This window comes from Neofelis nebulosa, chromosome 7, assembly GCF_028018385.1.
Source record: "Neofelis nebulosa isolate mNeoNeb1 chromosome 7, mNeoNeb1.pri, whole genome shotgun sequence".
NCBI classification, from domain to species: Eukaryota; Metazoa; Chordata; class Mammalia; order Carnivora; family Felidae; genus Neofelis; species Neofelis nebulosa.
The window spans coordinates 146,059,304-146,128,866 of NC_080788.1; the positions used below are offsets into that span (position 1 = coordinate 146,059,304).

A 69,563-nucleotide genomic window follows, 5' to 3' on the forward strand; every position below is an offset into this window, starting at 1 on the left:
AGTTTATCAAAGGACAAAGGGAGTGATATGTCATGATTCCCAGGTGGAAACCTCCCAAGAGGAAAGGGGTCTGGAGGGGCTCGGAGCAGAGGCAGGGGTGCAGGGGTCCCAGGCACAGGAGGGGACACGAGAGACATGGGACGCAGTCTGAGGCTCCCTGGCAGGCTCCCCGCTTCATCTGCCCTTGAATTTTGGGTCTCCACCCCCCCCACCCCCCCGCCCCGTCCCCAGGAGGCTGGTGGGGGCGGGCTCCAAGTGCACTGCCCAGGCAGCCCTGACCCTGAGCAAGGCCGGCCCGGTTCCAGCACCAGAGTGGATCGGGAATGGCCAAGGAATCCCTGCATTTCCTGGGACATTTCTTGAAGAGCCCCCCTCACTTGTGTGCCACAGACAGAAGGGCCTCCCTTGGAAGGTGGGGGAAGCCGGGGACTGCCAGAGGGGCCCTGGGTGGGGGTGGGGTGGGGTTTGGGCAGAGGCCAGTGAGGGAGGCTCTCCCCAGCACCAGCCAGCTCTGCCTGGTCTGTGCTCACCTGGGGACAAAGAGCTGGCTCACAGGAGACTTGCCCCAAGATCTCCAGGCTGACGGGGAGGCAAGGCAGAGGCAGTATCAGCCCAGCAGGTGGAGACAGAGAGACCTGGTCCTGTGTCCAGGGCCCCAGCCCCATGGCTGCAGAGAAGGACAGAGGACCCTGCAGGGCCTCTGTCCCTAGGCCTGAGCCATTCTGGACCGGGACCTGGTGGTCAAGGCTGGGGGGGGGTGCCTGGGCAGGGACCCTTTCTGACCGTGGTCCCAGGACCGCAGACTCCCCAGTACCCGTGCTCTGGCCCCACATCCTGCAGGCAGGGAGGGACCCATGTTTTACCTGCCCAACGGCACACTGGGGCATGGAGGGGTGCTGCCTGAGGCCCCCCATGCGGCTCAGAGTCCAGCTGTGTCCTCGGCCGAGGCCCGGGCATGGATGGGGCCAGGACTGTTTGTCGTCTGTGCCTGGGGACCTAGCCCTGTGCTGTGCCCTGCCCACCGCAGACACAGGCTGGGCTCTGCTGTCGGGGCGGACCGAGGCTTCCAGAAGGAGATCCCCCACCGAGGCCCCACTGCCCACCAGGAGAACTGTGGTCAGCTCAGCCTGTGCCCCTACAGGTGATTAAGACTTTCTCTCCAGTAAGGGGGATGGGATCTGCCTCAGGGTGGCGGTGACACTGTCCAGGGAGGTCCCTGAAGATGGGAGGTTCGGGGCTCATCGGGGGGGTGGGGAGGGACTCTTGGTCCCCTGTCCTGTGAAGAGAGAGGGAAGGGCCTGACGGCCAGGGCCACAGCCCCTGCCTGCCCTGGGAACTGAGGTCTCGCAGGGCGTCAGTAACAAGGTTCCTGATGTGCTTACCTGTGGGGATTGTGTTTGTTTCCACGTTAGGAGGGGGGCGACCGTCCTATGAGGACAGAACCGGCCACACGTTGACAACCGTGACTCGCATGCGCCTTTAACAAAGTGACGTAGCGATGAACGTTCAACTCTCCCCTGTTGAGTTGTTTCGGTTATGCACTGGAAGCGTTTTCCAACGACCGCCCTTGAGCGACAGCCACCCGAGTCGCTGTAAGTAGTGACCTGCGGGGAAGGGCTTTCTGCGGGTAAAACGGACACGAGAAAACCCCAACCCAAAGTCAGCAAGACTTCCAGTGCATTAGAAGTTTTCCCCAGAAATTCTCTCCCGCCACCAGACAGTAGGCCGATCTGCTCTATATGGTTTCATTTGGTTTCCACGCCTGGGCGGCATCACAGCGGCCAAGGGTTTCCTTCCAGAGAAATGCTCCCCTGGGGAAGACAAAGCCAACCCTCGTCAAAGGGCGTGTTGCAGAAACTGCCCCCACCTGACTCTGTGTCCCCTGGGAATGTGCTTCCCGGGAGAGAGCCAGGAGGCAAGGGCAGCGTCGCGAGGAAACGGGGAGATGCGCTGGAATAATTCCCACAAGGACAAATATTCAGAACAGAAAAAAAGAAAACCATTTGCCCTCAATTTTCCTGTGCGGAAATACCATGCAACCCCCTCGCCACCCGGGCTGGGCTCAGGTCAAACGTCTGGGTACAAACGCGGAAAGTCAAGTCTCCGGGTCGGAATTTACGCTGTAAAGGAGGTTGAGCTCCAGGCACAAATCAAGGGGTTGGCGGCCCAACTGTTGGGTCCAAGTGCCTACAATCTGAGATTCCCAAACCTCCAGACCAAGCCCATGGCACCGCGCATGTGAGGGAACAGTGGTGTCCCCTTCTGGGGGAACGTGGGGACACGTGATCGCGGTCCTTCAGCCCCGCCCTCCCGTAACAAGTCAGGTTGGGGGCCCCAGGGACCCCCTCCATAGGCTTCACAGGCACCGTCCTTTCAGATCCCCACGTGTTCTGCGTGAAATCTTTCCGCGAAGGCCTTGGGAGCAGTGGGGACGCTGAGCGTGCGTGACCGACACAAGCCAGGACACAGGTAAGGAGCCGGTTCTGGAGAAGGTCCTGCGCGCAGCCGTCCTGGCGAGCTTGGGCAGCTGCGACAGCGCAGGGGGGACCTGGGCCGGCGCCCTGCTCGCGGTCCCGGATCAGGAAGCCTCTGGGCTGGCGGTGCTCTGCCCCGAGGCCATCGAGGCCGGTCTCGGGACGCCCCAGAGGGGATGCGGGGACGCGGGGACGCGGGAACACGGGGGACCCGGGACATGGGGACCCGGGGCCTCGGGGGCGCAGGGGCGCGCTCAGCGACCCGCCGGCCGCGCCACCTCCGGCCGCCACGCCGGGACGGGGGCGGGACCCGCGGGGGACGTGGCGGCGCCACCCTTCCGGGGCCGGGCGGGGACACGCGCCACCGGGCCGGACGACGGGGGCGCTGATCCGGAGACCCGGGGCCGCCTCCGCCCCGGCTGCGCCCCGCCCTGGGTCCCCGGGCCTGGCGAGGCCCATCCGTCCCGGGGTCCTCAGCCCTGCGCGGCTGGGGCGCGGGAAGCGTGGCGGCGCAGGAGGAGCCGGGAGGCGCAGGGTCGGCCTGGGGAGCACGGTGTCCGGGGGCGGGGAGGGGGCCGCGACTCTGGTCCCCTCCCCACTCCAGCCTGCACGTCCGGGAGCGACCGGAGGGCCGAGTGCCCCGTGGGCGGCCTGGCCCCGAGGGGGCGCTCCTCGCAGGCTCCCCCCCTTTTGAAGCAGGGCCCACGGGCTCCACGGCGAAGGCCCCCTGCCCCTCGGTGAGCAGCTGGCGGAGGGGTCACCGCGACCACGAACCGAACGAGATGTTTCGCACAGCGGGTTATGGGAGAGGAGCCCTGGGGCCGATCCGGCCGCCTCTTTGCTTCTCCCCCACTCGTCCTTCCGGAAGCGCACACGTGGTCAGACACAGGGTGTTTGACCCCTTGAGATGCTCCCAGTAGGAAGCAAGGGTGACCGCTTCTCCACCTGACCTTGTCACCAATGCCCGGCTCCCAGGCAGTGACCCTGGACGGAGAGCCCAGCGTCAGGAAGAAATGCCACAGGAAACACCCCTGGTGCCAGGGGGCTCCCTGGATGGACAGCCCTTCTCTGGGCCTCTTGTCATAGAGGCAGAAGTCAGGGAGATGGCCATGGGGGACACGTGTGGGGAGTGTCCAGGTGTGGTCCTGTGCCTGATGTCCGTGGGGCAGCTTGTCATGGGGGGGGACCTTCTCCAGCGGCCTCACCCCCTGCGTGGCCAGCAGCTGTGGGCCAGCAGGACAGACCGAAATCCAGGTCAGTTCTAGGTGTCCCTGACCTTGGTGATGAGTGGATCCTGCCCAAGCAGGGCTCGTTGTGGCAGAGCCAAACAGGCTCCCCTGGCCCCCGGGTCGGTCGGAGGAGCAGAGAAGGATCTAGGGACCCCTGAGCAGCGCAGGCCCAGTGGGAGTCTGTCTGTCTGTCTGCAGGTCGGTGTGTCAGCTGCCTCTCTCAGCCTTCCACATCGGTGTCCTAGTGACCTTGTCCGACATGGATAAGGGCAGTTACTATTTTCATTGCGAATGAATTGCCGTTGTTTGCTTCAACCCATATGCATCCATTTTAATTTTATTTTATTGAGGTTATTTATTTATTTTGAGAGGGTGGGGGGAGGAAGCAGTTGAGGAGCAGAGAGAGAGAATTTCAACCAGCTCCACGCTGTCCGTGCAGAGCCCAATGCAGGACTCAAACCCACAAACTGTGAGATCATGACCTGAGCTCAAATCAAGAGTCAGACACTTGGGCTGCCTGACTCGCTCAGTCAGTTAAGCGTCTGACTTCGACTCAGGTCATGATCTCACGGTTTGTGAGTTTGAGCCCCCCATCAGGCTCTGTGCTGACGGCTCAGGGCCGGAAGCCTGCTTCAGATTCTGTGTCTCCTTCTCTCTCTGCCCCTCCCTGGCTCATGCTCTGTCTCTCTCTGTCTCAAAAATAAAATAAACGTAAAAAAAAATAATAATAATAAATAAAAAGTTTTGGTTTGTGTTGATTTGTCCTTCCTGCACCAGCTGTAGAAAGTGTGAGCTTCCAAATAAAACAAACGCCACACCAGTGTTTTGGTCTGTAACAGCTAAACAAGTTTGTCAAGGAAACTCTGTTAATATTTTATATCGCATTTAAATAAGTTGATGGTGTCACCCTCCCACTTCCTAAAACAGAAAAACAAAACCAAAAACCTCAGCTCCCAGCTGAAAGCGGGGAGCCACTGTCCCATCCCTCCCAGGGGTTGGAAGCCTTGGAAACCAGAAGACTCACCTCCCTCCTCCCATGCTGTGTGCGCCACCCCCCCCCCAAGCTTCCTCCCCTCCACCAGTGGTGTCACCTTACACCCTGATGGGGACCTCCCCTGTCAGAAGGGGGTGGGGAGACAACCCTCCCTCCGAATCACCCTGGAGGCAGCGAAATTCACTGTCTTTAGGTGTAGCGTAGAGGAGACTCCTTCCCTGCCTTCCTGCTTCCCTGGTGAGTCTGTCCCAGAGCTGTCCCCACCCCTGCCAAAGCACAGACACCAGGAGGGGACCTGTGTCCTGGGCTCCTCCTGGCTCTGGCCCCGCCCTGCGTGGGGGTCTGTGACTGCCTTGTGTTCCAGATCCAGGCCTCTCTAAGCAGCAACCGACATCCAGGAAAATGCATCCCATTTCCAAAGAAGCCATTTCTCCCGGCCTGGCCTGCGGGCTGCACCTCCCCACCCCCTCCTCCCCGGATGGGACTAGGCCTAACTCCATGGCAGACACGAACTTCACAAGGGGCTAGTGTGACAGGCTCAGGGGTCTCCTTCCAGAAGCCCTTGACATCCTGGGTTGAGGTTCTGAGAAGGCATCAGAGCCCATCTGGGAGGCCCAGGTCAGGGGCCCAGGGGCTCACACCTTACAGGATAGATATTGGAAGGAGGACACCATGAGGGCTTCCTCAGCACCCAATACCTTCCCTCCTTAAGACACCCTCACACAGCTCAGGGGCCTTCGTTCCCTGCAGACTGACTATCTGGCCCCATTTCCCCTGAAGCCACCCCTGACTAGTGGCCCCCACAGTGCTCACCCCAGCCCCACCCCGGGCCCCGGACTCCCACAGGTTGGCTCCAGTAGCCCCAGGAGCCAATGTCTGTCACACTGATGGCTGGTCTCGGGCCTTAGGACCCCGGTGGGAGTCCTAGACTTGGGCCCCACAGGGGCTGCTGGACCCTACGGGGGAGGACAGAGGACAGACTTATTCAGTGGGCCCCCAGGGAGGACAAGAGGGGCCTGCACCCCACTGGGCTCGCTCAAGACAGCCACCTCCTGGTGGGCCCTGGCTGGGGAGGCTCCCCAGGGCTGGAAAGAGTCAGAGTTAGAGAGGAACCCGAAAGGAAAGGAAGCAGCCAGGGTTTCACCCCTCTCAAGGTCAAGGGGAGGAGCAAGCTAGAGCATGTCACAAGTTCAGACCCAGTGGAGTCAGATTAAAAAATGTGTTTTGTTAGAAGAAGAAGAAGAAGAAGAAGAAGAAGAAGGAAAGAGAAAGTTCCAGAAGTGGGCAGGCAGCCACTCAGGGCCACCTTCAGGGAGCTGCTAACAACTGCCTGTGCCCTGCCCCCTGCATCTCAGACCTGGGTGGGAGTGTGGTTCTGCCCACCGTGCGCCCCCTCCCTGCGGATTGGAAGGGGGAAAGGGGTGGCGGCCGTGTCCCCACTGCTCACTCTTTGCTACAGACAAGGTCACGAAGGGAAGGCCACGAAGAGGTGGAGACTTTCCAAGCAGGTTCCATCCAGTGTCTCCTCCCAGCTACCTAGATGCTGGGGCGGCAGCAGCAGCCGCTCTGTTTGGGGGCCAGAGCCCAGGATGGTCACTCGGGCTGTTCTGTAAACTCCTGACTCCAGGGCCAGGTTCAGGGGTCCAACACTTCCCCGCCCCCAAGCCGCTCAGAGCCCGTCCCTCCAACTCTTGCAGAAGTTTTGTAAGCAGCTGATTACGTCTGCTAAATCAACCCCTGCTTAGATTACCCAGAACCCGTACCCTGCCTGTCACAAGATTTGGGGCCTTAATGCCACGTACGAGGCAAGGGTGGTATCAGGGTCCACTAGCTCAAGACCACAGGAATGCATCTGTTGTTGGGCAAGTGAGGGGAGCACATACCATGGGCACCCATGGGGTGTCTCAGTGGGAAGGTGCTAGAAAGCACTTGGATTCGGGCTTGGAGGAGGTAATTTTAGTAAAGTTCAAGAAAGCAGACTTTGCTTTAGAATGGACACTGTCAGGAAGTGGGGGACATTGCATGACTGAATATCATAATAAATCTTATCTAGAAGGAAGGAAGGCTGAAAAAGATAGGTTTGAACTCTAAGGGTCCGCTTATACGTGGATATTTTCCTTTTTTTAATGCTTGTGTATTTTTGAAAGAGAGACAAAGTGTGAGCAGGGGAGGGGCAGAGAGAGAGAGAGAGAGAGAGAGAGCGAGACAGAATCCGAAGCAGGTTCCAGGCTCTGAGCTGTCAGCACAGAGCCCGTTTCGGGGCCCAAATCGTCAACTGCGAGATCATGACCTTGAGCTGAAGTCTGATGCTTAACCCACCGAGCCACCCAGGCGCCCCTATGTGGATATTTGTAGCAACTGCAGCCCATCGCTACCAATGTATTTTCTCTTCCTTATGATTTTCTTAATAACATTTTCTTTTCTCTGCCTTCCATTATTGTAAGAATACAATACTGCATACAACATACCAAATGTGCCTTGTTTACGTCATCAGTAAGGCTTCCAGTAAACAGCAGGCTAACAGCAGCTGAGTTGCTGGGTTTGGGGGAGTCAGAAGTTATGTACAGATTTTCAACTGCACCGTGGGGTGTCAGTGCCCCAAAGCATCACACTGCTGAAGGGTCAGCTGTAACAGGTGAAAAAGCAGCCATCACTCACAGTAACCACGAGAGGGAGAGGGTTTGGCCACTTTGTGGTTTCGAAATCGTTCATATTTCCGCCTGGATTCAGCCGTGATCGCAGATTGTTCTTGTTGGTTTTGATCCATCACGGTCACAGAATGGTCTTGTCTGGCTGACGTCAGTTCCTCTGAGACCATTTATGTTCAGCAGGAGAACGCCATGGTCTCGCCACCAGGGTCAGGCCGGCACCCCCACCCCCACCCCTCACCCCCCCCTGCCCCGGGTCAGGAGCTGCTTTTCTCTCTCGAAACAAGAAAATAGGCATATATGCAGGCTGGGAGGCTGGGGAGCCCTGAGCTCTTACAGCAAGACATTTGGTAAAACTGCTTTCAGTGCACCGTGTATCTAAGAGTCTGGGAGCGTCTGGGTGGCTCAGTCGGTTGAGTGTCCGACTCTTGGTTTCCGCTCCGGTCACGACCTCATGGTTTGTGGGATGGAGTCCTGCACAGGGTTGGTTCTGCAGTGACAGTGCAGAGCCTGCTTGGAGTCTCTCTCTCCCTCTCTCTCTGCCCCTCCCACACTCTCACATGCATGCTCTCTCTCAAAATAAATAAATATAAATAAACATTAAAAAAGAACAAAACACTAAAACTGAAAAGTCTGTCAAATGTGCTGATGGGCTGCGTCTCCCACCTACTCCCGCTACGTTGTCTCCTCACCCACAGTCCAAACCTATGACCTCACAGGGAGGTCTCTATGACTAATTGACTTAGAAGGAAAAACCTCAATCCTGGTTTACAAATGGCGCGGAAGGGACGGCTCAAGCCCTACAGTCCCACTTAGGGGTGGCCCGAAAGGACAGAGAGGAAGGAGAAGCCCCCATTACTTCAAGCACGGTGCCTGTTCTGAAAGCCAGAAATAGTATGGCTCTATATTGACTCATGGGCAGTTATTAATGGCTTGGCTTGATCACCAGAACCTTGAGAAAACCACACTGCAAGACCGGAAATGAGGTGGTCTGGGAAAGGCATAAGAGGATGGACCGCTCTGGGGAGGCATGAGCTGTGCAGATACTTTGCCACGCTGTGAGTACCCGTCAAAAGGCATCTACCGCAGACGAGGCTCTCAGGAATCGGTTGGACTGGACAGTCCATTCCGTACCCAGCAGCCAGTCTCCTTAGCCAGCCAGCCACGTGCTTGTTCAGTGAGCCCACGTACAGAGTGGCCAAGGAGGCAGGGATGGGGGCCAGGCGTGGGCTCAACATCAAAGTCCAACCCATGGACTTCGCCTCACCGAGTCTGACATGGACACCATCCCAGTTGAGAATTTAACCCCCAAGAGCAGAGACTAATGGTAAGCCCCTGATATTTCCTGGGGGGATGGCCAGTCACTTGGGTGGAGGATCGATTACATTAGATCTCTTCCATCATGGAAGGAGCAGCAGTTTGCACGGGAACAGACATTTCTTCTGGATGTGGATCTGCTTTCACTGCCTGTAACGCCCTGGAAGCACTGCCCCCCACAGACTTACAGTATGCCTTGTGGACCTTTATTGTAGCCCACGGATCGTTTCTTTGATGTAGAGAGTAATTTTACAGCAAAAAAAAAATGTGAAGCATTGGGCTAGGCACATGAAACCCACTGGTCTTTGATGCACTCATCTGGAAGCAGTGACCTGGTAGGTTGAATGACCTCCTGAAAACTCCTTTTAGCACAGTCCAAAAAGATGGGACTCCATCTCACAGGTTGTGACGTTATCTCAATTATAGTCATAGTACAGTTACTTATATGGAGTGCTGTTTTTCCCAAAGCCAGAATACGGGAGTTTGCGAGTCAAAGGGTGGTCAAGGAACTGGCTCCTCTAGCTATTATTCCCAGGAACTAAGTGGTTTCTTGGGGGCACCTCTTGGTACTTCCATTCCAGTTGTGAAAGGTTATCAGAAAACAATGTCAACCCAAAACTGGCAGGAAACTGCTGAGAATTCAGATCCTTTGGGTATGTTTGGATCCTACTACTAGATGAAAACCTCCAACCAGCCAAGGTCCCAGCTAAGGGGAAATAAAACAGGGAATAGGTAGTGGAAGAAAAAAATTAGAAAAATCATGCCTGAAAGTCGCTAAGAGAGTAGGTCTTAAATGCTCCCATCACAACAACAGCAAAAATGGTAATTAGGTGAGGTGAAGGATATGTTAACTAACCTGATCATTTTGTAGTATACACATGTGTCAAGCCATCACATTGTACAATTTACACTTATACCAGGTTCCATGTCAGTTATATCCCAATAAAACTGGGGGGAAATATCGATTATGCCCTCAACAAAATACCAGCAAACAGAATTCAACAACACTTTAAAGGGTTTGTAAACTGTGACCAAGTGGGATTTATTCCTGGATGCAAGAGAAGTTCCTCATAAAAAAGCCATCAGTGTAATTCATCATGTTACCAGAATGAAGGAGAAAAAACCTTGCATGATCATCTCACTTGATGCAAAAAGAATTACTGGACAAAATTCAATGTCCACCCATGATAAAAACACTCAACCAACCAGAAATACAGGAAGCTAAATACAATAGAAGTGATATGGGAACAGCCCACAGGGAACATCGTACTCAGTGATGAGAGACTGAAAGCTTTTCCTCTAAGATCAGGAAGAAGGCAACGATGCATGCTTTCGCCACTTCTATTCATAACTGGAAGTTCTTACCAGAGCAATTGGGCAAGAAAAAAAAAGGCATACTAATTGGAAAGGAAGAAATAAAATTATCTTTGTTCTCAGATGACAGACATATACATGGATATATTAAGTGCAGAAAACCTTAAAGATTTCATTAAAAAAAAAACTGTTAGAGATAATATGTTCAGAAAGCTACAGGATACAAAAATCAACACACAAAAATTGACTGCATTTCTATACACTAACAATGGCCAACTATCCAAAAGGAAACTAAGAACACAATTTGCAATAGCTTCAGAAAGAATAAAATACTAGGAATAAACCTAGCAAGGAGGTGGATGACTTGTACAATGAAGACTACAAAACATTGCTGAAAGAAGACACAGAGATAATGGAAGAAGGTCCCATGGTCACGAACTGGAAGATTGAAGGCTATAAAGGTGTCTGCACCACCCAAAGCAATCTACAAAGTCAAGGCAATTTCTATCAAAATCTCAATGGCATTTTCTGCGGAAAGAGAAAAACCCATCCTAAAATATGTATGGAATCTCAAGGGATCCCAAATAGACAAACCAATGTTGAAAAAGGACAACAGATCTGGAAGACACACTTCCTGATTTGAAAACCATTACAAGGCTTTGGTAGCCAAAATAGATAGTGTGGTAGTGGCATAAAGACAAACATAGACCATGGAATAGAATGGACCCAAACCTGTTTTCATAGGTCAAAACCTTTACAACTTTGGATTTGGCAATGATTTGGATGCGATGCCAAAGGCAAGGGCAACGAAAGAAAAACTGGACAACTGGACTTCATGAGAGTGTTAATATTTTATATGCATATGAAAAGACATTATCAAAAAATGTTTTGTATAGCATTATTTGTATATCGAATGTATATATATATATATATATATATATATATATATATATCAGGGCCCCTGGGAGGCTCGGTTGGTTGAACATCTGACTCTTGATTTCGGCTTGGGTGGTGATCTCCATGGAATCATGGAATCGAGCCCCATGTTGGGTTTTACACTGGGTGTAGAGCCTGCTTGGGATTCTCTCTCTCTTCCTCTACCGCTCTCACTCTTTCTTTAAAAAAAAAAAAAAAAGTATAAATATCAAAAGACAACCTACAGAATGGAAAATAATATTTGCAAATCATATAAGACATTAATGATTAGACATTAATATCCAGAATATATAGAGAGCTCCTAAAACTTAACAACAAAATAACCCTCCTGATTTCAAAATGGGCAAAGAGTTTGAGTAGACATTTCTCCAAAGAAGAGATACAAATAGCCAATGAGCACGTGAAAAGATGCTCAACATCACTCATCATTAGGGAAATACAAGTCAAAACCACAATGAGATATGATCCTACTAGAATGGTTATTATGAAAAAAGAGACAGAAAATCACAAGTGGTGTGAGGATGTGGAAAATTGGAACACTTGTGCACTGTTGGTGTTGGTGGAAATGTGCCACTGTGGAAAACTGTATGGTAATTCTCAAAAAATTAAAGCTAGAATTAGCATATGATCCAGCAACTCCACTTCTGGGTGTATATCCAAAGAGTCTCAAAGAGATATTTGCACACCCATGTCCAGAACAGTATTATTCATGGTAGCCAGAAGGTCAAAGCAGTCCAGGTGTCCATTGAGAGGTGAATAAATAAGCTCACAGTGGTATATACACACAGGAGAATACATTCAGCCTTGAAAAGAAGGAAAATTCTGTCACGTGCCACAACATGGATGAACCTTGAGGACATTATGCTGAGTAAAATAAGCCAGTCACAAAAAAGATGAACATCGTCTGATTCCACTTCTGTGAGGTCCCTAGAGGAGTCAGATTCAGAGCACCAGAAAGCAGAATGGTAGGTGCCAGGCTGGGGGAGGTGATTGTTTAATGCATATAGAGTATCAGTTTTACAAATGAAAAACTTCCAGGGGTGGGTTGTACAATAATGTAAATATACCTAACACTGCCGAACTATACACTTAAAAATGGCTAAGATGGTAAATTTTGTGTTATGTATATTTTATCACAATTCAAAACTCAACTATGGCCTCAGGACCAGTTACAATGACCGTAACAGCCGTGGATATTTTCTTCCTTGCCAGTTATGTGGCATGAGTTAGCTAGACTGAAAGCAGACCAAGGAAAATAAAGATGTGACTCACCCACTCTGCCGCTGCCATGATGGACTGTGGATGTACTGCCCAGATTCCCCTCCAACAGGGTTGTTGCCTCAGTTGCCAGGAGGGCTGTTAGTTGACAAGACTTCAGCTGTGGGCCCCTTTAGGGACCGTCTCAGCTATAGAGAGCAGTCCCTTTCTTGGGGACTTCCCATGGACAATGACTGATCTGAGGGGAGGGTGTAAAGACTTGGCTGTCTTTACTCAACTCAGAGCAGGTGAAGGGCAGGTCTAGGCCCAGAGATCCCCCTGGAGGCTGGCTAAGGCCCTCGCCAGGGCTGCGCTGATGCTCAACCTCTCCTGCCTTCCTGCCGTGTTCCCTGCCTTCCATAGGTCTTGTTCCCAAAGACATGTCTTAGTGAGCATCTTGCACACTAAACTCCTCAAGTCTGCTTCTGAGACTCCATCAAGCTCTTCCTCCATGACTGGTGGAGTGAGCCAGAGGTAGAGGTAGAGAAAGGGCAGAAGAAACCAATATTACGAAAAAGCAGAGAAGGTAATCTGAGATGCTACAGTTATTAACAATCCTGTCTAAGAGGTCGTTATGAACGATTTTTTAAAGTGTTTTTTAAAGTTCATTTCTTTCTAGAGAGAATGTGTGCGAGCAGGGGAAGGGCAGAGAGGGAGGGAGGGAGAGAGAGAATCCCAAGCAGACTCCATGCTGTCAGCACAGAGCCTGATGCGGGGCTCCATCCCACGAACAGTGAGATCATGACCTGAGCTGAAATCAAGAGTCAGATGCTCAACTGACTGAGCCACCCAGGCATCTTTGTTATTAATATTTTCTGTAGATTCATTTGAAAAGACAGGATATAGGTCCCTAAAGAAATACAAACTGGGAAACTAAATTAAGAAGAAAGTTTAAAACCTATAACCATTAAAGACACTGTATATTTTTTTCAAAATAATGCATTTTCAAGCAATATCTACCAAATGTCAAAAGAACAGATAATTCCAATCTTACACAGAACCTCCCAGAGAATATAAAAAGAAGGACTACTCCCCAACTAGATGTGTGTGTGTGTGTGTGTGTGTGCGTGCGTGTGTGTGTGTATGTATGTGTTAGCCTATTGCTACCAAAGCAAACAAGGGCAGTATAAAAAAAAATGTATAGGCAAGTCTCATTCATGAACAAAGATGCAAAAATACGGAATAAAATCTTAGCAAAGTCAATTCATCAAATGTATAAATATTTATATCAAATAACAGCCAATTGGAGTTTATCTCAGGAATGCAAGGTTGGTTTAATATTATAAAATGGAGTAATATAATCTTCTATGTTTGATCATTTTAAATTTCACAGTCATGCCATCGAAATCAAGTCTAGGTGAGGACGAGGCTCCTCTAGGGCCATTCCTCAAACACAGTTTCTCTTGGTCTGTAGATCCAGGTTGGCTAGCTCACCCCTGCCACACACACCACAGCATACAGTGGTAGACTTGACGTGGGGTAACTTCTCCCGACCCTCCTGCTCAGACAGGGACCAGTGAGGAACACGAAGGAGTCACTGGTCATAGCAACTGTGAAACCCAGCCAAGAAATTCTTTGATTAGGTCTTTTTTTTTTTTTTTAAGTTTATTCATTTATCTTGAAAAAGAGAGCATACCGAGTGTGGGAGGGGCAGAGAAAGAGAATCCCAAGAAGTCTCCATGCCGTCGGCGCAGAGCCCGATGCAGGGCTCGATCCCGAGAACCACAGGATCATGACCTGAGCTGAAAACCAAGAGTCCAATGCTTAACCTACTGCCCCCCCCCCAGGTGCCCCAGATTAGGTCTTACGTCCTAGAAATAATCCTCCACTGCTTTGAGCTCTGTCCTCTGACCTCTTTATTCTGCCCTCTGAACATCCACCCCCCGCCCCCACCGCTTTTTTAAAGAAAGCACATGTTTGCAACCAGTTTTCTCAGCCTGCTTCCTTCCAGTAAAATTGTGCGGCCTGGGGGTGTGGGTGTCCAAAGTCTCTTTTCATTTTGAATGGCTCTGTCCTTTTTTAGTCCAAACAGATCGTGTTTGGACTGATAAACTTTTTCTCAAAAAACTTTGTAGGTCTCCTGTGATTTGGGGTTAACTCTGTAATAGAAAAGATCCGCGCACAAATCTGTTTGGGGACTGGGCTCGCTCCGTTAGCGAGAAGACGCACCCACAAAGCTCTTTGAGATGAACCTGCTCTACGCTGGGCTCCTCCTGAGATGGCTGAGGGGCACCGCTGAGGTTTCCCAGAGGCCCTGTCTTTGGGAGAGAGGATTTGTGGGTACAGCTTCATCTTTCTAACAGGCCCGTCATGTGACTGAACAGTACTCTGAGTTGTCACCTTTGATCTTTCTGAGGTCTTGACAAAGGGCTTCACGTACTCACACCCTTGGCTTCATTTTTATTTAAAATATTTTTTTAGGGGCGCCTGGGTGGCGCAGTCAGTTAAGTGTCCGACTTCAGCTCAGGTCACGATCTCGCGGTCCGTGAGTTCGAGCCCCGCGTCAGGCTCTGGGCTGATGGCTCGGAGCCTGGAGCCTGTTTCCGACTCTGTGTCTCCCTCTCTCTCTGCCCCTCCCCCGTTCATGCTCTGTCTCTCTCTGTCCCAAAAATAAATAAAAAACGTTGAAAAAAAAAAATTTTTTTTAAAAAAATAAAATAAATAAAATAAAATAAAATATTTTTTTAATGTTTATTTTTGAGAGACAGAGACAGAGCGTGAGTGGGGGAGGGGCAGAGAGAGAGGGAGACACAGAATCTGAAGCGGCCTCCGGGCTCCGAGCTGTCGGCACAGAGCCCGACGTGGGGCTCGAACCCACGAACCGTGAGATCGTGACCTGAACCGAAGTTGGACGCCTAACCGACTGAGCCACCCAGGCGCCCCTGGCTTCATTTGAGACCAGTTCTCCTGGATTTGATGTTCCCCGGGAAGTCATTTCTTAATTTTAGCATCTTTTGTCCTTTGGAGAAACTGCGAATTTTGACAACTATCAGGTACTGGTTCCTTTTAGTTTCCCAAGTGCCTTCAGCCTGTCTCTCTGCTCAAATGAAACCATAAGGCACAGGAAGAGGCCAGGCGGCTTCTTCTGCACTCGGCCCGGAAATCTACCCATCGGCTCCTGGATTGCAGCAGGTACACTGCTCCCCACACAACTGCAGATGACAAGGTGGCCACGCTCCTGCCGTTATGTCACAAGACCCCTGTTCCTCACTCCCTGTGCGCCCTCACTGGCAGCGTCCTCAAAGCGCAGCTTTCCACTAAAGGCCTGTCCAGGATGCCTCAGTGCTTACCTAACACTCCTCAGAATCCCACCTGGCTCTGCCCACGGCCTGGTTCAGATATTTGTACATCGGCACCCTAGTCCAGGCACCAAACGGCTGTAGTAGTTGTCTGTAGCTAAATGACAAATTACCTTAAAACTTACTGGCATAAAACAATACACACTCACCATCTCACAGTGTCTGTGGGTCAGGAGCCTCTGCGGCTCAGCTGGGGCTCCGCTCAGACTCCCTCACGGGCTGTGGGGAGGGCTTGGCGGGGGCTGCTCTCATCTCAGGGCTCATCTGGGAAAGGGTCCCCCCTCCCAAGCTCACTTAGGAGCTGTGGGCAGGTCTCAGGTCCTCAATAGCTGCCGGTTGGGACAGTAGTTCCTTGCCACATGGCTGTCTCCACCAGGCTAGTCCCAACACGGCAGCTTGCCTTTCCAGAACAAGGGCTCTGAAGGAGGCCGAGCAGGGCAGAGGTCAGTGGTTTGGAATTTAATCTCAGAAGTGACATTCCCATCACTGTTGTCCTGTTGTATTCCCCAGTAGAGAGTCACTAGGTCCTGCCCCCCCTCAAGGGGAGGCAGTCACACAGGGCATGCGTACCAGGAGGTGGGGTCATTGGAGGCATCTCAGAGGCTGCCCACCCCAGAGACAGAGTAAAACCTCCAAGAACCAAGAAGAAATGGACAGATTACACAATTTTAAAAGCTGATGAAAAGAACAGGCATTTCACTGGAGAAGAAATCGAATGTCATTTGAAACCCTCCCAGAGAATTCTCAGCATCACCAGCGATCTGAACGATACAGACGAACCCACAACACACGGGCCAGAAGGGAGGCTGCAGGTGCTCTGAGCTGCAGGGCGTTTACGGGCATCGGATGCCGGAGGGCATGGGAATGTCACAGCCACTTGGGAAACCACTTTCACGTGCCCCGGTTATGCTGAGCACGCACGCACGTGGCCCCCAGCCCAGGGCCCAGCTGTGAATGACCTGAGATGGTAACACCGTTTGCAGGCTGGTGAGTTAGGCTGCCCGTTTCAGGTATCCCCCCCGCCCCACCCCCACCAGGCAGTGCCTCCATGGACCACAGCACCCGGACCTGACAAGCAGTCATATCTGCTGCTTCAAGTTCACTCTAGTTAGGCTGCACTTGACTCCAGAGGGACTCCAGGCAACTGTGTGTGACATATGGAAGTTAGACACGTGAAATTGTAGGAAGAGAAAGAAAATCGGGTGTGTAGGTCTTGAATTTTACATGTATTTGCGTGCGCGATTGCGTGCGCAGAGAACGGCTTCAAACATATTCCTGAGGTCCCAGGAGCCGATCGTGTGGGCCTGAGTATTTGTTATGTTCACCGGTCAGCAAGGAACATCCTGGGCTCTGAGCCAAAATGTAGATCTGAGTGAAAGGGTCTGAGGAGGTCCTAGGAATCTAAACGAAGAAATGGCTATTTGTGAATTTTTTCCTGGATTGAACGTATCTTCCAGAGGCACAGGGATCCAGGGACACAAGACCTCCCAGGAGGCCTCAGTGCAAGCAAGTGGTGAGTCAGAAAGACAGGGCTGGTGGGAAGCAGGGGCAGGCAGGCTCAGAGGGTCACTCAGCTTGCAGTCCTCGGGGGCCCTGCTTTCATGGCTGGGGACAGGACACTGTTCACGCCCTGCGTGCTTTCTCTGCACAGTCCAACATCCACTCCAGTAACAGTCTTGGGTTTTTGCCTCTGTTCAGGCAGAGGAAGGGGCAGCTTTGGACAAAGACACCTGAGACTAGGAAGGTATTCCCCCACCCTTCACCACTCTGCAGGACCCCCTCCCCTCCTCCCTGTGTTTGAAATGTCCTGGAGGGGGATGTGGGTAACTCAGCCAGGAGGAATGACCCCAGAACACAGAGGGTCAGAGGAGAGAGTGAATAGGCTGGACTTCAAGGCTTCACAAGTAAGTGCCCAACACCTCCCTCCCCCGCCCTCCGCCAGGGCCCAGGGACAGAGGAAGAGATAAAAGACTGGTGTCACCCAACCTAGCCCGTTCCCCTGGTGAACTGGCTGTCAGGCACTGACAGGCTCTAACATACTTATACTTTTTTCTGTTAAAATAAAATCCATCCTTCTGTTCACCCAACACATATAATATAAATAAAGCTCCCAGAGCCTGTATAACCATCACTGTATAGATAACTTCCCTGTAACAAAATGAACTTTTTCAGATCCCTGGCATAGTTTTGTTTATTTAATTCTTGTTTATTTAATTTTGTTTTTCTTGTTACTTTCTTTTAGAAGGACGTTTAAGTGGTAAGGCTAGGTTCCTAAATTTGAAAAATGTGTTATCATGAAAATAAAGCACACGCAACTCATACCACAGGCAAATTCTTCAAATTACAAAACCATAATGTTTTTAAACGGGTGCAAGAAAACTTTTCTTGCCACGTTATGTGAAAACTATACAAGAAGACCCAAACACGGTTTGCTTCTGCTGGAGTCCCCATGTCACTGTAAACCATGCAGAGACAAAAATACACCTACGCTGGCAACAAGAAACACATACCAGATGCGGCCATTTTCCCTCTGGTTCCTAACGTGCTTCCTGGGAAACAGCTTAGGAGCAGAGACCGTGCGTGCAAACTGTAGAAACTGTAGCTTTAAGTATTAGAGAGACAGATATTTAAAACTATCACCTTTTAAAATCACTTTATTTTCACTCAGTGTACAGATTCAAAATCGACTAGATGTCAATTACAGAGCTGAAGGCAGGCTGAGCTGTGTGTGAGCAGTTACGTGTCCCCTCCCAGGGTATACAATATCCCTTTCAAACCAACGCTGTGTATGTCATAACTATATTTAGAAATACACAGAGAGGAAAATATTACTGCTGTAACGCAAGGCTGCGGATGAGAGGGAAACACATGAAAACCTCACAGAATCCAAGGCTTAAAGTCTTTAGTTCATGTTCCTCAATCAATTTCAAAGGTCTGGTGCATTCGAAGGCATTAATGATCAAAAGGGGGGAAAAAAGAGAATCCTGTAACAAATCCCATGTGAAGAAAAGGCTGGGACTCTCCATCCAGGAAAACAATACGGATTTTGGGTTTCCTAGAGCCCTGTAAGAGGTAAACAAAGTGGCCAAGTTTTCAGGCCAACAGTCCAAAGCGCTGGTTTGAGTTCAGACACAGAAGCCATCATCCCTTGTCTTGGGCCGGAAAACTTTCTTTAAAAAGGCAGGGAAGGAGGACTGAGCTTCAGAAATCAGAAACGCGCCGGACACACTAAAAAGTCACCTTTGCGCGTCAGCCAATGAATCTTTCCGAGGGCCACGTGTCCTGGGCATTGGTGGGGAGCGCCGGGGCCCGCTCCTCGGGCGGGGCCAGGGCCTCCACCTCGCGCACCACCTGCGTGAACACCTGGTCCACCATCAGTTTGCTCTTGGCCGTGACCTCCAGGAACGGGCACCGCCACTCGCGGGCCAGCGCGCGGCCCCGCGCCGTCAGCACCTGGCGCTCGGCGTCCAGGTCGGCCTTGGTGCCCACGAGCACGAGCGGCACGGCCTTGGGCCCCCGCAGCCGGCCCATGCGCTCCCGCAGCGGCCGCACCGCCTCGAACGAGGCCTCGCTGCACACGCTGTAGAGCACCACGAAGCCGTCGCTGTTCTTGATGTACAGGTCCTTGAGGGTGACCAGGTGCTCGGCGCCCACGGTGTCCACGATCTCCAGCAGGGCGGGCGCCGCGTTCACCTCGATCACCTTGCTGAAGAGCTCCTCCACCGACGGCTCGCACTGCTCCGGGAAGCTGCCGCAGGCGAACTGCGTGGCCAGCGCCGTCTTGCCCACGGCCACGCTCCCGAGCAGCACCACCCGGTAGCCCTTGGCGGGTCGCGGCCCCGGGCCTGCCATGGCCGAGACGCGGCTGGCGGGGCGCACGGCCGGAGGACGGCGAGGAATGGCGCGCGGAGGCGGGGGCGGGGAGAGGGGGCAGGGAAGGAGGGGAGAGGAGGGGAGGAGGGGAGGAGGGGAGGAGGGGAGGGGCGGGGCGGGACGCGGAGGCGAGGAAGGGGCCCGGAGGGCGGGCGCGCGGAGGCCGGCTGCCGCCGGGCGGAGAACTCCCCCAGCCCAGACGGGGGTCCCAGGAGGCCGGGCCCCGCGCGCCTCTCGCCCCGCTCCCTACCCCACTGTCTGGCCCGCCTCCGGCCCGGGGCGATCCGGCGCCGCCCTATCCACCAGCTCCACGTCCCAAACCTCTCCTTCCCCTCCCCCCGGCCCCCCTCCGACCTTGCTCACGGCGGGTCCCCAGGCTGCCGGGCCCTGCTCGGCCTCCCTCCCGTACCCCACCTGACGACGAGCTGGGGCCTCTCCGACAGTCCCTGCCCTCTGCTCCCCCTTTCCCATAAGAGCCCCTTCTGTCCGCGGGACTAGAAGGTAACCTGATCCCTTCCATGTCTACCCGGGAAATGCAGGATTTCTCCACCATTTCAGAGCCAGCCCCGTGGCCGGAAGCCAGGCTTGCCTCGTTCTAGGTCAGGCCTGGCTGGGCTGCGCAGCTGGGGCCCCTCCCCAGACCAGGAGGACCCCAGGGAAGGGGAAACTTGCGAAGGAGCTTCAGACTGAAGGTCCCAAGTGACTCCTGCAGCCCTCCCCGCTCCCCCGCCGACTTCTGTGCCCGGAGTACCGAGTACCTCGTGCCCCTGCCTTTTCTCTGGTCCCCTCCAGACCCCTTTGTCTTTGACCAACGCCCAAATGAACTTTGTAAAATGTAACTCACATTTTACTCCCTCACTCAAACCTTCCCTGGCTTTCCATCATGCCCTCCTGACCTAAGAGTGACCACATAACTCACCAGTCAAACTGGCCACTTTTGAAAATGAAAGTGTGCACGCATCCACCCGGCCTCAAGTATCGACCGGTGGGGTCCTTGGCAACAGGGCTTTGGGGTCATCCTAGTTCTAGAGGGTCCTCCAGGTCGGACCCCCCTGCTGCCAGTCTCTCTCGGGCTTCTGCTCTACACCTGCACAGCGTTCTTGCCGTTCCTTGATTCAGAGGGGACCCTGGGGGCTGGGCAGAAAGTCCTGGGGTCGTCCACCTGAGTGAACTCCACTCACCTTGTACTCGGGCACAAACAGATGCCTTAGGACTTGAGGGAGACCCAGAGGCCTGGGCTGAAAGCGGAGATAGCTACTCTTTCCCTGTGTCGGGGTGCCACTGACCTCGGTCATTTTGGTGTAGCCGTGTGGGGGTAGGGGACAGGGCCCCAGTTCTGACTGAGCTTGAATTTGCTCCCGGCAGCATAGGCTCAGAGATGACGTTTAAGTGACAACGGGATACATCTTTCACACTGGTGTTTGTGGTCACAGAACATGCTTTTCTATTAACGGTGCACAGAGCACCCTTGACCTGTGATATTAATTATATATGGAACACAACAGACAACTCGCTTTCTAAATAGAGAAGACTTATGAGACATTCTCTGACTGCAAAGTAACAAAAGTAAAAATGCATCTTTAAAAAGGATAACTGCAAATATTCACTGGAGGGAGGCAAGCTCAAGGCAGGCTTCAACAACTTCCCACAGATAGCTTTTGAGGGAACGTAGGCAACTTGCTGCTGAAAAGTCACAAAACACACAGGGAAAAAAACACCGTGAATGAGAGCCGTTGGAAACACAGACAAGAAAACCACGTCTGGAAAGCTGCAGACATTGGTGTTATCAGACAGATGAGATAATTATGTTTCATGTGTTTAAAGAAATAAAAAAAAGAAGCTTAAAATTTTGAGCAAGGAACAAGAGACTATGAAGTATGGTCAAGTAGGGGGTGCCTGGGTGGCTCAGTAGGTTAACTGTCTGATTTCGGCTCAGGTCATGATCTCACGGTTCGTGGGTTCGAGCCCCACGTCCGGCTCTGTGCTGACAGCTCGGAGCCTGGAGCCTGCTTGGGATTCTGTGTCTCCAGTGCCCTCTGCCCCTCCCCTGCTCGTGCTCTGTCTCTCTCAGAATTAAGTAAACATTTAAAAAAGTTAAAGTATGGTCAAGTAATTTGAAAGAGACTCTCCAATAGACAATATGATAGAAATGGACAGTATGATAATTTGCTATTTTGATTAACATAAAACACCCTTGTTGGTTGAACTGGGGATTAAATACATGACTGAAGAGAGAAGTAACGACATCATGAGTTGCGGGGAATCCTGGACCTGGTTTTCATCCTAAAATGCCCTGTGCCTGCAGGCGATGAGGGGCCCTGATATTGCCAGGGGCGGCTGATTTTCGGAGAGTATCTCAAATCGATAGTGGGCTAATTTGAGCCTGTCCTTAGTATTCGTTCAGGCTTTTAAAGCCATTAAGGAAAGCACGCTAACCCCACCCCTGCCGCACAGAACCACACTCCACGTCCCTTGCACCACACCTTAATCCACCCCCCTGAGTCACTGTCCCTGTGCCACAGGCCAAGGCTCATCACCAGCTCGCTGTTTTACTTATTTTTAAGACAGAGACAGAGCATGAGTGGGGAGGGACAGAGAGAGAGAATCCCAAGCAGGCTCCAGGCTCTGAGCTGTCAGCACAGAGCCCGACGCGGGGCTCGAACTCACGAACCGCGAGATCATGACCTGAGCTGGAGTCGGACGCTTCACCGACTGAGCCACCCAGGCGCCCCGGTCACTTCTCTTAATTCGGGTTCTCTCCAAAAGCAGAAGCTATGACATGGGACGTGGTCTTGTGGGCAAATGGTTTATTTTTGGAGGTGACCTCGGAGATGAGGAATGGGGACCCTGGAAGGGGAAAACGGGGGAGCGGGGAGATCTGATGTCAGAGAGCGTCCTTGACTTGCCACTGCTGTACGAGTACCCTAGGGAGCGGTGTGCGTCCTACCCCGGCATCGTCCCCTGGTGCGCGGTAGCGAGGGGCACGTGCGCCCGCTGGTGCCCTTTCCTCGTCGTTCCAGGGCTGCCCGCAAAGTCCCTCCCTTTTCCAGGTTGCACATGTGCCAGCATGCTGGGCTCCAGCAGCCCCGCGAGCAGAGGCAACGACAGCCCCAGGAGATGGCAGGGGGCGTGGTGGGCAGTGGAGGACGGGGGCAGCGGGCTCCATAGCCACGACGACGACGACGGCAAAAACGGTGGACTCCCAGCCTACGAGACCAGGGCGTAAAAGGTAGCTGACTCCATTCTAACAGTTTGCAAATGCCTCATTCGGGGGGGCCGGGGGGACATACTATCTGCAAACAGTGGTGAGTACACAGTTCATTTCCTTTTCTTGTTGCTCTAGCCAGACTCCAAAATATCGATGTTGAACCACAGAGCTCCAACTGACAGAAATGCCTTTACGACATACCATTAAAGGATGTATCCTTGAGGCGCCTGGGTGGCTCAGTCGGTTGAGCGTCCGACTCCGGCTCAGGTCATGAGCTCACGGCTGGTGAGTTCTAGCCCCGCGTCGGGCTCTGTGCTGACGGCTCGGAGCCTGGAGCCTGCTTCGGGTTCTGGGTCTCCCCCTCTCTCTGCCCCTCCCCTGCTCGTGCTCTATCTCTCTCTCTCTGTCAAAAATAAATAAACATTAAAAAATATATATGATGTATCCTTTTGTCCTGTAATGGGTATCCTTCATCATAAAAGGAAAGTTTAGTCTATTTATACCTTAGAACTTGTATTGAGATTTGCATTGTTGTTGTTCCCTGATAAATATATAGCTTTTTCTCCTTTAATTCTGTTAATTTTATGACTCAGAGTTGACAATTTCCCATCGCCGAATCGTTCTGCTTCTCGCTTCATGGCTCACCCCTCTTCTCCCTGCTTCCTCCAGACACAACGACCATCCTCTCCCTACTCCTTCAGCGTGCCAGTCTGCGTTTCATCCCAGAATCTTATGTTTGCTGTTCCTTCCCCCCGGAATGCTGTTCCCTCAGATGTCTGCATGGCCCACTCCCTCATTTTACTTAGGTGTTTTGCTCAAATGTCACTTACTTCTGGGAATACACAGAACTCACATTGGTACCAATCATATTCATTGGTACCAGCCCTCTGTACCTCGGAGTGGGACCTCATTTGGAAACAGGGCCGTTGCAGGTGTAATCGGCTGAGGCCCCGCTGGACCACGGACAGCCCCTAATCCAATATAACCAGCGTCCTTCTGAAAGGGGCAACTTGGACACAGACGTGCACACAGGGAGATGCCACCTGAAGATGAGGTCAGAGGCCGGGCTGGTGTTCTAGAAGCCAAAGAGGCTTGTAAATCATCGGAAGCTAAGGAAGAGGGGCCTGGAACAGATTCTCCACCCGCAGCCCACGGAAGGAACCACCCTGCCGACAGCTTGATCTGGGACTTCTGGCCTGGAGACTGGTGACACAGCGGGTTCCTGTCCAAAAGCCCCCAGGACGTGGGGAACTACCGCAGTGCCACCTACCGCAGATCGTCACTTACTATCCTGCCGCCCCGGTCCACTCGGGCTGATAGAACAGATTACTGCAGATTGGGAGATGTAGCGAACAACATTTATGACTCCGTTCTGAGGCTGGGAAGGCCAAGGCCAAGGCACTGGCGGATTCAGTGAGATTCCGTTTTCTGGTTCGCGGACAACTGTTATTTCACCGTGTCCTCACGGTGGGGGGCAAGGGAGCTTTCTGGGGTCTCCGTCACCTTATCACTCCCCGAAGGGCCCACCTAATGCCAGACTTTGGGGGTTAGTTTTCCACATACGAATGGAGGGGCCCCCATTACGCTCTTTGAATCCCTTTGCTTGTTGTGTCCCTCCCACGACCTAGCCCCCCGACACCGCTCACTGCTGGCCCCCTGGCACAGATATCAGTGCCTCCCATGTGGTTGGCACAATCCACGACTACGGTTCTGCCATGACACAGGCTTTGGAAATGAGTTTTTCCAGCACAACTGAAGAATGCAGGAGCCAGGCCCGCATAGCGTGAATTTTGCATTTTGTGTGATTTTCTTTGCGAGGTAAACATGGAAAACGGCACCGGCTGGACCGAGGTATGTGGGAATACACAGAACACACAGACGCTCCCCTCACGCATCCCCCAGATGCCTCGTGACTGCTGTGCCGTGAGCGCACCGCCCCCCCCCCCCCCGGGTGTTCCAGCTGTCCTGTCTCCCGGGCCGCAAGCTGCACCCTCCCCGTGTCCACTGCTCTTTGGGCCTTTGAGACAAAGGGCCATATTTCTTATTGTATTAATGTATTTAAAATAACAACTTAACGTATTCCACTGTGCTATCCTTTTTATTAGGTTCCTATCTGTTTGTTTGGGTTTTTTTAACAATTTTTTTTTAACGTTTATTTATTTTTGGGAGAGATGGACAGAGCATGAGTGGGGGAGGGGCAGAGAGAGAGGGAGACACAGAATCAGGGGGAGGGACAGAGAGAGAGAGAGGGAGACACACACACACACACACACACACAGAATCAGAAGCAGGCTCCAGGCTCTGCGCGGTCAGCACAGAGCCCGACGCGGGGCTCGAACTCACGGACTGCGAGATCGTGACCTGAGCCGAAGTCGGCCGCCCAACCGACTGCGCCACCCAGGCGCCCCAGTTTTTATTTATTTTTGAGACAGAGAGAGACAGAGCATGAACGGGGGAGGGGCAGAGAGAGAGGGAGACACACACACACACACACACACACACAGAATCAGAAGCAGGCTCCAGGCTCTGCGCGGTCAGCACAGAGCCCGACGCGGGGCTCGAACTCATGCACCGCGAGATCGTGACCTGAGCCGAAGTCGGCCGTCTAACCGACTGAGCCACCCAGGCGCCCCAGTTTTTATTTATTTTTGAGACAGAGAGAGACAGAGCATGAGCAGGGGAGGGGGAGAGAGAGAGGGAGACACAGAGTCTGAAACAGGCTCCAGGCTCCGAGCTGTCAGCACAGAGCCCGACGCGGGCCTCGAACTCACGGACCGCGAGATTGTGACCTGAGCCGAAGTCGGACGCCCAACCGACTGCGCCACCCAGGTGCCCCAGTTTTTATTTATTTTTGAGACAGAGAGAGACAGAGCATGAACGGGGGAGGGGCAGAGAGAGAGGGAGACACACACACACACACACACACACACAGAATCAGAAGCAGGCTCCAGGCTCCGAGCCGTCAGCACAGAGCCCGACGCGGGGCTCGAACTCACGGACCGCGAGATCGTGACCCGAGCCGAAGTCGGCCGCCCAACCGACTGCGCCACCCAGGCGCCCCGGTTCCTGTCTGTTTTCAGTGTGTTGCTGATGAAATATTTTGAGTCCTGACCCTCTGGAGTGCCGTGATTTTTACTGTGCGAGTTTGCACGGCACCCGGAATTTCATGAAACCATATGATGCATCCCAGCAAAACGGACCCCATTTGTTGAATAACTGAATGAATTCTTGCCTTTCTGAATTAGACCCTAATTATCCTGCTATATGGCTTTTTCACTACACAATTGCTCCTTGAGGCTGTCTGTGTCCAAAAGGCTGGGGAGCATGACGGAGAACAATACAGGGCTTAACGTAGGGATGTGAAGGAGCCCAGTCAATGACACTTTCATTATTCCTGCCCAGACCCAGACGCTTGAGAGATAAGTCCAAGGGACTCAAGAAAACATAAATCAAATTATTACCTTATCACAGATGAGGTCTGAGTTGGAGCGGATGGCTTCGGAGGGCTGCACTATAGACCGTCCTAATCCTAGAGCCCCCATTTGGACTCACCTGCCCAGTGGTAGGCAAACCAGTCAGTCCACCATCTGTCTCCAGCGGGAGCCACGCCCCGACATTTATGGGAGGGGCCTGCAGGAGCAAACTTCACACCATGTGCCCGGTGCGCCCCGTCCCCCCAGTCTCCTGGCCTGTCTCATGATCTCAGCCTATCGTGCTAAGGAGTCTTAAACCCTCTGAGCCTTAGGCCCCGAGCCCACAGAGACTCTCTGACCTCCAGGTCTCTTCCCAGTTGGGAGGAACTAGGATCTTAGTACCTGCAGGCAGAGAGGAGAAACAGCATTCCTGGGGACAAAGCAGCGGCCACGGCATCTGCAGAGAACAGCTGTGCAAACCTCCCCGGGTGGGGGACACACACGGAGCCCCCCGAGAGCTGCTGGAAACGTCGCAAACGCGCGTGGACGGCCTCCGCCAGCGAGTGCGAGAGCATGGATGCACACGCATACACTCGCCCCGAAACCCCAGCGGTTCCTCCCTTTCTGCCCATAGAGTAGGGGAGATAACTGGGAAAAATCTTCGAGACTAGAAATTCTGAATGAACTGTTACAAAACGCTTTCTTGCATAGCTGCGATGTTGGAAAAAAGGAAATGGCCCAAACAGAGAAGCCTCTGAAAACCAAAGTGGTAGCGGTAAGCAGCCGCCCCGGGGAATTCACAACCTCCGTCATCAAGGGTTTGGGGCGTCATGGAGACAGATGGCAAGATTTTGAGGCTATATAAGCTTCCCAGTTAGGAGCAGGACCCCCACGCGAGCTGCACATCCTAGAAGGCCCGTATCCTCAGTGAACGAGTGATTTTGAACGTTTTCCAACCATCCGCAAAAGCAGAGGAGAAAAACTGTCCTGTCCGGTATTCTTTTTTTTCTTAATTTTTTACTGTTTTTCTTTATTTTTCAGAGAAAGAGAGACAGAGAGCTGGTAGGGGCAGGGCAGAGAGAGGGGGAGACACAAAACCCGAAGTAGGCTCCAGCCTCTGAGCTGGCAGCACAGAGCCCCACACGGGGCTCCGACTCGTGAAGTGAAAGATCATGACCTGAGCTGAAATCAGACGCTCAACAGACTGAGCCACCCAGGCGCCTCTTCCCGTCCAGTATTCTTTCGAGGACAAAAGTAAAAGATTTTCCCTAAGATTTGTAACAAGGGTCTGGTCCTCACAGAGGTTTGGGTTTAAACTGAGCATCCCTTAGAAGTCCTGGAAACAGCAAGCTGAACAATGATCAAGTGAGCCCAGGTGGGTAGGTCCTTAAGGACGCCAGCAGCAGTCAGTGCCGGCTTCTCTGGAGGGATGCTCCTTTACGGGGCTTCCCGTCATCTGCTCAGATTACCCTCAGGGTCCAAAGAGGTGCTGAACAGACTAGGGCCAGGCCACCACAAGCAGAGCCACAGGCATTCTATTTCCAGGCAGTCGGATTAGTAGATAAAAGACATAAGAGAGGGGCACCTGGGTGGCTCAGTCGGTTGAGTGGCCAACTTCGGCTCAGGTCATGATCTTGCAGTTCACGAGTTCGAGCCCCATATCGGGCTCTGTGCTGACAGCTTGGAGCCTGCTTGGGATTGTGTGTCTCCCTCTCTCTCTGCCCCTAACCCACATCCTGTCTCTCGCATCCTGTCTCTGCCTCTCTCAAAAATAAATGAACGTTAGAAAATTTTTTTAATAAAATAAAAAGACATAGAGAAATGACATTACACACAAAAGATGAAGGATGTGGAAAGCAAACATGATACTAAATACAAATACTGGCTTTTGCAGAATTGAGGAGTCACCAGGGTCAGGGCGACAGACTGGTGTCGATTTCAGTCTGTATTTAGATTTCGGTCTGTCCTGCTGGCCCACAGCTGCTGGCCATGCAGGGGGTGAGGCCGCTGGAGAAGGTACCCCCCATGACAAGCTGCCCCACGGACATCAGGCACAGGACCACACCTGGACACTCCCCACACGTGTCCCCCATGGCCATCTCCCTGACTTCTGCCTCTATGACAAGAGGCCCAGAGAAGGGCTGTCCATCCAGGGAGCCCCCTGGCACCAGGGGTGTTTCCTGTGGCATTTCTTCCTGACGCTGGGCTCTCCGTCCAGGGTCACTGCCTGGGAGCCGGGCATTGGTGACAAGATCAGGTGGAGAAGCGGTCACCCTTGCTTCCTACTGGGAGCATCTCAAGGGGTCAAACACCCAGTGTCTACGTGTGCGCTTCCGGAAGGACGAGTGGGGGAGAAGCAAAGAGGCGGCCGGATCGGCCCCAGGGCTCCTCTCCCATAACCCGCTGTGCGAAACATCTCGTTCGGTTCGTGGTCGCGGTGACCCCTCCGCCAGCTGCTCACCGAGGGGCAGGGGGCCTTCGCCGTGGAGCCCGTGGGCCCTGCTTCAAAAGGGGGGGAGCCTGCGAGGAGCGCCCCCTCGGGGCCAGGCCGCCCACGGGGCACTCGGCCCTCCGGTCGCTCCCGGACGTGCAGGCTGGAGTGGGGAGGGGACCAGAGTCGCGGCCCCCTCCCCGCCCCCGGACACCGTGCTCCCCAGGCCGACCCTGCGCCTCCCGGCTCCTCCTGCGCCGCCACGCTTCCCGCGCCCCAGCCGCGCAGGGCTGAGGACCCCGGGACGGATGGGCCTCGCCAGGCCCGGGGACCCAGGGCGGGGCGCAGCCGGGGCGGAGGCGGCCCCGGGTCTCCGGATCAGCGCCCCCGTCGTCCGGCCCGGTGGCGCGTGTCCCCGCCCGGCCCCGGAAGGGTGGCGCCGCCACGTCCCCCGCGGGTCCCGCCCCCGTCCCGGCGTGGCGGCCGGAGGTGGCGCGGCCGGCGGGTCGCTGAGCGCGCCCCTGCGCCCCCGAGGCCCCGGGTCCCCATGTCCCGGGTCCCCCGTGTTCCCGCGTCCCCGCGTCCCCGCATCCCCTCTGGGGCGTCCCGAGACCGGCCTCGATGGCCTCGGGGCAGAGCACCGCCAGCCCAGAGGCTTCCTGATCCGGGACCGCGAGCAGGGCGCCGGCCCAGGTCCCCCCTGCGCTGTCGCAGCTGCCCAAGCTCGCCAGGACGGCTGCGCGCAGGACCTTCTCCAGAACCGGCTCCTTACCTGTGTCCTGGCTTGTGTCGGTCACGCACGCTCAGCGTCCCCACTGCTCCCAAGGCCTTCGCGGAAAGATTTCACGCAGAACACGTGGGGATCTGAAAGGACGGTGCCTGTGAAGCCTATGGAGGGGGTCCCTGGGGCCCCCAACCTGACTTGTTACGGGAGGGCGGGGCTGAAGGACCGCGATCACGTGTCCCCACGTTCCCCCAGAAGGGGACACCACTGTTCCCTCACATGCGCGGTGCCATGGGCTTGGTCTGGAGGTTTGGGAATCTCAGATTGTAGGCACTTGGACCCAACAGTTGGGCCGCCAACCCCTTGATTTGTGCCTGGAGCTCAACCTCCTTTACAGCGTAAATTCCGACCCGGAGACTTTGACTTTCTGCGTTTGTACCCAGACGTTTGACCTGAGCCCAGCCCGGGTGGCGAGGGGGTTGCATGGTATTTCCGCACAGGAAAATTGAGGGCAAATGGTTTTCTTTTTTTCTGTTCTGAATATTTGTCCTTGTGGGAATTATTCCAGCGCGTCTCCCCGTTTCCTCGCGAGGCTGCCCTTGCCTCCTGGCTCTTTCCCGGGAAGCACATTCCCAGGGGACACAGAGTCAGGTGGGGGCAGTTTCTGCAACACGCCCTTTGACGAGGGTTGGCTTTGTCTTCTCCAGGGGAGCATTTCTCTGGAAGGAAACCCTTGGCCGCTGTGATGCCGCCCAGGCGTGGAAACCAAATGAAACCATATAGAGCAGATCGGCCTACTGTCTGGTGGCGGGAGAGAATTTCTGGGGAAAACTTCTAATGGACTGGAAGTCTTGCTGACTTTGGGTTGGGGTTTTCTCGTGTCCGTTTTACCCGCGGAAAGCCCTTCCCCGCAGGTCACTACTTACAGCGACTCGGGTGGCTGTCGCTCAAGGGCGGTCGTTGGAAAACGCTTCCAGTGCATAACCGAAACAACTCAACAGGGGAGAGTTGAACGTTCATCGCTACGTCACTTTGTTAAAGGCGCATGCGAGTCACGGTTGTCAACGTGTGGCCGGTTCTGTCCTCATAGGACGGTCGCCCCCCTCCTAACGTGGAAACAAACACAATCCCCACAGGTAAGCACATCAGGAACCTTGTTACTGACGCCCTGCGAGACCTCAGTTCCCAGGGCAGGCAGGGGCTGTGGCCCTGGCCGTCAGGCCCTTCCCTCTCTCTTCACAGGACAGGGGACCAAGAGTCCCTCCCCACCCCCCCGATGAGCCCCGAACCTCCCATCTTCAGGGACCTCCCTGGACAGTGTCACCGCCACCCTGAGGCAGATCCCATCCCCCTTACTGGAGAGAAAGTCTTAATCACCTGTAGGGGCACAGGCTGAGCTGACCACAGTTCTCCTGGTGGGCAGTGGGGCCTCGGTGGGGGATCTCCTTCTGGAAGCCTCGGTCCGCCCCGACAGCAGAGCCCAGCCTGTGTCTGCGGTGGGCAGGGCACAGCACAGGGCTAGGTCCCCAGGCACAGACGACAAACAGTCCTGGCCCCATCCATGCCCGGGCCTCGGCCGAGGACACAGCTGGACTCTGAGCCGCATGGGGGGCCTCAGGCAGCACCCCTCCATGCCCCAGTGTGCCGTTGGGCAGGTAAAACATGGGTCCCTCCCTGCCTGCAGGATGTGGGGCCAGAGCACGGGTACTGGGGAGTCTGCGGTCCTGGGGCCACGGTCAGAAAGGGTCCCTGCCCAGGCACCCCCCCCAGCCTTGACCACCAGGTCCCGGTCCAGAATGGCTCAGGCCTAGGGACAGAGGCCCTGCAGGGTCCTCTGTCCTTCTCTGCAGCCATGGGGCTGGGGCCCTGGACACAGGACCAGGTCTCTCTGTCTCCACCTGCTGGGCTGATACTGCCTCTGCCTTGCCTCCCCGTCAGCCTGGAGATCTTGGGGCAAGTCTCCTGTGAGCCAGCTCTTTGTCCCCAGGTGAGCACAGACCAGGCAGAGCTGGCTGGTGCTGGGGAGAGCCTCCCTCACTGGCCTCTGCCCAAACCCCACCCCACCCCCACCCAGGGCCCCTCTGGCAGTCCCCGGCTTCCCCCACCTTCCAAGGGAGGCCCTTCTGTCTGTGGCACACAAGTGAGGGGGGCTCTTCAAGAAATGTCCCAGGAAATGCAGGGATTCCTTGGCCATTCCCGATCCACTCTGGTGCTGGAACCGGGCCGGCCTTGCTCAGGGTCAGGGCTGCCTGGGCAGTGCACTTGGAGCCCGCCCCCACCAGCCTCCTGGGGACGGGGCGGGGGGGGGGGGTGGGGTGGAGACCCAAAATTCAAGGGCAGATGAAGCGGGGGAGCCTGCCAGGGAGCCTCAGACTGCATCCCATGTCTCTCGTGTCCCCTCCTGTGCCTGGGACCCCTGCACCCCTGCCTCTGCTCCGAGCCCCTCCAGACCCCTTTCCTCTTGGGAGGTTTCCACCTGGGAATCATGACATATCACTCCCTTTGTCCTTTGATAAACTTTTGTCACCCGGACCTGAGGGAAGGCCCTTCTGTGTCCAACGCCCCTTCCCCTTTCTGCCCACGGCCCCTGCCAGGCACCCCCGCTCAGCAGCCCCACTCGGCCCAGCATCTGTCCCAGGAACCCAGCCCCTGACACACCCCCTGGGGCCCTGGCCCCAGCCTCCCACAGGCCTGGGAGGGGCCCAATCCGTGGTCTTGGCTCCTCGGTCTCCCAGACTCGGTTCAAGTGTCCCTTCCTCACGGAAGCATCTACCCTCCCCTGCGCCTGAGCCCCTCCCCACGGCTGCTCACAGGGAAGTCAGAAACCAGCTCAAGTCCAGCGAAAAGGACAACACAGCAGAGTGGGGTGTGAGGGGTGCGGGGAAAGCAGGGCCGAGGGGGTGCTGTGCGGTGAGCGCCGCGTGAAAACAGGAGCCAGGCCGCCAGCAGACCTGACTTCAGGAGTGAGAAGTACAGCCCAGGTTCGGGTCAGGACAAGGGAGGAGGTACATACGGAGGATGGAAAAATAGGGGAAAATCGGGAAGTGGAACCTACAGTTGGCTCCTTCAAAGAGCAGCAGACTTGGGGCGCCTGGGTGGCTCAGTCGGTTAAGCGTCCGACTTCAGCTCAGGTCACGATCTCGCGGTGTGAGTTCGAGCCCCGCGTCGGGCTCTGGGCTGATGGCTCAGAGCCTGGAGCCTGCTTCCGATTCTGTGTCTCCCTCTCTCTCTGCCCCTCCCCCGTTCATGTTCTGTCTATCTCTGTCTCACAAATAAATAAAACGTTAAAAAAAAAAAAAGAGCAGCAGACTTGACAGACGTTTGACTGGATGGACTCAGAAAAACGGACTCAAATTAGAAAAGGAGGCATGAGAGAGGGGGCATCAGCACCGACCCCACAGAAACAAGGGGCCGTGGGAGGTCCAGGAGGAACATGCGTAGGCCAACGAGGACGACCCTCGCGGGAAGGACAGAAGGCGCAGCCGGTGCAGGAAGCCGTCCTGAGGGGTTTTCTTAGAGTTTCCACCAGTGGGAGCAGTTACACCACCGATGGGACGTGAAGGAAGAGAGAGGTGACAGGAGACTGGCAACTGGAGCAGGCACTGGGTCCCAGCGAGGTGACGGTCTGGGAGCCGCGCAGGGTGTCTCTGGACTAGACGGAGCACGTGTGTTCCTGACGGCGAGGCTCCCGAGCCACAGCAAGGCTCTCGGAGCAGGCAAGTGTCACGTGGACTCGGGGCCACGTGGAGGACCTCAGCCCCACTCCCCTCCCCCAGATGGCCTCCCAGCACCTGGCCCCAGGCCCTCAGGGCTGGGGTTTCTGTTCAGGAGGCCCCTGGGGGTCTCGTCTGCCCCACCCCCCTACCCCGGCTTGGCCCAGCCAGCACTCCACAGCGGGCCCCTGGCGTCCGTGCAGCCAGGAAGGGTGTACTCCAGCCAGGGTTCGGAAGGTGCTGAGAGCTGGGGGGTGGGGTAGGGTGGGCCTGGTGCTGAGCCCCCGGGTGTCAGCACCACTGCCCACTGGGGTGTGCACTAGGCAAGTCTGGGGCGAAGAGCCCCAACTGCTGCCACACCCCTGCCTGCCCTGATGTGGCTTCTGCATGGAAGGGTGGGGCCGCCGGGGCCACAGCCTCACAGCCCTGCACACAGGAAAGAGCAGCACCCCACCGGGGAGGGACCCAGAATGGCCTAGCGAGAGGCACACGTGCTGAGCACCAGGAACAGGGGAGTCTGTGGGGGTGCTTGTTCAGGCGTAGAGAGGCCAGTGCGGGTGGGAGGGAGAGGCAAAGCCGAGGGCTTCCTGGAGGAGGTGGTGTCATCACAGCCAGGCCTGAGGGGCCGAGGCAGCCAGAGTGGCAGGGACGCGTCCAAGAGGGAAGGAGCCACGGGCAGGTTCCGGGACCTGCAGAGCTGCTTTGCTCTGAAGAGAGGGGCCACGGGCTGGCCAGGACACCAGGCCACGTGGGTGGGCAGTCAGGGAGAAGACAGGAATGGACAGGTGAGAGGCGAGGCCTGAACTAGGGCAGGGCCCCAGAGGTGGTGGGGGAGAGGGGTTGGGGAGGAGGGAGCAAACAGCCAGAGGTGGTGGTGGCCAGCTGGGACAGTGACCAGCACCCAGGTCTCGGGAGCCACCTTCCCTCTACAGGCCCAGGTCCCAGAGTCTGGCCAGGAGCCACCCCCACAGTATGTTTAGACCAAACTCCCAGCCCAACGGGGACTCCCCAGCACGAGGGTGAGAAGGGGGACAGGCCAGGTCACTGCCCGAGTCTCCCAGGCCAAGCCTGCCTGGGTCCAGGCAAGTGGCTTCTGTGCCCCCGGACTCAGTCTGTGGGCCAGCAGGGAGGGGGGAGGCCGTCCAGTGTTGGCATAGCAGGTGTTCCTTCTGAGCCCCCCAAAAACCCAAGAAAAGCAGGTCCAGGGTGGATGTGGTGGAGGTGGGGAACTGAGGTGGCAGCAATGACCCAGGATGGGACAGACAGGACACCAGTGTCCCCATCTGGGCCTCAGTGTTCCCATCTCGGGTCAGGATGGGCCATGTGGTCCTTGGGTGGAGCCTGAGTGGACCTGCTGGTCGAGCTCTATCACCAACCCATTCTCCTCCCTATGTGAAGGGAGTCCTCCCCTGGGGTGGTCCACAACCTCCGGGACCCATGTCTGAATGCTTCGTGGGGCCCCGTAGTCATCCGTCATGGTGGCTGGACCCCCGTCCTGCCTCCATGAAAGCACCTGGGCCCTCAGCGGGGCACAGCCCTGGCCTCTCACTCCTCCTCACAGGCCAGGCCTGGGCAAAGGTGTTCAAAGGCTGGACCCCAGGATACTCCCCAGTAGATTCTAGGTGGAACCCTAGGTCTCCAGACTCTGGAGGGGTCACGGGCATCCCCACACCCTCCTGTCCCCGGCACCTGGCAGGAGATGCTAGATCAGGCCCCAGAGTCAGGTCTCAGTTGCCAGAGTCAGGGGTACCCCAGGGACTGAGCAAGTCACTGAGGTAGGGACACCATACCACCTACCCCCAGGTCAGCCCCACTATGCCTCACCACCACCCCACCAGTCAGAACCTACAACCCCTACCTTAGACTCGCCTGAAGGATCCAGAAGCCCTGGAAGGAGGGTCTGGGGCCTCCAGAGAGGCAGGAGAGGCTCAGGTGAGTGCTTGGAGTAGCCATTAGAGGCCAAGTACCCAAAGTTTTGGGAGGAAGGGACAGGCTGGGCCCTACAGGAAGGGAAGGCGAGGCTGGGGCTTCTGCAGGACGCAGGGGTGGGGGACGGCTCAGCCCCACGGGCCCCTGGGACACAGGACCTAGGATTGCTGCCTTCAGTGAACTACAGGCCGAGAGCCCTGGATGGTCCTGGCCCAGTAGGTGCTGCTTGTGTTTCCTCCCGGAGCAGTCAGGGGGGAGAGGGCTGGAGACCCTCCTCAGGGAGGGCGGAGGCCTCTTCAAGCTTGAGGGAAGTGTCACAGAGTAAAACCCTACCCCGCAGAGAGGACATGGGACAGGTCATGGAGCAGGGGTGGGTGAGCCAGGGGCACCAGGGCACAGGCAGGTCAGCAAGGGGAGGCACAGCCTGGCCCTGGTCTGACCCCACCATGGGGGATCCTGCAGCTACTCCTGGGAGAGGAGAGCCCACCCTGTGACTTCACATGAGGAAACTGAGGCTCGGAGAGGGGCAGGTGGTTGCTGAGGGTCACAGACACGAGGAAGGGGCAGGAGCCACACAAGACATGGCAAGGAAGGGTGGGGAGACCTCATAGCTCAAAGGAGCCCCCCGAGAACCACGCTGCCATTGCAGCTTGGAGCCCCCACCCTCAGAGCCCCCTGCCACCTGGGCCCGCCTAGTCACAGCCATCCTGTCCCCAGGACAGAGAGGTGCCCACAGCCAGCAGGGACCAGGTTGGGGGTGGGCGTAAGTGGGCAGGTGCTGGCCTGGGACTGGGGTCCACCAGGTGACTGGATTCATGGGACCCTCTTTAGAGTCCCCATAGGGTGAGACACCTTCCAGGACTGGTTTCTGGAGGGTGCGTCCAGGATAGAAGCATCGAGGATCCCAGGCATGGAGCACAGAGTCTCAGGGCAGACATCGGGGTGAGGAATCTTGAGGGGTGCCCCGGAGCAGAGGCCGGGAGGGGTGGGGAGCAGACAGGAGGAGGGTAGGGACAAGTGAGGACAGCATTCGGAGGCAGGACCAGCAGCGACCACACAGAGGCTGCAGACAAGAGCCCCCGAGACCAGTGGACATCCTTGCCAAAGTGCCAGAGACGGAGAGGCAGGAGGAATCCCCAGATGGGAGGGCACGGCTCCAGCCCAGCCAGTGACCAGCCTGGCCGTGATGACAGAGGCAGGGCCCCTGCAGGGCCAAACCCCCGGCAAATGAACACAGCCCGTGTACAGGAACACACACTGTCCCAGACATTATAGCCGAACCCCAAAACACAGGGTCAAGCAGGAAACGACCCAGTCCGAATGCCACCCGTTCAGGCTCAGGAAAGTAAGCGGAGAGAACCGGGCAGCTGTGGGTGTGACCCAGAAGGGACTGTTGGCACCTTGGACCCGGGAGAAGGGGAAGAGGAGGAGCACACACCGCCCGGGAACAGCCCCCCAGGGTCCCCCCCACTGCCCACAGGAGTAAAGCAGGACTCCTGGGCCCGGACCCCTCGAGACCTTCATCGGAGGACCTGGAGTCCTCAACCACAGAAATCCCCAATTCATTGGCTCAGGCCAAAGCAGACAGAAGCTGTTCTTCCAGAGCTGCCCAGGCGATTGTAATGTGTGGCCAGCATGGCGGTCCGGAGGTCCGCAGGGTCCCAGCAGAAGGAAGGGCAAGCAGCGGTGGGGGGCATGCCCCAGCACCAACACCGGAAGTGCACCCCAGCAAGGGCACCTGCACGGGGACAGAAAGGACCGGCCCTGGAAAGTTGGCTCAACTCACCTGTTGACCCGGTTGCAGAACACAGAGACACGAAATTCACAGTAGGTTCTAGGTCAAACCCACCAGGCCCTCCCCAGCCCCCACAGCAAGTGGGGGGCATCTAAGATGTCAGGGAGCCTGTCCCCGAGCCAGTGGGTACTTTCCCTCCTAGCCAGGGGCACATCCTGCCCTTAGGTCAGCCGCCTTCCCCCCCTGCCTGTGCTGCAGTGCGCCCAGCGCCAGGCCCTGCCAGATAGGGAGCCAGCTCCTGAGCTCGCTCAGTACCCTGCTCTGCCCTCCGGCTGGGCCTGGTCCACGCGCCTGGGGTGGGGGGCCCAGGGACGGGAGACAGCAGGGCCAGGCTCAGGGGACTTCCCACCTGAGCTGCATCGTGGCTTTTCTCCAGGACAAGGACGGAGACCCGGAGCTGGCGGAGGGCATCACACTTGGCAAGGGCTCCCCCAGCTCTGCGGGTGGGATGGGGCCCCAGACACCATGCTCTGGAAGCTGAAGCCCAGGCTTCTAGAAATGGAAGTGAAGACACCCCAGGAGGAGACTCCTGGGACAGACCAGAGCTGGGCCCACCGGGTCAGGGAGCCCTGAACCCCCACACTGAGCTCCTTACCTCTCCCTCCCCGGGCCAGGATTGGGCCCCGACGGGGATGGGGCTCACCACCAGTGAGGGAGTGCAGCTGTGAGGCCCATGGAAGCCGGCCTTGGGGAGGTGGCTGGACTCGGACACCAGGGCCCTCTGTGTCAGGCCCGGTGCAAGGAGCAGGTGGCCCCCACCTACCTTCACAGGTGCCACAGGTACCATGCTGGGACAGGCCGGCAGCAGGTGCCTCCCTCCAGCCCCCTGCCAGCCTGACCAGGACCTCGGTGGCTTTGTGCCAGGGGCCCTGCTGACCAGCTGTCTGCCTGCAGCTGCCTCCCTCCCCTCTCCCAGACTCAGGCTGGGTGACGGGCTCCCTCTGACCTGCCCTCCAGCTCCTGCCCCTTCCTGCCTCTGTGGACCTTAAGATCCTTCCAGGGAGGGCTCTGTCCTTGCCCTCCAAGTGTTCCGTGCTCTCCAGCGGGACCCATGTGGTGCCTCGTGTACAAGCCCCCCGTGATGCGGGCGCCCATGGCTCTGGGTCACAGCCTGAGGGTCGTTGAGGCTCCACACCCTCAGGGTGAGGCTTGTGACCCAGGCTCTGTCGTGCCAAATCCTTCTCTATCATGCAGTCCAGTAGAGATGTCTCACATGGACCGCCGGAATCCCTCCTTCCTCCCGAGACAGCAGATCCTTAACCCCAGGCCTCCCTCACTCCTATTCGTGTCTCTGCGTCCAGGTGTGTTTGAGAAAGGAAGTGACATTCGTGAGTGGCATGGTGTTCGGCATGGCTGCAGATCGTTCCCCCTCAGAAACCTCTTCCAGCTTTGGGCGTGACTGGAGCTTCAGGGCATCGGAATTGCCTGGAGACCCTGTCGCCCCACCCATGTGCCTTCCCAGCCAGGGGACCAGCTCCGAGTCGGATGGTGAGTCCCCCTACGTTGTTTAACAAATTCTACATCTAGTGGTTTCCAATGAGTTTTTTGCTTTTTAGCAGTTTGAAATCACCATTTTGTGTCTCCCCCGGTCCCCGAGCCTCCTGCTACTAATTACTTCCCTCACCAAGTTCCTGGCTGGAGTCACCCTGCTTTCCGTAGATGGTCACATGGGCCCCAGAAAAGTGGCTCTGCTGGGTCCTTCACAGCTGCCCGTTGCCGTAACTCTGACGGGCCATCCCTGATCTTTGTCTCCTAAATGCTGAGAAGACGCCCCATGTCTTTCTGTTCTTTTGCTCGTTGTCTGTCCCAGGAAGAGACAAACAGGTGTCGTGAAAGAGAATTGCTAAGCGACAACTCGCAGTGTAGACCCAGGATGATGGCCACCTTGTTTGCCAGAGCTTTGCTCAGGAAGCCGTGCTGGGTAGGTTGTTAGGTGCTAAGGGGGCAGCTGACCCCAGGGAGGGAAAGCGGGGGCCAGGGGGGCGTTTAGAAAGAGAAGCTGGTGCCAGCCTGGCTTTGCTGTTATTTCCCCCGATGGCAGCCACGAGCACATCTCGTGAGTGCATCTCACCGTCAGGGCCTCACTCCCTCTCAGCTATGCCATAGGTCACAAGGTCAAAGCTGGATGGTGTGGCTGTGGTCTAGGCCCTGACAACATCCGGGGACAGCATCTGGGGATGGAGCAATTTCTACATGGAGCCGTTCCGTAAAACTGTGTGAGTCAAATTTTGAAAGTGAAGTGTAACGTAGTTGAAGAAATATGTACAGACTGTAAGTGCACAGAGCGAGCACTTATGTGTCAGCCCCCCGAGAAGCCCACTGGGTAATCCCTCTCCTGTCCTCCCCGTGGGTAAGCTCCGTGATGTCCTCTAACACCAGAATGAGTGTCACCTGTCTCGGCCATCATCCACAGGGATCCCAACACGGATTTTTCGTGTCTGGCATCTTTCAGAGTTCAGCTGGAGGGATTCCGCAGGGGGCTGTGCACAGCTGTCGTCCATCCACTCCCTTTGCTGAACCATATGCCCTTGTTTGGGTCTAGCAGACTTCTTGTCCAATCTACTGTTGATGGCCGTGAGGTTGAGGGTGCTGCTGGGGACGTCCCTGGCCCCGGCTTTGGTGAACAGGTGCACACATTCTGTTTCCCTGACTTGGCGTAGATGCACAGGGGCGGGGAAAATTCACCCTGGACTAAATGCTGCTTGGGTCCTTAACTTAAACGCAAGTCCCCAACTGATCTCACTGTTTCCAGGTAAGTTAACTGCCTCCCAGAACAACAATCAAGAAAATTTACAGAATATAAAAATAACCAGCACCAAAAAGATAAGCTTCCTGTCATCTGATTTCCCAGTATCAGGCATTCAACAAATAGGAAAAAAGAACCCATAAGGATAAGAGGAAGCAACCAGTTAAAACAGACCAATAGTGACACAGATGAAAGAGGCGATAAGGACATGATCACAGAAACACAAATGGTCTAAACTCCCTGGTGAAATGGCAGAGATCGTCAGATTTGGTTAAAAAAACAACAACTCTATGCTATCTATAAGAAGCCCACTTTAAATATGAAGATAATATAGTGAAAGCAATAGGATGGAAAACGATACGCCATGTCAAACCAAAGGAAAGCCATATGGCTCTTAAAACATCAGATAAAATAGATGTCAGAAAAAGGACTATTATCAGAGATAAAAAGAGCAGAGGTCTATTAATCAAGAGAACATAACATAACAGATGCGGTTTATGCATCTGTAAGAGCTTCAACATACTTGAAGGAAAACTGAGCCACAAGGACAAATAGACAAATCCCCTCTCGCTCATTTCTACCTGGCTCACGGCAGTCCCCACCTCACGCTGCCCTGGTGGTTTCAAGCTGCATCCGCAGGCCCCTTCTGCAGTCAGCCAGTGGCTTGGCTTTCAACCGGGTGCCTCAACCATTTGGCAAGGAAGCAGTTCCCAGCCCCCCAGTCCAGAGCAGGGACTGTATTTCCTGCTGGGCTCTATTCAATCCTGTTTATCAGCTGGGACGTAACAAGGCAGGGCCTCAACGGACCTAGAGACGCAGCGATGCCTTGCAAGTTACCAGCCTCAGATGAAGGCTCCGTAGACTGTCGGGGACAGGGGTGGCCCCCTTGATTCTGCGGCAGGCTCACAGGAATCCGGGGTTGATGATTCTCAGGCCCATCCTTCCAAACATCTCCATCTGTGTCTACAGGTCATTCTGTTCCTGTCAGAGCCCCATCCTTGGTGTAAGAGACCTGTCGCATTTTCAGCTCTGCCGCCCTTAAAATCAGATCCTAAGCTGACCTCCAGCATCCGTTCAAAGTATACCAGTGAGTGGGTTCCCACTCGTTGGCAATTAGGGCTCATCCCACTGGGAACCCTGGGAAGTACAATGTGGAATGTTCCAGAGAAACTAGGCTGCTCGCCACCAGACTCTCCTTGCCTATTTGTTGAGGGAAGCCTTGGGAGTGACTGTAAAAGCCTGGGCACTTCCAGGGTGCCGTGGCCGTGGAGCAAGCACGTTCCGTGGCACCTGAGAAGGCCCTCAGGTGGTGAAGCAGAGACCGGCCAGCTGAGGCTCAAGCTGCCGCGATGCAGGGGTGATGCCCCCACAGCTGGGGGTGGACTCGGCTGGCCCGAGGGGAACGTCCGCGAAGGGGGTGAACACAGAGGTGGCGCTGGAGGTCTTAACATCTTGGTGGCAGCATTGCCTTAAACATTTCTTCCCTCTGGCCGCAGCGGACTGGGCCGAGAGCTCTGGGCCGTGTGTTCTGCCACGGAACCATGAGGAAGATGCGTTGTCTTGACGTCCACGTCCAGGCCCACATCGGGGCACCTGGGATCTGGCACGGGGATGTCTGGGGGGTGGCTCTGAGAACTTGAACCCTGCCACTGGCAGATACAAGCCCCTGCCTCCGGCAGCGGTCTCAGAAGATCACACCCATTCTCTCCAACCCTCATGCCTTCAGACCAACAACCAGGGTAGGGACAAAGCGGGATCATCGGTCTTGACTCAAGGGGACTAGCTTTTCCGAGGAAGGAATTGCAGTGTCTGGCAAACGTGTGTCCGCAGGGACTGGGCAAAGTCAGGTAGGACTGGACCCGCGCGCTGGGACCAAGGGCTGGGGCAAAGTGTAGAGTGGGTATGGGGCCTCCACTGACATAGGAGCATCCCCTTGTGACCGTGTGACCAGCGTCCTGGCAAGGGCACCTGAGACTGGTCCTAATGCATTTCTGGAGGCTGCATCAGAGTCCTGCTGTACATGAGGCAGACAGCTATGAACTTCCTCTGCAACATGCGGAAGGCTCAGGAAAGGGGAAATGTTAGGACAGGGTTTTCTTGTGACACCAGTGACTCTGCTCCCCAAGAGGTCCCAAAGGAGCCTCCCTAAGGCCACAAAGAATCCCCAGTGAGGGGGAGTCAGCATTTGCCCTATAGATATTTCCAAGCTTGTATTTATTTCTTCCGGCACGATTAGTCTGCGCTCCACGGGTCTTTGCCAGCCCGCCCGCTGTCCACTGTTCCTTCTGGGTCTCGCCCATGTGCTTGCTGATTTTTGCATGGAGTTCATTGTCCTCCCAAAACTCCTTGTAGGGGCCCCTGGGGGAGCTCAGTCAGTTAAGGGTTCGACTCTTGATTTCGGCTCAGGTCATGAACCCCTGGGTCGTGGGTTCTAGCCCCACATCAGGCTCTGCTCTGAGTGTGGAGCCTGCTTAAGATTCTCTCTCTCTCTCTCTCTCTCTCTCTGTCTCTCTCTCTCTCTCCCCCCCCCCCCATCTGCCCCTCCCCACCTCTGTCGGAGTACTTTGACACCCAGCCAGAATGAAGACAGTGTTCTTAGGAGATGATCAGTGTTTGCTGCTACCCAGCACCAGTCTGGGCCGGTTTCAAATAACACAAATAACACGTATGGCTTCAACTTTTTATTCTGTTTTGTTCTTAGACTACTTGCTTACGTAATGTGATTGGCACAGTGCCCAGCACCCTCTCCCCGTGGTCCAGCTCTGGGTCCAAAGGGGTGGAAAGTGTGGCTGGTCCGTTGGCTGTCCCCGGGGCTCTGCTTCCTAGGCCAAGCATGTCAGGGCTTCCCGATCCTTCTCAGCCATGGTCCTGCCCTACCCGCCCAGAAACAACCCCAGGGACACAGTCCTGGGCCCGAGTCAGAGAAAAGAGGGCTCTCCGGGTGGAGAGAGGAAGAAGAGGGACCGAGACCCACAGCGGTGGAAGACCAGGAAGGAGGCGGCCTGGCCGTTGTCTTCAGCAGGTGGCAGCACTGGACAGGAGGGCTGGAGGACAGAGAGGACGAGGGATGAACAAGCCAGTTCTTTCTTCAGACACAAGGAACGTGAGGTCCTCCTCCTTTTGGACTCTAGGCCGAAAACTGCGCACAGTTTTGGACTCTGCACAACCACAAAATCCTGCTGGTCTAGAGACCAGGAGACAAAAGAAAGGAAGAAAGACTTCCCACCCCAGCTCATGAAGGGACAGCCCCCTTCCCCAGGCTCACCTTGACCTGCGGGACCTGAGTGGGGGGCTCTGAGAACTCAAAGGACTCGGGATGGGCCAGGGTTGGAAAAAAGGCAGTGGGAGGTGGCTATGTTCCTGATTGTTTGGGCCTCCCCACCAAGCTGAGGGTCCTCCTGGGGCAAGGACACTGACCTGAGCAGCGTCCCAGGGAGGGGCCAGGCTGTGGCCTGTGGACAAGGCCTGCTGGGGTCGAGGACGGGGATGATCAGGGCTACAGGCTGAATAAGTCCCAAGAAATAGAAATCATATAGGCAGCATTCTACGGTATCATGCAACGAAACCTTAAAAATGAAAAGAAAAGAAAATGAAAAGAAAACCTTAAAAATGAAAAGGGTCTTAAAAATGAAAAGACCCTTCCACCGGGAAATTTTAATTGAAAACTCTTCAACATCTCTAGAGACAAAAAGGAGATACAGACCCAGGGGCGCTTGGGTGGCTCAGTCGCTTAAGCATCCGACTCTTGGTTTCACCACAGATCATGATCTCAGGGTTCATGGGTTTGAGCCCCACATCGGGCTCCCTGCTGACAGCATGGAGCCTGCTTGGGATTCTCTCTCTCCCTCTCTCTCTCTCTCTACCCCTCCCCTGCTTGTGCGTGCTCTCTCTCTCTCTCAGAATAAATAAATAAAATTTAAAACAAGGAACTACAGACCCAAACTGTAAAAGAAATATATTTCTTTTACAATATATATAAAAATACTACCTATCTGAGCCCAGGGGATCCGCTAAACACGGTGTTTAAATTCCTATGCAAGGTCGAGGTCACAGACCACAAACACAGATGTACAGGGGCTACTCTTTAATTTTCCAGAAAGGAGAATGAGGACAAGGAGGACAAAAAAAAAGGAAAAAGAGAAATGACGGCTTCCAACTCTAGAGTTAACCAGAGGCCTGTCGGCTGCGATTTATTCACGTAGCCTGGAGGCAGCGGTACCTGAACATCCACCCAAGACATTTCCTGCGACTGCTCTTCTGACACCAGGTGTGGGGGTCTCCACACCAGGCAAGTGTCCAGGTGTGCAGACACAAGTTAATTCTGATAATACATCAGACGGCAGCTGGGGCTGCAGGAATCTTGAAGCTCTCCTCACCCAAACATCTGGGGTTCAAGTCCATAGCCCTGGCTGGGTCCTCAGTAGAGTCGCTGGCTGGGACACCTGCACGTGGCCTCCCACAAGGCCTGGCCTGCCTTCTAGCTTGGTGGCTGGGTTCCAGGGTAAATGCCCCAGGCATTCCTTCTGATAGAAGAGTCCAGACTTTGGAAGGATTGGCTTCCTCCTGAATATCAGGCTGTCATTTATGAAGTGGCCACTGGGTGGGCACTGGGATCAGGGGCACTCAGATCCTTTGCCTTAGGTAGCTGCTGGAGTCACACAACTTCCACAGCCCGAGGTTCCCTGAAGCTACTGCTCACCTCCACCTCTGTTCAGGGCAGTCAGGGTTCTGCCAGACCCTGGGGGGACAAAGACAAATGTGGTTGGTCCTCTGCCATCAAGCCACTTGCCAATGAACAGACAAGACAGCTCTTGGCCAGAGGAAGACTGTGATGTGCATCTTGGGAAAGAAAATGAGCAACAGACTTGGCGGCCTGAAAGGAGAAGAATTTCGACAGATGGGAAGGACACTCCAGGTAGGTGGAACAGAACATACAAAGATGTAGAGACAATCTGACCAAATATCAACAATTTCATGTGAGTCAACCAACAGCAGGCACATGGGCAGGAGAAGAGCCCAGTGCAGCTAGATCAGTGGTTCTCAAAATATATTCAGTGGAATCCCAGGGACCTGAGATCCTGCAGGTGACCTGTGAGGTCAAAACTTTTCATATGCCCCTTTCGCTGAGTGGACATTTACACCAATGGCCCAAAAGCCATGGTGGATAAAGTTGCTAGAACCTTGGCCCACACCAAAGCAGTGGCACCAACTTCTACTAGTGTCCTTCACCACCATGTACCCACAGGAAAAAAAAAATCCAGTTTCACTTTAAAAAGTGCTGATAAAAGAGTAAAAATACTTACTCTTGTTAAATCTCAATTTGTGATTTACACAAAATTTGTGATGCATAAATTTTTAAGATCCCACATGAAGAAATACACAGTTCATACCTGACCCTTGTATTGCACAGTGAAAGACAATGGCCGCCCTGAGGAAAAGCACTTGTGCAATTGACATTTGAGTTACAAGCTGAACTAGCCACTTGTTTCATGGAACACCACTTTTACTTGAAAGAATGACCCATGGACAGACTGTTCAGTTGTTGATGGCATGTTCTTGGAAATGAATGATGTGAGCTGGCCACTTCAAGGTAAACAACTGATGGTGTTTGTTGCCAATGATAAAATTTTGAGCTCTCGAGCAAAAATTGGGATTTTGGAAAACTTGTGTCTTCCACTGTGAGCCTGGGATTCCCAACAGCTATAGACTTTCCTGATGAAACTGATAGCTATGTTAACAAAGGTGCTTTATGGACAAGGTCTGATAAAACATGCTGACATCTAGATCCACATCACTGTGTGAACCTGTGTTTGCCAGGTGACAAACACTCTATGCTACAAAATCACATATGGGTAGAAGAGCCATTTCAAAGTGCAAAGTAGACCGAGGGGTTTTACTACAACAGAGCATGCAAATTTCATAAAATTCATCAAGCTGGTTTCAGAATCTACGTCCTAATCTTTAATAAACTACCACCTGTCCAGGAAAGGTGTGATATCAAAGCAGACTGGCCATAATTTCCTAAAAGAGGCATTAAAATACCCTCTCTTTCCCCAATAGTAACTGGTCTATGAGAGGCTGGACCTTCCTTATATACTCCAGCCAAAACATGTCACAACACATTGAACACAGCAGCCAGTAAATGAGGATCTACCTGTCTCCTAGTAAGCCAGACAAAGATTTTGCAAAAATATAAAACAATGACACCCATATTGTTAAGTTTGTTGTTATTATTGCAGAAAATACTTAATTTCTCCATTTAAAAATCATTATTTGCCGTAATGTTAACATGTTATGGGTTTATTTTTTTAAATAAATTCATATACCTAAATTAGTGTTATTCTATATAAATGTTAATTTTTTTTCAAATCTATATATTCACATATAAATAATATATTGTCATTTACTTTGTTTCTAGTGATTTAATAAATACTAATTTTCCATTTTGGTGAATTACTATTTTAACCAATATTGTAGATGAATTACTAAATATTTATTGGCTTTAATTTCTAATATGGTAACTCTTAGATTTAACCACGTAAGCTACAGCACTTAAGTTCAGTGACTGTTCAGAGTAAAGGGGTCCTGAGATCAAGACGTTTGAGAACTGTGCTCGAGAGCACAAGGTGCGGGACCCAGGCTGGCCATGCCACGTCTGCTACGGCAACTGGGCCTTGATCCGGCTGTGCCCTTTGACCTGGTTCCCTCCACATCTCCAGAGCCACGGCCCTGGCCACCCTGCCCAGGGCTGGACCCTGCCCTATCGCCTCCCCTGGAGGGATGCTCTGGAGACTTGCACCCTCGGTCACCTGGTGCAGAGCTGGGGGATCAGCAGCAGCAGCAGGATCTTCCCTTGACCTCAACCTCCGAGTCCACAGAGCTGCATGGCTGGTCCTGCATGCTAGGGAGTGAGGAGAGAGCTTCTGTGCACCTGTGAGCCTCTGGGTCTGTGTACCTGTGACCACAGGGTCCGCGTACCCAGGAGTGCCCACCAATGAAGTCTAGAGCAGTATCTTCCAGGGCGGCTGGGACACTAGCACATTCCCCAAGTCTCCACCCGCCCTTCCCTCCGGGGACCCCTAGGTGACCTACCAGGGAGCCCTGGGAACTCTAGGAACGGGTCAGGATGGGAGCACTCTGAGGGTGGCAGGGAGACCAGCCTCCCTTAAGACCCCAGGTGAGTGATGGTCCTGCACTGCCTGCCATGTTTTGCTGGGGACTCTGGGCAAGTCCTTGCCCAGACCCTTGCTCTCAGGCCTCAGTTTCCCTATCTGGGAATAGGGGTCAATGAGCTGTGAGACTCCAGCTTAGGGTTCTCAGTCTCTGGCAGCTACTGACCCTCCATACCCAGGGGCCCATGCTTTGGTGTGGCCTTGCCCCCACTGGGGCCCCTGGCAGCACCCCACCTCCGCAGGCTCACCCGTCCCCCTCTCTACCAACCCCCTCCCCAGCCCCTTATTCTCCTTCGTACCTCAGATAACCTGGGAATCTGTCCCTGAAGGAGGCCAGCCAATCATCCACAGTCTCCCTGCCCTTGTTCTCGCTGAGCTGGAAGATCCCCAGGATGGGTTCCTCTGGGATGGCCAAGCTGGGACCCTGCCGGGAGCAGCTGGTACGTGAGCATGGGCCCTGTGTTCCCGGCTTCCTGTCTCTCTGGAGGACCCATTCCCCTTACCCACCTGCAGGCCCAGAACCCAGGTCTACCCCTCAGGCCCCAGGGTGGGCGCTGCTGGTCAGAGCTGCCTGGTCCCGCCAAAGTTACCTCCTTGAGCTCCCCACACCTGTCCTGGGAGGGCTTGCCTCCCCCCAGCTTGAGACATCCCAACCCTATCTCACAGTGTCGCCGTGGAAGCAGGTGGCCCCAGCCTTGTGTGTGGGATTCGAGGCCCAGTGCCGGCAGGTCTGAGTGTGGTTTGGGCGAGGACAGCACACCCGGCCCAGGCAGGGGGCCGGGAGAGACGAGAACCGGAAAGGGAGGACAAAGCGACCCCCTCCCAGCACCCGGCCTACCCGAGGGGTCCACGGCTCACCCCGTGCTTCCTGAAGATGTTGTCCAACTTCCAGATGTCCATCTCCACCTGAGTCCTCAGGCTCCCCCACTTCCTGGGCGCCAGCATCCTGAGGTGGGTGGCCAGGGCCTGGACGTACTCCCCAAAGACCACCATGTGCAAACTTTGCATGATGCTCTGCTCTCCACAAGACAAGATGGAGAGGCCCGAGTGAAAGCTGTCCCAGGACACGGTCTGGCTGGCCTTAGCGGTGCACCCTCGGGGATGGGGGCGGGGGGAGGCAGATGCTACTCAAACTCCTCCAGCGCGGGTCTGTGGAGGGCCTGTCCCCACCACCAGCCACATCGAACCCCTAACCGCCAGGTTCCAGGGGTGCCTGCTTCAGCTCCTCAGGGTGACCGCCAGCAAGTCAGTCCCCCCGAATCGGCCTCCTACCTCATACACGGGAGTGGAGTGCAGGCTGGGACAGCCCTCCAGGCTCTGCCACAGGGACTGCAGAGCATTGACCAGATCGCTCTCCTTCCTCCCGAAGTGGCCCCTCAGCAGATTCTGAGAACAGGAGGGTCGGATGTCACGGGGGCCCGTGGTGCCCAGGCCGGCCGTGCTCCCTCCCACACTTGCCGGTCTCCTCCAGCCTCTGGGCCCCCGCCTCGCCTCACTGAGGGCACAGTCCTGGGCCAGAAGCTCACCCACTGTCTGTCCCAAAGCTCTGTCTACCCTCCTCCTGCCGATCTCTGAGAGCACCCCAGATTCAGACTGCAGCCCCTGACCCGAGCTCTTCCCTGGAGCCCTCCTGAGTCCCCCCAGGTCTCTCCCCTTTGTCCCCACAGGACTGGCCTGGCACCAGACCTCGATGATGCTTTCCCTCCAGATCAGACTCCCAAGACACGGGACTGGGGCCTGCTCAGTTCTCAGTGGACACCACAGAGGATGGGCAGAGGGGCAAAGCCAGCCTCCTCGGTGTTACCAGGGTACCTGAGCAAGTCCCGTCCCCGCTACACCCCAGCCCTCCGGCGCCCCGTCTGCATGACGCAGCCTCATCGGCACCATCTGTAAAAGACGGTGCCAACGTCCAATCCATGAGGTCTGCCTGCCTGGAGCTCTGTGTGGAGAAAGACCCTGGGGCTCCAATCGGGCCAGAGCAGAACGGAATGCTGGGATTGAAGCCATGTCTGCCACAGCCCAGGGAGAGGCAAGGACAGGCTGCTGGTCACCCTGGGAGGACCAGACCTCCCCAGGGCTTGCCACGTGCTCAACTCTGCAGAAAATCCAATGGCAGTTGTCTCAGGAGCCGGTCCCCAGGGGGGAAAATGAACCACTGGCTAGAACTGCAGGAGTGGAGACCGACCACCAGTACCTCCCATCTTCCACCCAGGAGGCCCCCATGAGGACAGGGCCCTGAACCCCTAATCTGAATGGAAAATTCCCTCCTGTGGTTTCCACATCCTAGGAGGCCACCTCGCCCTCTCAGGGCTTCGGCTCCAGGGTCAGCCTCTGGGCATCCTCAGGGACCTCATCCTCTGGTGTGGCAGCCACAGCTCAGGGGGAGACAAAGCCGGGCAGGCACAGAGGCTCTGGGACACAGTGAAGGGACTTCACCTGCCTGGGAATGCAGCCCGGTCAGAGCCAGGGTGGGGAGAGGGGAGCCAATGTCAGGCCTCAACTGGCCTGGCAGGAGAGCAATCACACAGGTGGGAGAAAAGAAGAGGCAGGTCTGGCCAGAGGGGACAGAGGGAGGTACCCTCCATGAGGAGGGGGCCAGGCCTCATAAAGTGGCAGGGAGGCGAAGCTAAGCCCACTCATCGGACAGGACCCCTACCTCAGGTCAGACAGGAAGCTGGCCCTGCCCCTCTGCTGCAGACAGAGAAGGCAAGCTGGGGCAGGCGGTGGGGGGGGAGGGGGCCTGACCAGGAACATCTCTAGCCCATTCTGTCATTGCTGCCATGTCCCTCCCCAGCAAAGGCTCTGCTGGGCTGGGCAGAAGTCCAGGGAGACACGGTCAGGCGCCTTCTGCCTAGGTTTTCTAGGAGAAGAGACCCCCACGCCAGGGCTGGGGCGGGGATGGCATCACCTGGCACAGGGCTCTGACTCTAAGCAGGAGGTGGTCCCGGCTGTGGCCCTCAATGGCGTGGATGGCACCCTGTACTGCGGTCACCAGGTCTGCAGGTGGAAAGCATGCCTGACTCAGCTCCTGCCACGTTTTCCTGTTGGAGTAACCAAAGGGGGTCCGTGGGGCCTGGCCCAGAGCCCTGCCACAGCCCCAAAGCTGCAGCACACCGGCCACACCCCTGCGCCTCTGTGCACCCTGGGACAGATGGGAGGCCGACGCTCCCTCATTTCTGCTGCCGTTGCTGTCCGTCCCATCCCACTGGTTTTTTTTCTCTGTACTTACGGACTGTTGTATCCACGTGCCTTAAAATGCAAAAGGTACAGTGGAAAACTCCTCTCCCCACTTTTTTCACAAAGGACAGCCATTGCCTGTCCGGATCGTCCATTGCCTAGCCTGCCGGGGCCCACCGGCCCCTCCCACACCCGGGTCACGCCCCCACGCACCTGAGGATGCAGCAGTTTCCCAGCAGGTGCACCTCGGGGAAGGCCCCCGCGGTGGCGTTCTGCTGCAGGAAGTGGACAGCCTCGTCCTGGTACCTGCGGTGAGAAGCGGGAGATGCAGCCCCGCCCACCAGCCGCAGGGCCCTCCCACAAGCCGCAGGCCCCGCCCACCAGCCCCAGCCCCACAGGCCGGGTCCCTTCTCTGCTTTAACGGCCGCCCCGTTCGCAGAACCACAAACGTGCGTTGCGGGGACCGAGATGTTGACAAGGCAGCCGGGGTTTACTTGGGCTGGCTCCGTGCCAGACCCGGCAGCCGGATGCTTCCTAAAGACATTTTCACCGAATGCCCTGGAGGACCGCTGGTGGCAGATGCTTGAGAACAGGATGGGGGTGGCTTTTCCCGCGGACTTGGAGCTGCGTCAGCGCTGTATCTGAGAAGCCCTCCCTCCCCGGCGGGTGAAGGGGAAGGCAGGCAGACGAGGCCCTGCCCTCCAAGCCCTGGGGGCGTCGGCTGAGGCCTGGGGGTGCTCTCAAGAAGGGGAGGCCGGCACCCCACGCCCGGGCTGGGCCACTGAAGCTGCTCCAAAGCAGAGTAGGGGGAGGCTCCGGGACAGCACACACCCCTGCTCCCCAACAGCAGGACAGAAGGGGCGCCCTCACGAGTCTGAGTCCCTAGAACACAGATCAAACTGGCGGCCCAGCAACATTTTCTTAAACATTTAAAACCTGGCTGATTTCACCTAACAATCCATATCCCTGGCCTCTCTTAAGTAACCTGCCTCACAGCCGCCCTTTATGGAGCCTGGCCCAGGTGAACACAGCCACTTCTGAAGTCTCCGGAGAAAGGGGCCTCGTGATGTGGTCTACACTGCGCTGTGCCCAAGGCATGCTTCTTAATCACAGGGGCCCAAGGACCCTGCAACACTGAGCCCAGCCCCAGCCCGTCGGGAAAGAGGCAGAGTCCCCACCCAAATCCTTAGCCCGGGACAGAGCTGGGTGTGTGGCTCAGGACTCTGACAGTGAAACGCAGAGGAAATGAGGACACAGGCAGTCTTCCAGGTCCCTGGCCAAGGTGTAACCAAGATCATTTTTTATTAGTTATTTATTGGGGGGGGGGGGAGGGGCAGAGAGAGAGAGAGGGAAGGAGAGAGAGAATCCCAAGCAGGCTCCAGGCTCAGTGCGGAGCCCAACATGGGGCTCGATCCCACGAAATATGAGATCATGACCTGAGCCAAGATCAAGAGTGAGACACTCAACCGACTGAGCCACCCAGGTGCCCCAAGATAATATTTTGATGAAACATTTTAAAAAATCAAAACCAATCCAAAACATCCAGAATGAGCAAAACATGAAGTTGTAGATAAAGACAGAATTCGACTTTGCATGCTCATGACTGCCCTGCTGGGCTCCCCCTTCCTCCCAGTCCTGCTGTCCAGTACGGGAGCCCCAGCCCCAGGTGGTGTTTAAAGGTCAATTAACTAAAATTAAGTAAAAGTTAACTGTAGTCCCTCCATGGAACTAGCTTGACAGCCACGGGAGGCTGGAGACGCCATGTCAGAAGGTGCCACCATGGGACGTCTCCACAGTCACACAGGGGCTGCCTCCAGAGCCAGGCGGGAGGTGGAGCAGGCCAGACTGGAGACACCCAAAGCCAATGCCCACCCCTTTCCCTGCTTCGGGAACCGGCCAAGCACCCGGTGGCCCGCGGGTATCAGGCTCGGCTAGCACTCTAACTAGGCTTATGTGGACCCAGACACCCGTACCTCCTTCTCTAGGCAACGACCACCTTTTCACTTACCTGTTCAGAAACTTTGAAAATATTTCCAGAACCATGGCTTGAACTTGGCTAGTGACCGATGGTCCAATGGGTCTTGCTGCAATTATGGCTTCTTCCAGCAGCTGCCAGTCAAAGCAAGTGGCCTCTCAGGGGGGAACCCAGGGACCAATGACACAGCCGGCGGACCCTGGGAGACCGTGTCCCCCCCAACTCTGTTATAGGAAGGGCTGACGCGCGGGAGCTGCACCCACACCCCTCCGCCACTCTGCCCGCTGCCGGTGGCACAGAGCAGACGCCTCCCGCCAGGCCCTCACTACCCCTCCCAGCCCCACCTGTGTTGCAGGCCTCTCTCCCTCGAACCCTCCAATCAGCCTGCAAACAGCCAGCCTGAACGACCTCCTCATCCCCACGCATGGCTAGGCTTCTCCTGTCTGGCCCAGAGGCTGCCGCCACCCCCACCCCCCCCCCCCAACGAAGCTGCCAGCTCCCCACCTGACACTCTGAACAGGGCTTCTTGGCATAAAGGCCTTGAGGATGCATAACATGTTTTCTCCCTCCAACTCTGAGCAGTCAAGAGAAGCAACAGAAACTCCCAGCACAGATCTTCTTTAAAAAACAAACAAAAAAAAAAACCTCCCCCTCCCCACACACGGGGTGGCCTTTCCTCCGAGGCCAAACATCCCACACCCTCATGACTGCTTGACCCTCTCATCGAGGCATCCCCAGACACTGGTCTCTCTGCAGATCCTACCTGAGGCCCCGGGCAGTCTCGTGAGCTGAGACATTCCAGGAGGAGGCCTGTCTCCTGAAGATGCGCCCTGCAGCCCAGCACTGGGACCCCATCTGTCGTGCCTGCCGCCCTCAGTCACTGACACCGTCCTTGCTGCACATGCGCCCGGCCACCCGTCAGTCATCGCCCCCCAGCACCCCATCCTTCCAGGCACCCCCCCCCCCACACCAGGCGGGGCGCTCAGGAAGGGGCCAGGGACCCACGTGGCGGGCTGGAAAGACTCTGACTGGCGAATACCTGGAAGATTTCAAGGAACGTTGGGTGGGAGAACGGGGCCCACTTTTTCTGATCGCAGATCAGGACATTTTCTAGAGTCTCCTCCAGCCTTTCCTGCCCAGAAAACAGTAAAAGCAACTTTGATCCCCAGGCTTCTCTCCAGGGCTCCGCCCCAACTGAGGACAGGAGAGCAAGTAAGAACCAGAGCCCGCCCAGGAACCCCCCCTTGACCAGCAGCCTGAAATCCGCCCACCGCCGAGGGACCCAGTTCTGAGTAAACCCTCTCCTTCACAGCCTCCGGCCCTCTGTGGATCAGCGTCTAGATACACCCTCCTCCTCGTTCCTGGCCAGGCCATCGCTCCCATCCCCGTCCACTCATCTGCCTGGGGGTGATGGGCAGCTCCCACTCGCGGACAGCAGAGCCCATCAGTGGGCGTGAGCTGAGAGCTGAGAGGGCCGCCAGGGTCCAGAGACACACAGTCTGGGGACACAGGGACCACGGACCACTGGGGACCAGGTTGCACCAGGGAGACCCAGGGCCCTGGAGACCAGCTCCCGGCCGGAAGAAACCTGAGTGTGACCTCTCAGGCCCGACCCCAGGCAGTGACAGAGGCTGTCCCTAGCAGGTCCCCCCAGGGGAAGCTGTCCTCCTCACCCGGCTGGCCACACGGCCAACACAGTGCGGTCGGGGGAGGGGGGGCGTCCTCGGGTTGGCTGCCCAGACTCCCACTTGGGTCTCCTTCCTAGCCCAGGTACCTCCATCTGGAGGCCAGCTTGCTGGGGGGCCCCTGGCGGGCCGTGGCCTTCCTATCTGCAGAAAGGGGCAGGCTGGAAGCTGATTGTCTCCACCAACTCAGCACTCGGTACTTTTTCCCTCCTAACCCTGCCAGAAGCTCATGTCTGGCTGCCTGCCCGACGCCACTGACGGCGGGTGCTAGCCCTCACCCGACACGGGTGCCCGGCATAGCCCCTCCCGCGGACATCGCCGCGCCACGACCCGGAAGGCGGCACCGTTGCTTGCGCTCTGGCTGCCTGTCTGAATTGCCCACCGGACACTGCAGCGCAGCCCTTGGCGGCTGGAGCGTGGAACAGCGAGGAGTGAGAAGCTCCGTCTTCCCTAATCCGGCCCAAACTGCAACGCCACAGTTTTGGGGAGAGCCGTGAAGGACAAGGGGCCTCAAAACTCAGAGCCCTGAGTTTGCCGGCGATGAAAAGGCTGGGCACTTACACACCAGCTACTGGAAAATTCCCGTTAAGCCGATACCGATTCTCTACCTCACGGTCGTAAAGCTTAGTTTCTCGGTCTGTTAGCTGAGATAGGCAGAAAGCTTCCCTGCATCCCAAAACATCTCTTCCACCGGTTCCCGTGACACCAGACGTGTCTGTGCCACGGCCACGGATGCCGTTATGGGAGGTCACGTCTGTTAAAAGCGATCATAGGGGCGCCTGGGCGGCTCAGTTGGTTGCACGTCTGATTCAGCTCAGGTCATGATCTCAAGGTTTGTGAGTTCGAGCCCCGCATCAGGCTCTCTGCTGTTAGCACAGAGCCCTCTTAGATCCTCTGTCTCCTTCTTTCTCTGCACCTCCCCCACCTACACTCTCTCTCACAAATGAATAAACATCAAAACAAAAAAAAGGACCAGAGTAGGAAATTGCGATGTCCCCTTAAGTCCTCTCCGTCTGCCAAGGATTAACCGTATGCACCCACCTTGGGGCAGCTGGCTTTCCACCCGAGGCTCGCCGGCCCTGCTCTGTAGCCACCAGTGTGGAAGTGGCCAGACTGCACTCACTGGTCAGGACAGTGACCTCTGGTCTGGCGCTCTCTCTCTGGGCCCGCGAGACACCTCACACCTCAGACCCATGGCACGTGGTTACTTCCCACGTGACAGTGCTCAAGGGCCAGAATGGGCACGGCATCACCCCTGCAGCCCTAGGAGTGGACTGGGGCTCTGGCTCCAGCCCACCATCCGGGGCCCGCCCTGGCCCATCCCCTTTCCTGTTGTCCCCCAGCCAGGTGTGGGACAAGGAGACCTCTGGGTGGTGGAGACTCCTGGATCCATTTACCTGGATCAGCCCCACCAGCTTCTTCTGCATTTGGGACATCCAGGTCACAAACATCATGGAGTCCAAGAGGTACCCGGCCGTGGGCTTCTGGGAGGTGGAAGGTGCATTCGGAAGTGTGTCCCTGCTGGGTTGGAAGGAACCACGAGGGGCACAGAGCTGAGCTGGGGTTGGGGGAGGCACTGGGCTGTGGAGGACAGCTCAGCGCTAAGGGCAGTGGACTCCAGGCCGGGCCTCGCCCCCTCCCCAGCCTGTGCTGCCCGCCCCTCGCCCCTGCACAAGGCCCAGTGACTAGAGAGGGCAGCTGGGGTTGAGGAACCAGAGCACACACAAGTGTGGACCGTGAGCACCCCCCCACACACACACACACACAAAACCACACCCTAACATACTAACGCACCAACACATATACACAACAAGCACACTGACACACATGTGTCCCCAAGGCTGGGGCTGCATCTGCCTGCTCCGGCCACCGGCCCCACCCAGGTGGCCCCTCGAAAGGCTCTGTGTCGACCGCAGCCCTGGCCTGGGGGCCCTCACCCAGGACCCCAAGCTCCTCCAGGAGGACTCACCCCAGCTGCCCAAACAAGGTCGTCCTGCCCCAGGCATACAGCACGCAGCAGCTGTTCCAGCTGGCACCGCAGGAGTGCTTGAGCTCCAAGAGGCGGCTGAGGAGGACCTCCTGGAAGCAGGTGCTGTAGATCGTCCAGAAGCGGGCCCCCAGCTGGCTTGCCCTCAGCGACCCCAGGCCCTGTCTCACAGCCTCCTCTAGCTTCTCCAGGAAAGGGCCCAGCTTGTCCCTGCGGTCCCAGGTGGGCACTCGGGCCTCAGCGTCATTCCTCAGCAGCCTCTCCAGCTGACTGCCCCAGGTGGCAACCCTGCCATCCTCGAGGGTACCGGCCTCCGGGCTCGGGGGCTTGTCCTGTGTGTACTCCACAGTGTCCAGCACTGCCTGGAGCTTCAGCTCCAGCTCCTGGCCGTGCCTGACGCCCTCCAGAGCCTGCTGGACCACCTGCCACATGCTCTGGGCCAGGGCCTGGTACTGGGGGCCGCAGTCCTGCCCTTCCCATGCTGACGTGGAGACGCTCAGGTAGGCTTCCAGAAACTTCCCCTCCTGCACCAACTGTTGGAAGCCTGGAAGAAAAGAACCCAAAAGGATGGCTCAGCAGAGGGACTCGGAAGAATGGGGGAAACCGGGGAGGGGGAGGGGCGCCTGCCCAGGCTTCTTCCCCAGAGTAGGGTGGGTGTGGGCTGAGCTGGTGTCAGGGGAACCACGCACGAAGATGAGGCAGTGGCTTGAAGAGCCTTTGGGGACGGGGCTCCTTGCGGCCAGTCAGGATCAGCAGGGCACGAGTTTGTACAAGGGTCACAGAAGACTGGTAGGCTTTCCACCGTGTCCCCCTTGCAGCAGGAAAGCTTAACACGAGCAGTTCCTTCCCATGAGCCTCTAAGCTCCCAGGGTGACGCACGGTCTGCGCTTTCATCAGCGGTGCATTGTTAACCCGACATTGAGGCAGCAAAGGCGCTTCCCCGACCAGAGGCACGGACAGGGGGGTCCAACAGAGGTAGTAGGAAATAGTGTCAAAGGAATGCCCGTCAGGACCACGTGGAGGGCTCACTGAAGCCCAGGTTGGAATGTGCATTTGGGACGGGTTCCCAGGGGGTGCCAACAGTGCTGGTCCTCTGCCAGGAGGGAGGGATGCGAAGGGAAGAATTCCGCCTTGGGTCCCAGAGGAGCCTCAGCAAGACACTGCAGCCTGTAGCTGCAGGAGGCAGGCTCAGATGAGACTCAGATGGGAGAGAGGAATTGGGAGACAGGGCTGTCCAAAGCACTTGAACACTTGGACACTGATTCTTATGGACTTCAACTTGGAGTGGCAGTTTTGAACTTTAAATTCTCCCTGGAAACTTCAGAACGAGAAGGCAGGTATATTTCAAGTTGGGGCGCAGAATGCCTTCCTGTCGTCAAGGGCGAACGCATGCCCCTCCCCCCATTTCCTATTCTTCCTTTCTCGTAGCAAGAATGAAGGTGTGATGCCAGGAGCTGGGCAGCCGTCTTGGGCCACGAGACAGGAACCCCATGTGGAGGATGGTGGAGGGGTCCAATGGAGGGGTCTGGGTCCCTGATCACGGAGGAGCCCTGGACCACCTACCCAAATCTTCCATGAGAGAAGCACGTTTTATCTGGCTTTATCTTTTTTTTTTTTTAATTTTTTTTTCAACGTTTTTTATTTATTTTTGGGACAGAGAGAGACAGAGCATGAACGGGGGAGGGGCAGAGAGAGAGGGAGACACAGAATCGGAAACAGGCTCCAGGCTCCGAGCCATCGGCCCAGAGCCCGACGCGGGGCTCGAACTCACGGACCGCGAGATCGTGACCTGGCTGAAGTCGGACGCTTGACCGACTGCGCCACCCCCAGGCGCCCCATATCTTGCTTTATCTTAAGCCACTGTTTGTTGGGCGTCTCAGTGAAAGCAGCTGAACTTAAAACAATACGAAGAGTTGAGGAGGAGTGGAATGTGGGATGGAAATTATTTTGCCCCAAGCAGGACAGCCTTTGACAGCCTTGAACTATTCTGAAGGTGGAGATTCCCTGTCTACTTCTCATAGATGGCTCCCTGTGGACAGTAATTAATTAGGTTAGATGTGGAAATAATTGTGGATAATAGATGTGGAAAAAATTCCGTGACCCCTGGAATCTCTGTGCTGTCACCAGGTGCAGGGGCTACCTGGACATCATTCCCCTTCCTTCCAGAGCTGTGCCGTCCAGCACGGCAGCCCCGAGCCACCCGTGGTTACTGAGCACTGAAAACGTCAAACCTGAGCTGTGCTGTCAGCGTAAAACACACAGCAGATTTCCAAGACTTAGCAGGGGGGAAGAAAAAGAATGTAGCATACCTTAAATTTAATACCGATTGAACGTTGAAACATGTTGAAATACTACCTCAGCTCTATTGGGCTGAAGAAAAGATATTACTAAAGTTAATTTCACCCGTTTCTTTTTCAATGCTTCCTGTGACTCCTGAAACTTGAAATCACCGCCCGGCTCACACTCGATCTCCTCAGACAGCACTAGCCTAGAATATACTTGCCCCTCTCCCTCCAACATGGGATTCCGATTTATCCCACACCAACCTGGCTCTTTTCTGGGCAGGGGGCCACGATCCGCCCCCCCCACCCCCCCAAAAACAGAAGACCTGCCCTTACAACGTCCTGAGGTCTCGACTGCGTTGCTATTTCTTAGCAAGAATATTGGTGGGGTCGGGCCGGGCCGGTTCGCTCTGTTCTGGGGCTTTTCTCACTCCCCAGCACGTGTCAAAGCCCCCGTGCGCTTAGCAGCCCGGCCCCGTGACGGCTGTCGTGTGGCGGGGGGTGATGGTGAGCAAGCCGGCCCCCCTCCCCACGTGGGGCCCTCCAGGCCCTCCGAGTGACACCCAGGAGGGTGGCACGCCGTACATATTGAAAGAAAGGCCGAGTGAGCAAGCAAAAGATGGGGAAACAGTACAAAGATGAGAAGACGGCACCCATACCTTGGGAGGTTTCGTCCAGAGGAATGACACTCTGGGGCCCTTCGTTTGTGTGCAATCCTTTCAGAAACCCGGTAATCCTCCTTAGGTTCAAAGGATGGCCTCTGGGCTGTCGTCTCGGGTGCCCCTGAGGCTCAGCGAGCAGGATTTGTCCACACTCGCTCCCAGCTTCTTCCCCTCCGAGCCTGGATTTCCTCCTGCCCCAGAAGACCTTCCTGTGGACTAGATCCATCCCACTGCTCTTGTGCCTGGCAGCGGCTTGGCCCCACCGACACCTGCCACAGCCTCTGAGTCACGGGGCGTGTTACTCTCTCTCTGCCAAACAAAAGAAATAGGAGGAAGTGGGTGACTGCCAGAGAAATTTCCTCCTGTGTTTAAAAACATGGCTGTTAATGCTTTTGAGAAGTCCCCAGATCTCACTGCCCAGGGCAAAGATAGAGGTGGTAGTCTCACTGTTTAGTCCAGGAATGTTTCCCTGACATCTTGAGCCAACCCCACCCAGGTCGGAGCAAAGGCCGGGAAGTTAGGCAGAGCACGTGAAGCCTGTGGTCACAGTGGACCCCCATCACCACCACCACCACACTCCCACCCCACCGTTGCTGTCGAAAAGTGAGAATAAACTCTTGTTTGGATTTTTGAATGTTTATTTATTTATTTTGAGAGAGAGCGCGCGAGCAAGTGGGGGAGAGGCAGAGAGAGAGGGAGACAGAGAATCCCCAGCAAGCTCCATGCTGTCGGCACAGAGCCCGACGTGGGGCTCGAACCCACAAACTGTGAGACTGTGACCTGAGCCCTACCTGGATGCTTAACCGACTGAGCCGCCCAGGCACCCACTTGTTCAGATTTTTTAAAAGTCTGTCATTTGGGGCGCCTGGGCGGCTCAGTCGGTTGAACATCGGACTCTTAGTTTCGGCTCAGGTCACGATTTCACTGTGAGTTCAAGCCCCGCTTCAGGGTCTGTGCTGACAGTGTGAGCCTGCTTGGGATTCTCTCTCTCCCTCTCTCTCTCTCTCTGCCCCTCCCCCACTTGTGTTCTCTCTCTCTCTCTCTCTCTCTCTCTCAAAATAAATAAACTTGAAAAAAAAGTCTGTCATTAACAAATAAATTACTCATAGCTATTTTTTTTTAAAACAGGCTTTAAAAATACAGAACACTTCCCAAATTTGTGTCATCCCTGCACAGGGGCCCTGCTCATCTTCTCAGTGTCATTCCAATTTTAATGCATGTGCAGCTGAAGTGAGATTATTATTACAGCAAAGCACAGACAACATAAACTTTACCATTCGAACCATCTGTAAGTGTACAAGTCAGGGGTATTGAGCAACACCCTTCCAGTAAGGTCTGCAAACATCACCACCATCCATCCCCAGGACTTTTTTTGTCATTCCAAATGAAAACTGCCCCCGTTAAATGTGAACTTCTGTTCCCCCTGCCCCGGCTCCCGGCGACCACCCTACCTGCTGTGTCTGTGATTCTGACCCCTCTAGGGACCTCACATAGGTGGAACCATGCAGTGTTTATCCCTCTGTGACTAGCCTAATGTCCTCAAGTTTCATCCTTGACGTAGCAAGTGTCAGAATAATGCTCCATCGTATGGATAGACCCGCTTTGTTTGTCCACGTATCTGTCCGTGGACCCTTGGGTGGCTTTTGGCTACTGTGAATGATGGTGTTCTGGACACATGTGTGCACATGTCTGTTCAAGTCCCTGCTCTCAGTTTGTAGCTCTGGTTTCTTTTTCACCGACAGAGGAAGTATCACCGCTGTGGTTCCGAAAGCCTCACGTACCTTGGACGTGCTCACTGCCCGAGTAGGTGGGTGGCATCCTCGAGAAGCCACCGCTCGCCTCCCAGGAGGCTTCACGGGGACACTGCCGCCAGCAGCATCGCCCAAACCCTGGAGCGGCTTCTGTCCAGTGTGGTGTGAGGTAGGGATCCAGTGCTGTCTTTCTCCGTGGGAGAGAACCTGCTTTCCAGTGGTGGTTACCAAACAGTGTCCCCTCCCCTGTGCCCTGATTTGACAGGCCAGCTCTGTCTCCTGCATCCAACATGGAAACTTGGATCTGCAGCAACCCAGATGGCAGCTTTAACCACTAGCCAGAGAGCTCCAAGGATACATTCAGAGTCCCCTACCTGGACCCCACGTATCCCATGGGAGTTTCCTGTTGCTACTGTAACAAATTACCACCAGCTTAGCGACCTAAACAATGCAAGTTGCAAGTTTTCTTTGCCGCTGTTCCAGAGGTCAGAGATCTGGCTGGGCGTCTCTAGGGTGTGTTCCTTCCTCCCGCAGCCCTGGGAGGGAACCTATTTCCTGCTTTACCACCGTCCTGATGCTGCCCGAGCTCTTAGGCTCACAGGCCTTTCTTCCAGTCTGCAGATCCAGCAGTGGCTGGCTCGCATCTGGTCTCAGCTCTGCCTCACTCTCCCCCTGGTAGGGACCCTGGGGTGGCATCAGGCCACTAGACAGGCCAGGGTGGGCTCCTCTGTGAGGTCAGCTCATCAGCAACCTTATTTCTGTCGCATCCTTAGCTCCCCCTTTGCGGTGGAAGGGGGAGCCATCAGGCGGGCATCGCTGGGGGGCGCTATTCTGCCTACAGCACACCCCCTTGGGAACAGCCTCCCCTCTCTCAGCTTCACGGGGTGACTTCTCAAAGCACTCAGCATCTCCACGCTCTAGTGGCCAAGGGCAGGCCGCCAAAATGGCGTGTTGATTATTTTACATTGAAGCTGCTTAGGAAGCTTCCGGTATAAGGTCACTGAGACCCTCCCCTGTCCCCAGAAAGCAGGATGTAAACCTCCCACATGAAACGTGTCCCGTCGGTACTGAGAAGCAAAACAACACCCTTATCACCAGAGACAGAAAATCTAGAGCCAAGAAGGCCGTATCGACAACCATGTTATGTTCTATTAATCTCGTACCTCGGTCCAAATTCCACTTAGAATTCTTTACTAGTCAAAGCTCCCAGACACTGAAAGAGGGACCCTTTCACACCACTGGTGAGAATGCAAACTGGGGCAGCCACACTGGAAAACAGAGCAGAAGTTCCTCAAAAAAATTACAAATAGATCTACCCTACGACCCAGCAATTGCACTACTAGGCATTTATCCACGAGATGCAGGTGTGCTGTTTCGAAGGGACACGTGCACCCCCATGTCTATAGCAGCCCTATCGACAATAGCCAAAGTCTGGAAAGAGCCCAAATGTCCATCAATAGATGGATAAAGAAGATATGGTATATATACACAATGGAGTATTATTCGGCAATCAAAAAGAATGAAATCTGGCCATTTGCAACTACGTGGATGGAACTGGAAGGTATTAAGCTAAGTGAAATTAGTCAGAGAAAGACACATATCATATGAGTTCACTCATATGAGGACTTTAAGACACAGAACAGATGAACATAAGGGAAGGGAAGCAAAAATAATATAAAAACAGGGAGGGGGACAAAACAGAAGAGACTCTTAAATATAGAGAACTGAGGGTTGCTGGAGGGGAGGTAGCTGGGGGCATGGGCTAAATGGACAAGGGGCATTGAGGACACTTGTGGGGTTGAGCACGGGGTGTTATATGTAGGGGTTGGATCACTGGAATCTACTCCCGAAGTCATTGTTACACTATATGCTAACTAACTTGGATGGATGTAAATTTAAACAAACAAACAAATAAACAAATCTCCCAAACACCTGTTTTCTTTATCCTGCCAATTTCTCAAAATTTAGTGCCTCTCTGTCTAAAAGTACAAAAACTGCCCGTCTGGGTCTCTTCCTTAGGTCTCAGTTTTATATTAGGCCTCCGTGCACACAGAACAAAACTCTGGGTTTTTTGTCCCATTTACCCATCTCACGTCAGCTTAGTCTTGAGTCCAGCTGGAAGATCCCCGAGGTAGAGAAGAATTCTTTCTTCCCTGCGACACGATCGCCCTCGCCCCTTCAAATCCCCTCCCCCACCCAGTCGGACGGGTCCCATGTTTCTTTGAACCCGGTTCCACAGCACACTCCCACGAGCTTTGTGCTTAGGGACTCAATTCAACAGTCTAGAACAGTCCTCCATTTCTAGGACAGCGCCTTGGTTTCCGAGGACCATCTGGCTCATTTGCCATTCCCTGTGTTCCTACTTCCTGCTCACAGAGACGGAAGCACACGCATATCCACACTTAACTAAGGGACACAGAGCTCACAGAACACAGCGAGCGTGCAGAGATGTTGGCGTTGCCCTAAACACACACCACAATATCCCCCTCCCCACGTGTTGCAAAACAGGGCCCCTGTCCGGTGCCGGGAGTTTTCCTATGAGGCAGGTGCTACTTTACAGATATGCAGTGAGACAAGGAGATGGCCTGAGGCCCTGCAGCTGGAAGGTGCTAGAACGGGGGAGCCAGCCCCACAGGCAACTCCAGAGCTTCTCCTCCTAGAAATGCTGGGGGGGGGGGGTGCTCCCAGAGAATCCTTTTTTTCCTGATGCAAAGACTTTTGGGCTCTGAATATGAAGCATGCTGTATCCAGAATCCGGAACCAGAAAGATACTCCCACAGCCTGAAGGGAAGTCCGTACAATGTGTCCCCCCAGGTCACCTGCCTGGAGTGGAGCCCTCACAAGGCGTTTGGATGAAAGGGGCCAAACTTCAGCGGCCGCAGGGAGGCTGCCCTGGAACCCTGGCGCCCTGCCCCCAGTTCTCTAAGAGTCTGAGATGAACATGATCAGCAATCAGAACAGGACTGTGTCTAGTGGGCTTGGGCGGCCAGACCTCGGCATCCTGCCCAGGTCTGGAAGCTTGGGCATGAGGGACACCTCGGTTCTGGGGACTCCCCCACCAGCAGCACAGACCAGGAACCTCGAAAGCTGTAGAGCCTCATGAGTCAGACGTCCAGGTGACACAGGAGAACTGGTGGCCTTGACGAGGCTACAGGAGAAGGGGCGGGCAGAGGGGCAGGGGGCGTGGACAAAGGACAAAACGCCCTCAGTCGGGCTTAAGGCCACCGAGAGGAACCACCGTCCCTGTATTAGATGCCTCGCTCCTGTAAACTGACCAACTCCCAGCTTAGGAGCCTCCTGGGGACAGAAGGTGGGTCTGCCAGGCTGGAGAGAAATATCGGAGAATCCCAAAGTTTCACTTTCTGTTTTGCTTTTCCTGTTTTTCTGGAGTTTCTCAGAAACCATTTGGAAGTTCCCTTTGTCTCCCCCACCCGCTCAAATCACATCCTAGTAGATGAGTTCATGTGAGGCAACAAACGCCCTCTTCATGGGGTTTCCAGCCTCTTACGAGACTACCTAGGGTCCCAGCACAGCTGCCCACCCAAGTGGAATGTCCCCTCCCTCTTCTCTAGTTCAAGGGGCACCCGGCAGGTTACACAGGCCCCTGCTGGACTCCAGCTCACACTGGCACCCCCGGGAGGGAGAGGCAGGCTTTCTCTAAATGTCCCCTTGCCTCCACACTGCTGGGCACCACCCCGAAGGGGTCCCAGGAAAGCCCCAGCCTGAGCCAGCTGCTCAGAACCCCACCGGTGTGGCCACAGCTCAGGGGAGCTCAGGACAGAGTGCGGCAGCCGCTGCAAAAACTCCAGCTGGGCGCCGTCCCCACGAGCCCGAGGGCTTCCCCCTAACCCTCCGGGGCCTGTTCTCTCCCTTTACCAACTAGCTTCACCAGACAGATCGGAGCGATGCACCCCTCCTTTTCTAGCACCAGATGGTGGAGCTTAGAACCCCGCCGTCCACGCGTGGTTCCCACGCAGGGGGGCGAGGGGGACGTGCCAGACCCATGAAGGTTTTAAATGCACGTACCCTCAGCCCTAATAATTCCACTACGAAAACTTCAATATCCTGACAGATCCAGATTCCCTCCACAATCTGGACCTCGGTGCCTTTATAAAAGCTGAAGCCACATACAGGCTGGAACGCACCTGGAAGGAACCAGCCTAATAAACTGTCTACAGCAGTCAGACCAGCCGGAACTCCCACAGCCACTGACGGCGATGAGGCTCATCTCGAGACGCACAACTCAAGGAAAAGAGCCAAGGGCAGCGCACACACAGCTTTTACAGGTCACCTTGGCGGCCTGCTCGCGGCCCACCCTCCTCTGTCTTCAAGGCCGGAAGGATCGCATCCCTAACCTGTCGTCACCTCTCTCCCTCCGACCACAGGTGGGGAAGGCTGTCCACCTTGAAGGACTCATGATGCCACTGGACACCCTCAATCACACCCGGACCGTCCCTTTCTCCATGTCACACATTCACGTCCCAAGAATCAGGGCGAGAATATCTTTACACCTTGACCATTATGACTCTGCCAACCAAAACAGTGCATCCTAAAGGCTGCTTGTGGTCATCTACAGGGAGAGTCCCCATTCCTTTTCGTGGGTACATCCTCTTTAGCCCTCCAAGGACGGACCACAGCCTACTCAACCGATCCCTTCTGTGAGGAAATAAATGGAATTTTCTCTTGAATCCACTTTACTATAAGCCCAGTGGAATCCCAGACACACCCTTGAATATTTACCAGCTACTGATTATACAGCTGAAACAAATATTTTTAGTAAGCAGCAAATTCTACATTGGCTCCCTGACCCACAGAATAAAGGTTTCCGGATAGAAAAGACTTCACTAGAGGATAAAACAAGTGCTGAAGGGAATTCTAGAGATGAGGGTGTCGTCAAAGATAGAAACACAGTCCCATCTGACTCTGGACAGAGATGCCCTGCCGGCCAGCCCCCAGTGCTGCTAATCACACCCCTTGATACAAAATCCTCCCTCCCGGGGCACCTGGGTGGCTCAGTCGGTTAGGCATCCGACTCTTGATTTCTGCTCAGGTCTTGATCTAATGGTTGATGAGTTCAAGTCCTGCATCAGGCTCCGAGCTGTCAGTGCAGAGTCTGCTTGAGATTCTCTCTCTCTCTCTCTCTCTCTCTCTCTCTCTGCCCCTCCCCGGCTCATTCTCTCCCTCCCCCCCACCCATCTCTCAAAATAAACAAATACAACTTAAAAAAATTCTCCCTCCCGAAGCGTATGAAATCTGTTTGCTTGCCTCTGTTCCTGCCACTGCCCCATCCAAGCGTCCTAACTGCAGATCCGCGACAGCAGGCAGGCAGGCTCTCTCCTGCTCCCTTCCAGGGCTGGTCTTGGTGTTCAAATGCAGATCTGGTCAACTCACCCCTACTCAGCCAGCTTCCTGTCGCCCAAGGACTCAGTCACATTTATTAGAGGACTGAGGTCTTGAAGACCTTTGGGCCCATCCCACCTCCCTGCCTACCTGCCCCCCTCAGCGCTGCAGCCACACAGCTCCTGCCCGCCCCCTTCCCTCACTCTCCCCCTCCTCCTCCAGGAGGCCCCCAAGACAAGAGCGCGAGAGCCAGATGTGTGCCTCGTGGCCCCTGACCTCTACGTCTACCCGTTCAGCGTCCCTCTTCCCAAAGACTCGTCAGCTGCGTGAGATCGGGCCTGGGTTGGCCCCTGAGTCCTGGTGCCCGGCAGGGCCTGGTGCCCAGCAGGGTTCAGCAGAGACTGGCTGAATGAATGAATGAATGAATGAACATGTGGATCAAAGAGTCTCCGAGGCCCCTCTTAAGGTGTGTGCCTTCCCACAGCACCTCTCCTGCTAGAGTGGGGGCCGGGCCGGAGCCCCTCAAGCCCTTCTGCCTCTGGGGCTGGGCGACTCCCCAGGCTTTGCCCCCTCTCTGGAGCAGTGGGCCTGACCAGCGATGTCCACCTCTGCCCCGTGAGCAATCATAGTTCCACGAAAAAAAAAAAAAAAAAAAAAACCAAAAAAAAACCCACGAAGCTTCGTGGTGGGTCGCTCCCACGGGTGTTGCCTAAGCGGGGCTGGGGCCAGGAGAGAAGGGTCTTCCCTCCCTCAGGTGCCCCTCGGAGCCCCACTGTCCACAGAAGCAGAATGACACTGGGATAATCTCTCCCACATCCTAAATTCCCAGGAAGCCGGCAAAATCGTGCAACCCATCCCCTTTGTAAAATCCTCCTATTCATCGAGATGCCCACTTGCCCTTTCAGAACCTGCCCCTGTGTCTGTCCTCCCTCCCTCCCCTCCAGGGGTCTGCTGACTGAGGTGGGCCGGCCACCTGCCACTCGAGGGGGCCACGCGTGAGCACCTGGCTGGGGGGAGAGGAGGCCATGTGCATGCCGGAACACAGCAAGTAACCCCAGAGAGCCCAGGATCAGTCTGCCCAACCTGGAGTAAGAAAGCTCTCCCTCGACTGTTCTGACTCCGAGGGATCCAGCTCAGGCCCTGTGGCCGGAGGCTATGGCAACGCCTGGTCTCTCTCCTAGAACCCTAAAGAAACAGAGCGTGGGGCCCAGAGGATGGGGACAGACGCTGCGGACCTCACCCACCCTCGCTCCGGGAGGAAGAGCTCGCTGTCCGTGCCTGTGGAGCCCCCAAGAGGGCCGGTGTGGGCGCAGGCTGTGGCCTCCCCGGGGCGCAGTGTCCACTCCCGGTCCCCAGCAACCTCGAAGTGCACCCGCACGGACCCACCCCGGAAGCCCCCCACCTCCTCTTCCTCTACTGGGAGACTGTCCAACAGCTTTGACACTCGTCACCAGGGCAGGAGAGAGGACGTGGGGGGTGGGGGAGAAGGGGTGGGGGGGCGGGGAGGCTGGGACCCCATACTCAGGAGATGAGGAAGGGGCGATGGCCTCTTCCCCGGGGCAAAAAGCACAACGTTACGTCGAGACGGACACCCTTCGGCAGTGTCGAGGAGTCGAACCATTTGGGGGCCACTAACCGTGTGAAGAGTTTAAGTTCAAAAGTAGGGTCAAGGGAAAGGGGCGGCGGGTGGGGAGGAAGCTGCGAACCCTCGGAGGTGGGTTCGGAACGAGGGCGAGGGCGCAGCGCGGGGAGGCCCTCCGGGCCTGGGCACCGCGGGGCGCCACCTGTCGGGGGCCGCAGCCGCTGGGCTCGGGCTGGCGAGTGCGGCGCCGCTGGCTTCCCCGGGAGCCGCGGCCGCGCGGCCGCACCTGCGGGACTGGCGCCCCCCACCGCGCTTCCCTCCCAGGTTCGGGAACGCGTCGGGGCCGCTGCACGGCCGGCTGCAGAATCCGGATGAGAAAAGGCCTCGGCCCGGGCCGCCGCGGGTAATACCGGAGACACGAGCGGGAAGCGAAGTCTGCGGACACCCGACCTCCGCCGAGACGGCGGCCGCGTGCCGCCACCTGGTGGCCAGGGCTGGGAGCGTCCGCTGGCGTTTGGCGCTTTGCCCACCTGGTGGCGGGCGACTCGGCCCAGGTGAGACCGGGAGAGCGGGACTGAGATCTTCCCCTCAGAAGACAGGTGAGAGCCTGATCAACGGGGGACATTTTCTGAGTAATGTTTCCATAAACATTTGAAGGCTCTGAGTTCTTTCAAGAAAAATCCTTTCCAAAAAAAAAAAAAAAAAAAAAGGCAGAGCACAGAATGACGGTGGTCATTATAGCAGCCCAGGTGCCCCCTCTTACACAGCAGGCCCTGCTAAACGCCATTGCGGTTGTCCCGCAGGTAACACGCACAAGTGCCAGGACAGGGCTTTCCCACCGCAGGCTCCAGCTCACAGGAAGAACTACATTCCAATGTGTCCCAATACTTGCCTATATATATATGTATATGGCCCCTTTTGGTATTTTCTACTCTATGCTACTTAGGGTTGCCAGATTTAGTAATAAAAAAAAAAAAAAAAACAGGACTCCTGGGCTGCCCGGGTGGCCTCAGTTGAGCATCCAACTCTTGATTTCAGCTCAGGCCATGATCTACCACTTCATGAGATTGAGCCCCGTGTCCAGCTCTGCACGGACAGCATGTAGCCTGCTTGGGATTCTCTCTCTCTGCCCCTCCCCCCCACACACACACACACACTCTCTTCCTCTCTCAAAATAAACAGACAAACAAACATTTAAACATACAGGATCCCGAGGGGCACCTGGATGGCTCAGTCGGTTAAGCATCTGACTTCAGATCAAGTCATGATCTCGTGGTTCACAGATTCCAGCCCCGCATCAGGCTCTTGGCTGACAGTTCAGAGCCTGGAACCTGTCAGATTCTGTGTCTCCCTCTCTCTCTGCCCCTCCCCCGCTCCACTCTGTCTCTCTCAAAAATAAATAAACACTTTTAAAATTTTTAAATAAATAAAAAAGATCTTTGGCCCATTAAAAAAATACAGGACCTCAGTTATATTTGAATTTCAGATAAATAAATAACTGACTTTTTTTTTAGTATGTGTACATCCCACACAATATTTAGGGTATATTTACAGTAAAAAAAAAATTATTTGGTTTGTAACTGAAATGGAAATTTAACTGGGTGTCCTGTATTTTGCTCGCAAACCTTAATTCTACCCCATTTGTTTAATGCTGGTTGCAACACTGCAACCCAGTATTACAGCCTGCTAATGAGTCAGAGGCCCCAGTTTGAAGACATTGCCTTAGGTGACAGGGCCAGAAGCATTTCCTTCTGCAGGGAAACCAAAGTCAGTGGAAGAATTTGTACCCAAATTGGACAGTCACCACCCCTCTCCTGCCAAGACCCACCCCCCCTTAGCTGCAATGAGCCACTTCCCCCACCAATGGCCTGGGCACACCATCACAAAAGGTTTGGGAGTTTTTAAAGATCACTGTGGTGCACACACATGACTAGGCACAATTACTCTGCTTTGTAAACAAATATTCAATGTGCTAAAATACTACATTTTAAAACCTGGTTTTTGAGTATAAACAGTTTAAAAATATTATTATGATGTTTATAAATCCAGTCAGTTTTTAGGGGCGCCTGGGTGGCTCAGTTGGCTGAGTGACCGACTTCGGCTCAGGTCATGATCTCACAGTCTGTGAGTTCAAGCCCCGCGTCGGGCTCTGTGCTGACCGCTCGGAGCCTGAAGCCTGCTTCGGGTTCTGTGTCTCCCCCTCTCTCTGCCCCTCCCCTGCTCATGCTCTGTGTGTCTGTCTCTCTCTCAATAATAAATAAACATTAAAAAAATTAAAATCAATTAAACAAATCCAGTCAATTTTCACAATCACAAGGGGTCTTTGGTATTTAGTCTCATTTACAAGGGAGGTCAAGTAAAAACTCTTAAACCTTTAAAACTATACATTTAATTACTGTAAATACTTCCATTGCATAATTACAAGCAAAACATTCCCTAGTAGATGTAAACTGGTACAGCCACTGGGGAAAACGGTATGGAGGTTCCTCAAAAAATTAAAATAGAAATACCATATGATCCAATAATCCCACAACTGCATTTTACCCAAAGAAAATGAAAACACTAACTCAAAATGCCTATGCAGTCCTATATTTATTGCAGCACTATTTACAATAGCCAAGATACCAAAACAACCTAAGAGTCCATCAAT

General features: G+C 55.2%; 2 protein-coding genes, 1 long non-coding RNA gene and 1 other non-coding gene across 8 annotated transcripts; all 4 read right to left on the reverse strand.

Annotated features, from left to right (window-relative positions):
- Positions 1–18,094: 18,094 nt before the first annotated feature.
- Positions 18,095–19,404, reverse strand: LOC131517784 (ras-related protein Rap-2c-like). The gene has a single exon (XM_058740364.1). The coding sequence runs from the start codon at positions 19,318–19,320 to the stop codon at positions 18,718–18,720; it is 603 nt and encodes a 200-aa protein (XP_058596347.1). The 5' UTR covers positions 19,321–19,404; the 3' UTR covers positions 18,095–18,717.
- Positions 19,405–41,968: 22,564 nt separating this feature from the next.
- Positions 41,969–42,861, reverse strand: LOC131517785 (uncharacterized). The gene is made up of 2 exons (XR_009264836.1): positions 42,718–42,861; positions 41,969–42,484 (listed from the first exon to the last, which is right to left on the reverse strand). It is a non-coding gene; the product is annotated as an uncharacterized LOC131517785 (long non-coding RNA).
- Positions 42,862–43,369: 508 nt separating this feature from the next.
- On the reverse strand, positions 43,370–60,470 carry LOC131517786 (exocyst complex component 3-like). Of its 5 annotated transcripts, none has more exons than XM_058740365.1 (13): positions 60,022–60,464; positions 58,238–58,547; positions 55,279–55,840; positions 54,707–54,830; positions 52,664–52,756; positions 51,658–51,758; positions 49,863–49,955; positions 49,381–49,513; positions 47,745–47,858; positions 47,331–47,486; positions 46,772–46,896; positions 46,110–46,201; positions 43,370–44,038 (listed from the first exon to the last, which is right to left on the reverse strand). In XM_058740365.1, exons 2-12 carry the CDS (start codon positions 58,464–58,466, stop codon positions 46,129–46,131), a joined length of 1,803 nt encoding a protein of 600 aa, XP_058596348.1. In that variant the 5' UTR covers positions 58,467–58,547; positions 60,022–60,464; the 3' UTR covers positions 43,370–44,038; positions 46,110–46,128. The 5 variants fall into 5 exon arrangements, 4 of the variants coding, with proteins under 4 accessions (XP_058596348.1, XP_058596349.1, XP_058596350.1 ...); XM_058740366.1 differs by having other exon boundaries at positions 54,707–54,827; positions 58,238–58,549; XR_009264838.1 differs by lacking the exon at positions 46,772–46,896 and having other exon boundaries at positions 58,238–58,549; positions 60,022–60,470.
- LOC131518362 (U6 spliceosomal RNA) lies at positions 59,374–59,476 on the reverse strand. The gene has a single exon (XR_009265050.1). It is a non-coding gene; the product is annotated as a U6 spliceosomal RNA (small nuclear RNA).
- Positions 60,471–69,563: the final 9,093 nt, after the last annotated feature.

Excerpts from the sequence above, each read along its gene's own strand:
- LOC131517784 (XM_058740364.1), bottom strand. The coding sequence starts at position 19,320 with ATGGCAGGCCCGGGGCCGCGACCCGCCAAGGGCTACCGGGTGGTGCTG.
- LOC131517786 (XM_058740365.1), bottom strand. The coding sequence starts at position 58,466 with ATGGATCTAGTCCACAGGAAGGTCTTCTGGGGCAGGAGGAAATCCAGG. Across the intron at positions 47,487-47,744 it reads ACTCCACTCCCGTGTATGAG|AGCATCATGCAAAGTTTGCA; the intron begins GTAGGAGGCCGA and ends TGTGGAGAGCAG. Across the intron at positions 46,202-46,771 it reads AGATTCCCAGGTTATCTGAG|CATGCAGGACCAGCCATGCA; the intron begins GTACGAAGGAGA and ends CTCACTCCCTAG.